Source organism: Ochotona princeps, chromosome 16, assembly GCF_030435755.1.
Source record: "Ochotona princeps isolate mOchPri1 chromosome 16, mOchPri1.hap1, whole genome shotgun sequence".
Classification (NCBI taxonomy): Eukaryota; Metazoa; Chordata; class Mammalia; order Lagomorpha; family Ochotonidae; genus Ochotona; species Ochotona princeps.
In genome coordinates this window covers 20810003-20882091 of record NC_080847.1, presented here as the reverse complement: position 1 = coordinate 20882091, position 72089 = coordinate 20810003, and positions in this window count along the sequence as shown.

The following is a 72089-nucleotide window of genomic DNA, read 5'->3' as shown; positions in this document are numbered from 1 at the left end:
GATATGGGCACTGGTTCTAGTTTTGGCGGCCCCGCTTCCCATCCAGCTCCCTGCTTGTGGCCTGGGAAAGCGGTCGAGGACGGCCCAGGGCCTTGGGACCCTGCACCTGCATGGGAGACCTGGAAAAGCTCCTGGCTCCTGGCTTCGGATTGGCGCGGCTTCGGATTGGTGCAGCTCCGGCTGTTGCGCTCACTTTGGGAGTGAACCATTGGACGGAAGATTTTCCTCTCTGTCTCTCCTCCTCTCTGTATATCCACTTTTCCAATAAAAATAAATAAATCTTTAAAAAAAAGAAAAGAAAAAGTAGAGTCTTGGCCAGACCAAAGCTGGGAGCTGGGAGCCAAGAACTAGGAGCTAGAAACACAGATTAGAATATCCATGTGTATGACAGGGTCCCAAATAGTTGAGTCATGACCTCTGTCTTTAAGGGCATGCATTTGCAGGATGCTGGAATTGAAAGCAGAGCCAGAACTTGAATTCAGATACCCTGATAAGGGATAAAGGGTATGCTTGTCCCAAGTTGCATCTTAAGTGCTGCTCTAAATGCCCACACCAAAATGTTCTTATGGGCAAAAAATCTCTTCATTAATGTTGAAAATCTTGCTCTATTTGCAGTCCTTGTACCCAATTCTATCACCAACCAAGTAGTTTATCTTCCTTCCTATTATATAAGCGTCATTTAGCATAAATTCTATTAATTCTGTTCAATATTTTATCTTCTCTGATTAGGACAATGTTCAGTACCTAAAAAGGTCTAAAAAAATTTAGATAATATAAAATGCAGACTATGTTATATTTATTGCAGCATGTATTTTTTTCTAGATGTGTCCATCATACATTTACAAATATTGGAAAGCGGGCCCGGTACAGTAACCCAAAGTCCTTGCTTTGCATGCGGTAGGATTCCATATGGGCGCTGATTCTTGTCCAGTGGCCTTGCTTCCCATCCAGCTCCCTGCTTGTGGCCTGGGAAAGCACTCCAAGACGGCCCAAAGCCTTGGGACCTGTACCCATGTCGGAGACCCAGAAGAAGCTCCTGTCTCCTGGCTCCGGATCTGCGTAGCACTGGCTGTTGAGGCTACTTGGTGAATGAATCATCGGACAGAAGATCTTCTTCTCTGTCTCTTCTCCTCTCTGTATATGAGTTTCCAGTGGAAAAAAATTACATCTAAAAATATTGGAAAGCATTGGTTTAATGAAAAAAGTTGGGCTGTGGAATCATCTGATTCAGAGAAACTAACACATGTAGTCTAAGGGTTTCTCCAGATACAGATAAAGGAATAATAAAAGCTGAACACCTGGAGTAAGGGTGGTCGGTGGATGCAGCTTAGCAGTGATTCCCAATAGTTCTATTTCTCTTGGCTACTACCTCAGCTAATAAATTCTGCTTTTGGAATATATCTTTAATATGAGTAAATTGTTATTTATGTATAAAGATTTATTTATTTGAAATGCATAATGACAGAAAGTGAGAGGATGGGAGACACACAGAGAGATCTTTAATCTGCTGGTTTATTCTCAAAGTGCCACAACAGCCATTGCTAGGCTGAAGCCTGGAACCAGGAATTCCATCTTGGTTTTCCAGGGGGGTAGCTGGGGTTCAAGCCTTTGGTCTATCTGCCACTATGTTTCCAGGTATATCAGTAGGAAGCTGGATTGGCAGTAGAGTGGTTAGGTCTGAAACTGGCAACTTTTATATAGGATGCTGACATTGCAAGTGTTGACTTAACCTGTTAGAGCACACAGCTACACCACAACACTACTAAAAAATAGTCGAATTAGGTTGCTTTATGAAGAAAAGATGTTTATTTTGGCTTATGCGTCTGGAGGCTCATTGTTTATGATGCTGATTCATCCTCTGGTGATGAGGTTCTTGCTAGCAGAGCCCCATGTGGTACAGAGCAAGACACAGGGATCACATGTCTCAGTAGTTGCATAGCCACCGGGATTCAATCATGGGGGTTCTACCCTAACAACCTAATCTGGTTTTAATTTCTCAAAAGCTCCACTTGTAAAACACCATAACTGTGTGAAACTTTACCCCACTACCTTATGACTTTGGAGCTTGAGCTGCTGCATGCGTTTTGTATTCTGACTATAGCAATAAGTAAATATTGTATTGATAAATCTGGAAATTGTTCAGACTTCTAAAATCCCAAACACCTCCAGGTGTACTGAAAGCAGAATTGGATAAAATTGTGCACAGTAACCTTATCCTAAGGTCCTGGCAGGGACTTGGGCCTTGTCCTGTCCCTCTGTTGCAATATGTCAAAAATCCTGTGGAGACTTTCCCTCCACAGATTTTTCAATCACTGACAGTTAAAAGATGAGTCAAATAATTAAGACGGCTCTATTTGACATAATCAAGAAGCATTGCTCTGGGAGCTGGGGAAAAGACAGTATAGCTGCCCTCTGATATAGCAAGTCTATTGAATTTTAAATGAATGAATGAATGGCAAAAGGAGAATTCAGAACTTAATACCAACTGCAAAGTCCACCTGAGACATTTTCTAGAAATATGGTAGTGAAATGGGATATTATAATGAAGCAGACAGAAGGGACAACTACAGAAATGAAAGAAGTGTGTGTGTGTGTAGAGAAGGCAGGCTAGGGAAGCTGGGAATAAATTGGAATGGTTGGTGGAACTAGAGGAGCTTTCAGTAGGGAGCTGACATATTAAGTGCATCCTGAAAAAAAAATAATTCACAAGAGGAATTCTAGCAAAGCAAAGCAAAGCAAAACAAAACAAAGTAGTATAGCCCGAGCGTTAAGAAATAACACACTGTGAGGTCAGTACATTTTAGTTCTAAACTGATCCTCTCACATCGTTAGCTTCAGACCACAGACTCTCAGCTTTCTTGTCTGTACAATGGGGGACAATTTCAGAACAGACTTAACAAAGACTGGATGAGGCATAAGGGACATCCATAAGCTCCAGACTCAGTAGTTGCTCAACAAACATTTTTACTATTATTATTTTTCACTGTAGCCAGATGCACAATGTTGTGTAATAGTATCCATCCAAAAACGGACAGAACTTGTCAAGGAAGGACAGGAGTTTAATGCGGATTTGAGGGTGAAGAGATGAAACTGCACCTCGTAGGGAAGTAATGGAGGAGGGGACACCCTCAATCTGAGCATTCTCACTATTGTAGACACTTGGGGTTCTGGAGGGGAAAGATGTACCTCTATCGTCCAGGTACTAAGTACAGTGAGAGTCATTAGCAATCCACTCTTTCTGAACAGATTATGTGATCAGATTATGTAGAAGGGGTGGAAAAATATCGGGGGGCGGGTAGTAGAAGCAGAAGCAATCCATCTGTCCAGAAACACTCTAATAAATGACATTAAATGCATCTTTACACATATTAGGGGCAGCTGTAAAGTTCCTGCATGGAATGCCCATATCCCACATGTTCATATCTGGATTCAGACTCTCTTCCAAGGTCAGCTTCCTGGGAAGCAGAGGCAATGGTTCAAGTACTTGGGTCCCTGCTACCCAGGTAGCAGTTTTGAGTTCCATGGTACTGGCTTTTGTTTGGCCCAGCTGGGGATGTTGAGTGCATTAAGGAGTAAACTAGTGGATGGGAGATCTCCCTCTTTCTGTCTCTGTCAGTCTCTACCTTTCACATAAACTAAAAAAAATCTAAAAGTATTATTACAAATGGAGCTGGAACCTGTTTCTGATTCTAGAGGCAACACCACTTTACTGGCTAAGACATCTGGGTGAACTGCTTAACCTCTGTAAGCCTTAGCTTTCTTATCTACTAAACAGGAACACTACGGTACCTATTGCTTAGAGCTATTAGGGTTTATGGAGGATAATCCGTATAAAGTGGCTTACCCAGTACTATGCCAGGAAACTAGTTCAACAAATCAATTTATTATTATTATTATTATTATTATTATTACAAGACTGTTTAATACAATATAAAGCACTTCTTTGCAGATTATCTCATTTGATCCTTATAATATCCTTGTAACATTGAGAAGATAAACAACTATCATTCCGCTTTAACTGATGAGCAAACTGAAGAGTGAAGAGATGGATGCTCAAATCACAAACAACTGCTATGGGTCAGAGTCAGGACTCAAGTGCTAACCCTGAATTCATTTATCCTCATTTCTGTCTGGTGACATCCAAATCACTCTCCAGAAGATGTAATTATTACATTGGCTGCAATTTCTTTAGAAATTCAGAGCTTCTAATCTCATAAGAACTCCTAACTTAACTCAGCAGCAAACAGAGCTGCTCTGTTTAAAGTCTCAAAACCCTGAGTATCTTCTTTCCTCCCTTCAGGCATCCATGGAACTTGACTAGAGGAAAAAAATCAAACAGGTCTAACGGAGAGATCTGGATTTGCAATCACAGATATCAGCACAAGCAAGGGCTTGGCAATATGCAATGTCATGGTGTTCTCATACGTTTGTTTGTTTGTTTGTTTTGCAGGAAGGAGGGAGAGATGGAGGGAGGGAGAGATGGAGGGAGGGAGGGAGAGATGGAGGGAGGGAGGGAGGGATGGAGGGAGTGAGGAAGGAAGGGGAGAGAGGGGGGGAGGGGGGGAGGGAGGGAGGGAGGGAGGGAGGGAGATCCCCATCTGCTGTTTTATTTTTCAAATGCTTGCAACTGCTGAACTGGGCCAAAGCTGGGGACTGGGTGGTAGGGGAATCAATTACTTGAGCCAGCATCTGTTACCTTCCAGGGGTTATACCAGCAAGAAGTTAGTTTAGCTAGATTAAGGAACCAGCAGCTGGTATTGAATGCAGGCACCCTGATTTGGTATAGGGGTGCATTAATCAGTGTTTGAATAGCTGGGCCAAATACCTGTTTCTTTCACAAGGTCTTGCCGAATCCTTTACTCTGCTTACTTGAGGAAGCATGGTGGTGTCTAATTGTATTTGGAGGTAGTGCCCATGAGGTTTGCTAACTGTGGGGCCCTGGACAAGCTTCTTCAATCCTTCCTTGTTCAGTTCCCTCATCCACAATATGCGGTGAACATCTAGTTCATGAATTGTTGGGAGAAGTAAAAATTGATAAAAAGCACAGACTCTAAAACTGTATATGGCATATAATGACTATTCAATAGCTGCAACTAGCTTCATCTTCTGAATATCACTTTTCTATAGCATAAGAATAACAATTTACTAAGAAAATTTTTGTCAGACTTTACTAATGCATATAAAATGCTTGGTACATAGTAATAACTAAATAGAAATGACAACAGTAATAGTGAAAATAATAGTTCTGGTCAGGTCATTCTTTTTCTGAGTCCTAACTTTTTCTGTAAAAACATGTCTTCTTTTGTGTTTCAGTTCCCCTCCTCCTGATCTCCCCATCCCACCTTGCTCACACTTTCAGGATCTTTCCAGTTTCTGACTTCAATCTTGGGACCCTCTCCACAGGAAACGCTCGTGTCCTTCAATTAGACCAGTACCAATTGACCTGAGCCCTTCGGCAATCCTGGCACCTTCCATTTTAATTTGACATCTGCACTTCACCTTGAAAATATGCTAATTGCCACAGGGATCTGAAGACTCTGTGCGAAACACTGGTTTGCAAGAGTCTGTGGCGTGCTAGGGATAATTGCAAATTTAATTCCCTTTGAGAAGATGTACAAAAGCCTGACCACTCCCATTAGCCCAGAAGAAATTAGAATCTCTGAAATCAAGTGAAATAGACCAAATGAAAGGTGAAAATATTTCATTTTTGAAGGGAAAGAAGCTCTAAACTTCATGATTTAAGGTCTTCTTGAAAAAAGTTTGCTTCAGAAACTGACTAGCCCATTCATTTACATTAGGTAATTAATTTTTTTCAGAATTAATATTCTCGTGCTGTTTGAGTATAGCAATACATCTTTCAAATAAATACATCTTTAAAGAAAGTAGTTCCCCTTGCCCCCGCCTGCCCTGGGAAGGGGCAGTAGTAACAATAGCCCAGGGTGGGGTATCAGGGAGCAAAACTTGTTTCTGCCCTCAGCAATCTCACATGCTATTGAGAAAGGCACATGTGGCACCTTGCTTAAAAAGAAAATCAGTTTTTGGAAGAATGAACAAAATGTACACAGATGATATGTGGGCAGCAGCTATACAGAAATAGATCAGAACAATTCATTGCATGTAGTAGAAAATTGGAGCTTAATGACTGAATTGAAAAGTTACTGAATGAATGGAGGGCAGACAGACTGACAGAAGGCATAAATGTATAAATGGAAAGACACTTCTTTTGAAGAGTGCAGACGAGGGTTTATTGTACAAATTTTATCACGCAAAGATTGTGAAAGAGAGAAGGCAAACAGCGTGAATGGGATGGGAAAGACAGGGTTGAGAATATTTTCGGCCTCCTGCTTTTTTCTCCCTAAGGGGCTAGCTCTGAGTGGCTTCTTGAATTCTAATTTGAAGAGCCCTTTCCCACACAATTTAGGCATAAAATGAGAACCGCCTCCACTTCTCTGACAGCTGCCTGGCAAGCAAGGGAAAATTAATTAACTGGCACAAATGGCCTGCAGGTCAGATTTTCCACATAAATGATGCGTAAAACAGTTGTATTTTTTAAGATTGCATACATCTTGAGAAAGCAGGGGAGGCAGGATATGTGAACCTAAAATAACCCAATGAAAATTATCTTTATCAACAGAGTCATGTAAACTTTAATACACATGCACAACATGCAACATATTTGTTGACTTTTTTTTCTTTTCAGGAAAAACTTGGCCTTAGAGGAATAACAAGAAGGACAGTAGGTATTGTTTCCAATGCTACCCAATTGGCCAGCTCTAGGTTGCAATATCTTCCTGCGTTACGCTGTGTGGCAGTCCTGACCACCCGAGACCTGATGTGATGGCCATCATGTGCCAATGCCAACGAGACTGTCAGTGTGAAAACATCTTGTCCCACCTATAGCTGGCAGTTTTACAACCTGATGGATTCTGTATACACCTCAAGAATCAACAAAAGTAGTTCTGGAAGCTGGAATTTTTGGTTTCCCTCCAGACTTATCTGCATTTGTTCTAGGAGGAAATGAACACTTTCTGTCAAGGCAGGAACCCCAGAGTGCAAATACAATTTCCCACAGCACAAGCAGCAACTCTGGAAAGGGCCCTTAAGCTTTGTACTGAAGGCCTGTAAAATCTCCCTTTTCTGATAGCATCAGTAAAAATGACACATTGAATATTTGCGTAAGTGGCAAAGTGGGACATTCTTGGTTCTAACCTTGGTTTAAATCATTCGATTATATTTGATCCTTTCAGATCAAAACATACCTCGAGGCCTCAGGGAGGTAGCTGCCATTTCATGCCCAAGTGATTTCAGTAACTCCCTGGTAACGCCGGGAGCAGTTGCTCTCACTGGATGGAGGATTCTGAGTGGACCACACTGGAGCCTGGTCCTGACAGCAATGAAGGCACAGATGCAGGCAGTGGTCCCGGTGCAGAAACAACATTCTGTTCCTTGTGTGGACATTGCTTTTTCAACTCGAACTTGATTTTTTTTCTTCCCCAGTTTCATTCACCTTGCACTGCTCTGAATTTACTCTTCAAAACACAGCTAGGCCTCTTTTTCCTTTGCAAAGCTTTCCTGGGCCTTCTCCTCTCCACCCTAAGCTATGAAGTTCTTCTTCCTCTTTGATGTCTTCCACTTGTCATTCCCAGTGTCTCCTCAGTGGTGTTTACAGATTATTTCTAAAACCCTAATTGCTCCTTTTGCTCTTGTCAAAAACCAAAGCAAACAAAAACTTCAAATTTCTAGTGCTTTAAAGCGAAAACTTAAGCTCTGCAGATACAAAGTATGGATACTGAGTCAAGAATCCAAGTATTGTCCCAACTTTTTCTGTAACCTAATAGATGTAAGAAGTTGGGCAATAATTTAATTCAATCGAGTCTTAGTTATAAATTTGGTTGGGAACTGCCATGTTGGATCAATAAGCTAATCTTCTACCTGTAATGCTGGCATCCCATAATGATACTGCTTCTACTCTTGGCTGGTGCACTTCTGATCCAGCTCTCCGCTTTTGGCCTGGGAAAGCAGAGGAGCATGGCTCAAGTCCTTGGGCCCATGTATCTACTTGGGAGACCCAGAAGAGGCTCCTTGCTTTGGATCAGCTCAACTCTACTCATTGTGGCCATTTGAGAACTGAAACAGCAGACGGACAATCTCTGTCTCTCCTCTCTATAATCTGCATTTCAAACAAAAATAAGTAAATCTTAAAAAATGGGGTCGGAATCGGGGTGATGGACTGTGCCGGGCCCTGTGCTTGCTAGAACATACAAGAAACTAATCTGGGAATACCTCAGAGTATCTTTGGAGATCTCCCCAATCGAACTGCTGGACTCAGAACTCTAACCAAGAAAAGACAGAAGACAGAACAGGACAATCATTCATCTCAGCCATATGTTGGCAGCAAAATATGGGGCAAACGGAGACTTTATGATGGACCATATCAATCAGTGGATAACCTCATCGAGCGAAACTGGCAGCGATTCATAACTGGAGAACTATTAAAACCACTTGAGCAAATATCTCAGAGCATGCCCCACATCCGGAACTTGGGGTGGGTGGGAAAATGGGTGGGGCTTCTCCCTCAATATCCCCCTTTACCTCAGATACATGATGGAAACAATATGGACATAACAGTATTACCCACTTCCCTATACCCCCTGAACCTTTATTTATTTATTTATTTATTTATTTATTTATTTATTTATTTATTCTTTAACCGTAATTAACTATGTAAAGATTGTCAACAATACAATAAAATAGATAAAAAAAAAATGGGGTCGGAGCTGACACTGTGTTGCAGTGAGTAAAGTTGTCAACTGGCATGCTGCCAGCCCATATGGGTGATGGTGTATGCCCCTGCTGCTCCACTTTCAATCCAGTTCCCTTTAATGACCTGGAAGAAGCAGCTGAAGATGGTCCAAGTGTTTGGGCCTCTGTCATATGTGTAGGCAACCTGGAAGAAGCCCCTGGATCCTGCACTTTGCTTAGCACAATGCTGGCCATTGTGGCCATCTGAGGAGTGAACCAGAAGACTGAAGAACTTTCTTTCTCTTTTGCTCCCTCTCTCTTTCTCAGTTTAATTTTCTTTTTTTAAAAGACTTATTTATTTTTATTACAAAGTCAGATATACAGAGAGGAGGAGAGACAGAGAGGAAGATCTTCTGTCCGATGATTCACCCCCAAGTGAGCCGCAACGGCTGGAGCTGCGCCAATCTGAAGCCGGGAACCAGGAACCTCCTCTGGGTCTCCCACGTGGGTGCAAGGTCCCAAAGCTTTGGGCCATCCTCAACCGCTTTCCCAGGCCACAAGCAGGGAGCTGGATGGGAAGTGGAGCCGCCGGGACTAGAACCAACATCCATATGGGATCCTGGTGCGTTCAAGGTGATGACTTTAGCCGTTAGGCCACGCTGCTGGGCCCTCTCAGTTTAATTTTCAAATGAAGAATCTTCTTTTAAAAAATGGCTTCAATAAAAGTAGTTGCTTTTCAAATCCAAGCATGAATTTGGCTTTAAATAATAATTCATAATGATTTTTTATTATTCATTCTTTCTTTTTCCCTCTCTTTTTATTCCTTTCCTATTTTCTCTTCTACTTATAATTAATTAATTATTTCACTCTAGGGCAATAAGTTAGAATCAGTTTAGCAGGAAACTTCCCATGACGTAAGTAACTTTAAATTGATCTTTTAAAAAGGATGTAGAATTTTGTGTTCTTGATAACTATTGTGGTACCTGTGAGGAGAAAACTTATAAATAATGACTGGATTATAGAATCAAAAAGGATAGCAGATCATCCCCAGAAATCAGAAAAAGGGTTGCTAGCAATAAATCTGATTTTGTTTCACAGAGAAGACGCTGATTTCAAAGGACCCAAGGTTTCATATGATGAAAGGCATTTGCAGCCTTTTTCTCAATATTGTGAATTCATTCCCAAACTTAGTAGGTGCCATTTCATGCAAGTGATCTTGCTGTCAGAGCCTGGGGTTTCTTAAATTTCCATTGGTTTATGTAAAATGATATTCTCTTTACTTCTTCTGTCATTCACTAACACAGGTACAATGTGCACTTCTGAGTATTCACTCCTGGAAATTAAATACCTGTGAGACACACTTGCCTCAAAGAGGACAAATGAGAGAGGAGAGTGAATACTTCAAGATTTTTCTTTAAGCATGACGTTTAAGCACTAGTTAACTCCCTTAATAACTGGCAGATAGGAAGACTCCCAGATCCTCACCAAGGACTATCAGTACGAGCACCGAGGACTACATCCCTACTGCCAAGGAGACCACGGGGAATTGGAGTGCCTTTTGGAGGCCAAGAACTCTGAGGTCACCCAACCCCATTTGGATTTACCACATGGGATGGAAGAAGCCCAAATCCTGCCTTGCAGGATCCAAGGTCATCGGAACGACAACTAAGAGCACTGAGTAGTCCGCAGAAACAGAAGAACAATAAACTTCCTTCGGGACTAGGGAGAGGAGCTTTCTCTGGTCCTTGCCTGGTTCCGACTTTGGGTCCCCACCCTCTCTTGTAATGACCATCAGGATCGCTCTAGAAACCCCTCAAAACAAACAAACAAACAAACAAACAAACAAAAAACTAGAATAGATAGAGAACAACAAGGAAAGCTTAGAAACAGACAGGGATACACTTAAAACTCACTGGGTGGGACACAAAGATTAGTTACTCCTCACTGGGGTATTGAAGATTTCTCTGCACACCCCTCCTACAACTGTTCACCTAAACTGTTGACATATGTCTTGTTAGAGTTATAGAGTTAGACTACCCGACAAACAGCCAGGTTCAGCAAAATCATGCTTCAACGCTATAAACTGCTAAATACTAAATTTAAAATAGACATGAGACAGCTCAATAGTAATCTATAGCCATTTTAAGGTGTATAGAACCCGGTTGTATATAAACTAATACTTGAAATGCCAATGTAGAAGTCACAGGATGTGGTTCAGAACTTACATTCTTTTTTATTTTTATTTTTCTCTTTTAACATATTGGTTACTCAATACCATGTCAACTAATTCCATAATGTTATAAATTGTTACTGATGTTATGTTGGGGCTTTTAATTGATTGGGATGATACTCTGCTGGCTCTACCTTCAGACCAGGGATGGTCTCCCCAAGAAACCGCTGAACTTATCTGGACAATAAAATGCTGGATTTTATGCTTGGTAGATGCTTGCAATGAAAGAATCTCAACTGAATCTGAAGTGTGGTAATGCAACAAGGTGGAGGAATCCACCATGGGGGGGGTTGAGGAAGGGGTGGGGGGAATCCCAGTGCTTATAAAACAATGCAATGTAATCTATAAAAAAAAAAAAACTGGCAGATAGAAGATTCGCTCAGATCCCTCACCTGTCTGCTTTTGAAATAGATAAATCTTAAAAGTAGACTGCTTAAGGAAGAAATGGTATCTACAACAGAAGAATGAAGGAGCATTGTATACTATCATGTATTTCCAAGTAATGGTGTAGGAAAAAGACCTACATAAATTAACAGCTCTTTGGAAACATGACTCTTCTCTTCCTGACCTTCCACACATGCATTTGCAGGAAGTTCCTGTAACTCAGATTTAAGCTTGTCATTCTCTGACTCAATGATTCCTCATTCCCTACAAGCTCAAGTTCAATCTTAGATATAATGAAAGAGATGAGCTAAAACATTTAGAGATTAAACACAGAAAATATTCTGATACATACTTTACTCGTAATGAAAGAGGAAAACAGTAATAAAATCAAAAGTTCATGATTTTTCCCATGTTACTTGTGGATTTTGCTTGCATTTGCAGTATCAAGCGTTCTATTCTGGTTCCTCCCCTGCATGCCAGAAACTTGCCAAGCTGCTGTATAGATTACTTATTACTTCCCTGCTTGGCAAACTCTCATATGCACAGTACTCAGGCCAGGACCTTGTTACTCTTCAGATTTTGATTCAAGAAGTTCAATATGGAACTTGGACATTTTTTTTATTCCTTACAGTTCTGGGGTGATTCTGTTCCAACAAGGAATGGGCATTTGATTTTTCCCAGCTTTCCCTTATCTTTTCCTGCATGCCCTGACTTATTTTGATCTTGGACACATGGAACTTTTTCATAAACTTTGTTCAGAGTTTCCTCCTCTAGCAGCACTTGATTTTTTTTTTACTATCAAACTGCTGTTTCACTATAAGGTTAGAGTATTGTTTCCTAAAAACACTTTTTCATTTCCTTTGCAGCCAAAGTGGTTCCCTGTCTTTGTTCCTTCCTGTTGCTCTATTTTTCTTGACCAAATTAGGCCCGTGGAACAGAAAAATCAGGAGTGGGAACTCACAGTTGTTGAATAGGAGTAAAGGACTATGATATGGGTGGGAATTTGATTCCTTCTTGAGGACAAAAAGAAATGAGAGACAGCGGTTTTAGCTCACTCATATGAAGAGTTCTCAGATATTGTGAGAAGTTAAAAAATGGGAAGGAATGCTGAGCAGGAGTAGTAATAATCTCCATCTCTGCAGGTATTCAAGTGGATTCTGGTTGACTGCTTCTTGGGGGCATCTCCAAAGGGAAGTAGGATACTGGTATGGTTCTTCAAATGGCACTGGGATGCATAATTTTACCTGGCAGGTGCTCCAGAAACATCAGTTCTGTTTCCTAGGATTTGAGGAGAAAGAGAAGGAGGGCAATAAAGCTAACTGGCAAATATTTTGAAATGTTTTGAAAAGGACATTAAAAAATTCTAGTTGTCTAATTGAGAGGCAAAGATGGAGAGAAGGAACAGGGAATAAGTGAGGGAGTGGGAGAGGGAGAGGGAGAGAGAAACAGAGAGGGAGAGAAGAGAGAGAGAGAAGAGAGGGAGAGAAGAGAGAGAGAGAGAGAAGAAAGAAAGAAAGATAGAGCTCCTGTCCTCTGGCTGGGGCTAGGCAAGGCTGAAACTAGGAGCCAGGATCTCAACTCAGTCTTCTATTTGGATGGCAGGAACACAATTACTTGATCCATCACTGCTTTCATCTAAGGATCTAGGGTCTGCATTAACAGGATGTTGGAGTCATGAGCCAGAGCTGGGTATCAAATCCAGATATTCTGATATGGGATGTAAACAACTTAAGTAGGGTATTCTTCCTAGGCTAAATGTTTACCTTTGAAACTATTTTAATATCAGTCAAACATAGATTTATGGTGAGACAAATTAAAAACAGAATTCAAAAAAGTCTGAAGATGGAAGAGAAACTCTGATCAAATTTCAAACCTGCAGTATGTTTATAAATGCCCTACAAAGTTTAGACAATGTCTTTCTTTTTTTTTTTTTTAAGGTTTATTTTTAGTACAAAGTCAGATATACAGAGAGGAGGAGAGACAGAGAGGAAGATCTTCCGTCCGATGATTCACTCCCCAAGTGAGCTGCAACGGGCCGGTGCATGCCGATCTGATGCTGGGAACCAGGAACCTCTACCCAGGCCTCCTACACGGGTGCAGGGTCCCAATGCTTTGGGCCGTCCTCGACTGCTTTCCCAAGCCACAAGCAGGGAGCTGGCTGGGAAGTGGAGCTGCTGGGATCAGAACTGGCGTCCATATGGGATCCTGGGGCTTTCAAGGCGAGGACTTTAGCCACTAGGCCACGCCGCCGGGCCCGACAATGTCTTTCTTTTACAAAGCTATAAAGGGTACTTTAGTAAAACAATTGGAAAGAAATGAGATTTTTGAACCAATGGCTTTCAAGCCTGGAAAATGATCAGGAAAGTTCACAACCCTAAAGTTATAGAGATTCTTAATCATTACAGGGAACTGTATTTCATAACATATTCTGGGCTTGTTGATTAATTAAACCCATACATGAACCAATGAATGAGATAATTTGTTTTTCAAGCCCAGTTTCAGCAACACATAATTCCACTATCAAGTAACTGAAAACAGTTTATTTCTTATTCTCAATCCAGGTGGGTCAGCAGGATCTGCAGAAAGGGAATGGCTGTACAGTCAGTCAAGGATCCAGGCTCTCTCTACAAGTTCTTCAGTTCTCTAAGCTTTTACAGAATCCCATACATCTGGTTAAGGAATAAGGAACGAATGAGAATGTAAGGTCACATGGAAGGCTTTAGAAGTTGGATGTTGGAGCCAGCTCACACTGGCTTGTGAGAGCCATTTTTAGAAATTGTGTGATTTGGTGTTAAAATATGATCATTCTGAAAACATAAATTGTACAAACTTATTCCCAAGTATATTATATTAAAAACAAAACTCATCACTCTTAATTATAATACTATATTTTATTACAGTCCTTCTTGAGTTACTTATATCCGTTACATCTGTATGGTAGAAATACTACTTAATACATCTCTAAACCCCATGTTCATTGACCTTATGTTAGTACCTTGAAAGCAGCCAAGGTAGGAGTATTTACTTTTAAAAGTGGCAAATGCTGCATATTAGGACTCCCTGCTGTTCCTACTCCCTCAAGAGTTAACATTCATTTTAGGATGTAGGTCTGAAAGTGGCTACCTACTAATTCAAAACCTATTATATCAGCTAAAACCTAACAATAATGGCTTCATGCAGATATGTGGGTAGGAGGAATTTAGTTAAATTACTTTCCAACAACCAGGAATGCTGGAAAGCATTTGTATTCTGTCACAAAAGCTATCTTAGTCACTGAAATGAGTACTTTCAAGGACACTGTGACAAGTAAATTATATAGGATTATATGTGTATGTATCTTTATCTATGGAGCATAGGCATATGTATCTATATCTATATTGGCTATATATATTCAGATAAAGTCAGTTTTGAAAATTAACAAAACTCTTACATAAAACTCATATTGGGGATATTCTATAAAGACAGGCCCATAAGTATGATAGGCTTTCAATATGAATATTGTGTTTCCATTGATCGTTAAATTACCATTGTAAAACCTTCATTTTTCCAAGACCTTTAACTTTTTTTTAAAGATTTATTTATTTTTATTGGAAACGCAGATATACAGAGAAGAGGAGAGACAGAGAAGATCTTCCATCCAATGATTCACTCCCCAAGTGACCAGCAATGGCCAGAGCTGCACCGATCCAAAGCCAGGAGCGAGGAGCTCTTCCAGGTCTCCCATGTGGGTGCAGGTCCCAAGGCCTTGGGCCATCCTCGACTGCTTTCCCAGGTCACAAGCAGGGAGCTGGATGGGAAGCTGGGCCGCTGGGATTAGAACCGGCATCCATATGCGATCCCAGCATGTGCAAGGTGAGGACTTGAACCATTTCGCTATCGCACTGGGCCCATACCTTTAAGTACTGGGCCCATACCTTTAACTTTATATTAACCTCATATTTGTGAGTCAGGGTACAGTATGCCAGTGAGAACACCTGCCTCAGAGGATAAATATATTTAAATATCATTGTTCATTTTGATTGGTCTTGAATGTTCTACTGATTAGGTACAGACATTTAAAATTATAATTTCTAAAAAGAAATAAATAATGATTATATAATGAATTTTTAAATAGTTCATTGATCAAAATGCTAGAAATTATCACATTTTAGTAACACATATGATCAATGTGTTACTTGGGTCTCAGATAAGCAGTAACACTTAGGTGTTTAATATGGATTGGGGTATTTATATTGCACTAATAATTCCCACTTTGTATATCACCTGTAATTGATGATACATTACAGTTGTCTAGATGTAAATTATAGTTTGGTTAGTTCTAAAATGAAATTACATCTCTAGAAATCTTTTGAGGTTTCTGCGGAGGAAGTGAAGGGAATGATTAATATGAAATAGAAGCAAAGTATCACTACACTGTTAACTGGACCAGAGTTTGGTACTCAGAACAACATTTGGGAAAGTGGTTTTGAAACATAAAGCTTAAATAAGAGCTTGCCAGTCACTGAACCCTAAATCTTGGCCAAATGTTCTTGCCGCCCTATGTATTGCTACAATATAGTCAAATAATGATGAGAATACCATGATACAAAATTCCTGAGAAGATCGTTTTCAGTCTACTGGGCCACCCACAGTGAGAAAGGAAATGAAAGACAGGACTGAGCCATGACTATGTGTGTTACTGTTTAATGGAATACATGCCCTCCTCAACTAACATAGACTAACTGATTTGTGAACATTGACAGAATCTTTTTATTTCCTTTAAAATATTTATTTTACTTGAAAGGTGGAGAGATAGCAACAGATACAAAGCGATCCCCTCTCCACTGGCTCAGTCCCCAAACACTCTCAACGACCAGGGCTGGACCAGGTCAAAGCCAAACACCAGGAACTCAATTCAGCATTCCCACATAGGTGGCAGGGTCCTCATTACTCAAGTCATTGCCTGCTGCCTTCCAGGGTGTGCATTAGCAGGAAGCTGGAGTCAGAAACAGAGCTAAAACTTGAACCCAGGAACTCTGATGTGGGATGTAGTGCTTCAAGTCATATTCTAACGATTCTAACACCAGTCCCTCAAGTATTTTCTTTTTCCTCATCCCTCTTTCCCTGCCTCCCATCACTCCCTCCCTCTTCCTTCCCCCACCCTTTACTCTATTCCCCTCTTTTTTTTGGCAAAACCTTTCTTTCTTTCTTGTGAAAAAGCTGACAGAAGCATGAGGATGTTTAATTCAATACACACACACACAGTAGCTGAAGATGGGATATTTTCTCCATAGTGTACTGATTAATTGCTATGGAACTGCTTTTGATATTATTCATATCACTAAAAAAGTGATTTTTCCCCCTAATATTAGACATCTTTATATTTTACCTCTTGTGGTAAAGTGAGATTGTGCCTTGCTGATTTCCAAATGTTACTGACCAAGGGCACCAGCTGTCGTGCTCTGAAATCTGTAGCAGTTTGTGTCCCATATGGTGCTTCCTACCTGCTGCTCTCAGCCAGTGAGTGAGGATGGCAGGGATACTAAGGCAGGCCCCTGCTGGGGAGACATGAGCCTGCTCTGATGGTGATTGTGACTGGAGGCCTTCCTGATCACCTTGCCAAACTATATAACTTCATGGTCAGGAAGCCTCGGCTGAACCATCCCTTCCGATCTTCTGCGTTTGAGATCAGAGTACTTAGTGGTCTGATGTTTTCGTTTTTGTTTGTTTCAGGTTTTACGGCTCCTTCCTGATTGGATGTTTTTCCTAATAACCTGTCTGAATGCCTAATCCTGGATTAACACACCAAGTTAAACTGATAATTTTTGTGCAGAGTACCTTGAACTTGAGAGTTTAAAAGAGGGCTTGCCAAAAGTGATTTTAATAACTTTATTTAAAAATACATAATTTATGATGCCCTTTAGACAGACTAGTGAAAAAATATCTAAATTTCCTCATGGCTTTGCCTTCTTATTTAGTTACAATTTTCCAAATTAGGGAAGTTGTATTGCCTTAAATCTTTTAACTTTAATGAGTTTCCTTCAAGGATCATTCAGTTTAAGCTTTATTGATTGAAACCACATTTTCTCAGAGGCCAACTTTTCAAGAAATCATTGATTTAGAGTAAACTGAAGAATGGAATTTTCCACAGTTTGCCTAAGTAGCTAAATCTTTACCAAGAAGAATTCATTTATCTATCAATCTAGCAATCATGTTCTTTATATCTATCTATCTATCCATCTCCTGTGGAATCTATCGTTAACTTATTATTTTACAATTTTGATGAGTACAATTAGACTAGAGTAGTATCATCAGTTGTATCTTAATATTATTTTAATATTAAAGAACATTCAAGACTGAGTTTCCAGAGAAAACCTTATTTTAAGGAAGAAATCCTTGGGATCATGAAAGTGGGTTCTGCAGCAATAAAATTTTCCACACAGAATTGGTTACTTGAGAATGGGTGTATGTCCTTCTGTAAAGTAGTCTACACAGGCACGCTTGCGCAAGCTTTAATGAAGCTTGAAATGAACATGGTTCTGCAGGTTTACTTCCTAGTTTTTGCTAGGAGTTTTAGTAATACTGTCCTATCAATATTAAATAGGGGACTAATACATTTTTAGTAATATCTATTGCTGCTAGGAAATTTGTCAGGGGAATAATTATTAGGCATATAGTTATGCTTACATTTTTGTTCAGGCTGGTATATTTATAGTGGTTGAACAAAACAAATGTGTATGTTTCTTTAAGACATATCTCAATATTATGTTGTTTTTGATAATGACAGTCTGCATAATATACAAGGAATTCAAACATCACATCAGTATATACTGTACAGTTCAATCCTAGTTCTAGCTCTGACGGGAAGGTGGAATTATCTTTATTTTACAAATGAAGTAGCTGAAAATAAAAGAGACTGAGTTAAAAAGATCTTATATCTAGCAAGAAAACATAAATTTGGAATATGTGATGTTTCTGTATTCTCACTAATATGTCTACATTCTTTTTTATAGATATATAAAAATATATATATATATTTAAAGATGCATTTAATTATTCCAGTAGCAGAATTACAGAGCTGAGGGAGGAGGAAAGGAGAAGAGAGGAGGGAGGGAGGAGGAGGGAGGGAGAGAGGAGAGAGAGGGGAGAGAGTGAGAGAGAGAATGAATCTTCTATCTATTGCATCACCATCACTCTCAAATGTCCACAACAGCCAGGGTTGGGTCAGGCCCAAAGGGTATCCCATGTGGTTTCAGGGGACCAAGTACTTGGGCTATGCTCTAATGATTTCCTAGGCATGTTAGCAGGAAACTGTGTAAGAAGTGGAGTATAAGAAATGGAGTATAAAAAAGAGTGTTCTACTCAGTGTTCCTGGTCACAAATAACAGGAACTAACTCTAGCTAACTTACGAAAAAATGGTAATTCATCAGCAGGTTATTGGGTATCCCTGAATGTCACTGAGTCTCACAACATAGAAGCTTCCTGCAAAATCTGAAAGGAGTTCAATCCTCAGACTAGGAAATAACACGTCAGGGTATCATAGAAGTACAGTTTAGTGTTCAATCCTCATTCTCAATTTAAAAAAAAACTCCAAAATGTATTTCCACTTTTAAAGTGGAAAGTTACATACCTTTACTCACTCCACCTTCTTTTTTAAGGAGAAAACATGTTAAGGTACCCCCCCCCCCCTTGTCAAGTATCTATTAACTCTTACAATTTGTGAAACATCCATTTATGTTTTATGGTGACTACAAGCTTCCCTCTGGCAGTACTATGCTGTGATGGGGGAGGCAGCTCCTGGAGCTGTAACAGTGGTGGAAATACGTCTTGAGCAGCTATAAAATTGTTGCAATCAGTCATGCATTAGATTAGATAGGTGGTTAAACGTGGAGATAGAGCTAAACTATTACATCTCAAATTATAAGAAGGCCATATGACTGAATGAATGGCACAGGGAAAAAAATCCTTAAGACCTCTGTTCTGTATTTGGAAGACAAATTATAGAGATCTTGGGTGTCAGTCTAAGGATGAATCAATTCATATTGTTAGCCATTCCTCTTGTGTCAGGACAATTTTACAATGCTCAGTTTGCTTACATCTTATAAAATTCTTTTTTAATTGTAAATATATTTGTTATTTTTCTCAGTTGTAAATTTCAAATACTGAATATCAATCTTCTTAGTGAATTATTGATCAGTTTATAAATAACAAATATAATGAAGATTTAAGATATGTGAACTATATAATTTCTTACATAACTCACAATGAAATAAGTACCACACATGGTCCACATTACGTTGATAACATGGGAAATGTCTTCTTCTTCCTTGATTGTTTTAATAACTGATCAGTTTGTCATTGCATATAGTAAAACTGATAGTGACCATGGCGACTGAAAAAACTTGTATTTTACCTTTCTACCTGTTTCCCCTTTATATTTTCCAACATCAATGTCATGAGAATAAAACATCATTTACCATGAAATGCCAAGAGTAACACAGGTTTGCCATGTAGCTAAATACCTTACTTGATAATAAATATTATGCTGATATCCTTTCACTAGTTTTTTTTCTTGCACTTTCATTCAACTGTGGTTTCAACTGTAAAATAGGATGATTAAACATGGAGTTAAAAGTTGGGCTATAAAAATTTCCAATGACATTATGCTTCAAGTTTTTGAATTAGGAGAAACAATTTAAATGTTTAAAAATGTTAGTTCATTTATGTTTAAGCATTGTATTATACCTGCTCATAGCATACGATTCATGTACACTGGAATGCTGTTTTGACATGTGTGACTTTCTGAAAGAATTTTGGTTCTAAGTAGTAAGGGTATCCATCCACTTAATGCAAGAATTATAAAGAACTTTATCCAAAAGAAACACCCTTGCATGAAGGAGGAGTGGGCTGCCAATAATATAAATGTCTCCTTTTTTGATGGAAGCTGGCCATGAGCAAAATTTATTTCACATGACATTACATACTATATTCAGATTTGCAGCCATAATCTTGTCAGAGTTGATTATCACATGATTGGAGCAGTAAAAAAAATGAATTGGGGTTTAAACTTCTATGAAAAAGCACTTATATTGTGGAATAAGACTTTTTAATGGAGTACAGACATTAAACAGACCTTGTATTAGGCTCTGAAATTAATGGGTCACTGTATAACTTTCCAGTTTTCACAGCTTGATAAGATTAATGCTTGCTTATATAGCAAATTCAATGGCTCATTTAATTTCATATGAATGTTTAAAGTCAAATTGCTTTTGGATTAAGTCTAAACTCATTATTCATTTTAATGTTGAAGGAACTTTCATTTTTCTTTCACTTTATTTAATCAAGTGCATCATCATTAAGTAAAAGCTAAGGACCTAGATAGCTAAAAATAATATGAAAAGGAAATTTATTAATTTACATTGAAAAGAGACTTATTTGTTATAAAATTTATTTAATATTAGACCATGCTTGTGTAAGGTGCTATTTCAGAAAAGATGAGATATTTATAGGCTTTTTGTCATACTCTAAAATATTATATTGAAAAACTGCCCATTTGGCTGCCTAATATTCAATATGCATTTCTTGAGAAAAGATTACTATTGATTTTTATTTACACATTTCTCATTCATTAAGTCTACAAACATTTATTCACAAACAACATTTTTTTAAGGTGCTGAGTAAGCACTGTGGAGCATCCACCAAAAACACAGTCTGCCTGACCTGAAAGAGGTAGTTGGTCCAACAGAAGGAAATTTACTTCAGTAGACTGTGGAGTTTTCATCTGTACAACAACCGAGTTTTATTCAATGATCTCTAAAGTTCTTCTCAGGTCTCAAGTTATGTTATCCCATGGCTACATTCACACTAGGGTTATGAATAGAAAAAGTGTAAAATAAATCCTCAAATTTATGATATGTGTCATACATGTGTTATGTATCAAGTATAACTGTAGGAAAACTGTAACTATTAATCTGAATATTCTTTTGAAATATACAAACCATACTGTCTGCTATAATTTCATGGTGCATAAGTATAGTTCTTTGTCTTCAGTTTGGGTAAAAATTTTGATAAGCATTTATGGAATGCTACATTTCTAGGATTCCACTAAGCTCCAAAAGGGCACAGAAGTATTAATCTGTCTTGCTGATTTCTTTGGTCATGTGGCATGTAACACTGCTTAGCATGTGGTGGGCAAAAAATACGTGATAAGCGAATGAATGAAATAATGAATGAAAGTTAAGGAATGACTAAATGAATACTTTTATTTTAGATACTTTTTATAAATAGCTGAATGAAGGAGATTTTGTATTCTCAGTCTATAGATGATGAAGCTTAGAAAGGTAAAGTGACTTTGTCAATGTAGTGTAAGTAGAACAGTGTGGTTGAGTTGGAACCTCAGTCACTCTATTCAATGTTGACATAAAAGAGATGATAATTCTAAGTTCATGGTGTTCTCAATTTTGATTAAAAACTGTAATCAGCTAGACTTCTTTCTAAAGTTAACAATGCCTGGATTCCCATTTAAATTAGAATCACCATAAGATTGGGCCTGGGATTATCTACTTTTAAAAAATATTTATTTTAATATTTGATGATATAGTTCCACAGGTTCTGGGATTTCTCTTCCCCTCTCCTTAAGTCTCCATCATCCCCCATCTGATTTCCCCTGTATTACTACAATAGTATAATCCTTTAAAAACAGCTATAAATCTATCATTCTGCTATCTAACTGTATCCAGATATTGTAGGTGTGGACAATGGCAGAGAGTGCAGCATCCTATTGTCAAGATATATTTAACAGTTTAATCGGGAGTCCATCTTTGATTTGGAAGCAAGATGTACACTGCATTGAAGTTAAATAACATGTTACTGAATGACCATTGTGTTGCTGAAGAAATGAAAAACGAAACCAAGACACTTTTTGAAGAAAATGATGCTACTGTATGACCTATGAGTCAGTGAGGAAGTTAATAAGGAAAAAAACCTTTCTTTGAATGAATGAAAACAAAAACAAAATTATTAGAACCCATGAGATGTAGTAAAAACAGTATTGAAAGGGCTACTGCTTTTGTATTTGCATGAAGGTTGCCTTATATCAGACTTATTTCATTAAGCATAATTGTTTCCAGATAGGATCATTTGGTTGCAAATGGCAGAATTTCATATATATACACATACATGCTTTCCTATATATCTATTGATCTTGCTTTTTTGCATGAAGGTTGCTTTATATGAGAGAGAATTTGTTCTTTGGGGATTGGCTTATTTCATTGAGCATAATGATCTCTAGTTGGGATCGTTTGGTTGCAAATGGTAGAATTTCATTCTTTTCAATGGCTGAGTAGTATTCCATGGAATAGATGTACCACCGTTTCTTTATCCACTGGTTTTTTTGATGGACATTTGGGTTATTTCCGTGTCTTTACTATTGTAGACTGTGCTGCTGTAAATACAGGATTACAGATCCCTTTCTCATGTGCAGATATCATTTCCTTTGGATATATTCCTAGAAGTGGGATAGCTGAGTCATACTGCAGACCAATTTTTCAATTCACTTAATGCTCTCCATACTGACTTCTATACTGGTTATACTAGCCTACAGTCTGACCAACAAGGAAAGCGGGTACCTTTCTCCCCAGATCCAGTCCAGTAGGTGTTAGTAGAGTTCCGAATGTAGGTAAATCTCACTGAGTTAGGTGGAACCTCAATATGGTCTTCATTTGTATTTCCCCGATAGCTGGGGGAGCCTGAGCTCATGTATTTTCAAAAGTTCTCTGTGATTTTTACATCAGCTAGGGTCCAGGTTCACAATGACCACAAGCTCAATAGCTGTAGGATTAGGGAATATGACATTAGTAAACATCTTCATTAACCCTCATATTCCACTAATTAAGTAATATAGTTGGTCTCTCTGTACAAAGTGTTTGAGTTGAAACAATATAACATCCGAGTAAAAAGCTGGATAGTCAAAAAAACCCTTCTCTTACAGTGACTGGTTCCTTGTACCCACTGTTCTTGCAGCACAACAGTTAATTTGAGGGCTTGGTGTTGTTGTGTAGTGGGTTTAGCCACTGTAGCTTTGGCATCCCATGTGGGCACTGGTAAGGAATCCTGGATGTTCTGCTTCTGATCCATCTCCCTGCTGATGTGCTTGGGAGAGTAGCAGACAGAAGGTGGCTTAACTGCTTGGGTTCTGCCACCTATGTGAAGACATGGAGGGAGCTTCTGGCTCCTGACTCCTGGCTTTGTCCTGGCCCTGGCAATTACTGCCATCTGGGAAGGGAATGAGTGGACAGATATCTCTTTAGCTCTCCTTCTTTCTCTGTAACTCTGGCTTTCAAATAAATAAAGCGAATCTTCGGAAAAAAAGAACAAGAGAAAAAAAGTTTGAGTAGACACGAGATAACTTGTATATGTCTTAGCCTTATTTTTTCCTTCTCTCCTTTTTCTTTCTTCCTTTTATTAGAGAAAATTATGTTAATACTACTACAGTAAGGCTTTACTCAAGCCTACTGCAATAGGGGAGAGAGATTAAACTTGTTTCACAGTAAGGATGGGTGGGTATTTATAGCCAGTGAACACAGCAACGGGATCACAGGGAGGAAAATCACAAGGGGAGACATTAAAGATAAGTATATTCATGCTAAACTAGCCTAGCAGTGTTCTTGTTAAAGAGAGGCCAAGATCTTAGAAACCAAGGCTGGAAGATAAGGAACTTGATCAGGTATTCAGGATGCAGGATTTAGCAGGATTCTTGCTGGAGGCAGGCCAAAGATGAAGCTAGTCAAAGAGCCCTCTTCTCAGAGGAGCCTCAGTTTGGTCAAGGATGGATGTCTCTGCCTTTTCCTTCTGTGTTCACCACCCTTTTCCCTCTCTCCTATTTTTGTGTTTTCTCCTCTTTTCTTCCACTAGTCTTTATTGTAAAATTCTAGGAGAAATGGCATAAATGATCCCATCCCTTCAAAGAATTACAATTTAGGGCCTGACGGCGATAGCGTAATGGTTAAAGTCCTCACCTGGAATGCACTGGGATCCCTTTTGGGCACCGGTTCTCATCTCAGAGGCCCTGCTTCCCATCCAGCTCCCTGCTTGTGGCCTGGGAAAGTAGTCAAGGATGATCCAAAGCTTTGGGACCCTGCACCCATGTGGGAAACCTGGAAGAAGTTCCTGGCTCTTGGCTTCGAATTGGCTCAGCTCTGCCTTTGCAGCCACTTGGGGAATGAACCACTGGATGGAAGATCTTCCTCTCTGTCTCTCCTCCTCTCTGTATATCTGCCTTTCCAATAAAAATAAATAAATCTTAAAAAAAAAGAGTGACAATTTTGCCTTGGATCCTAAGGAGAAAGTAAAATATATGCTGTATCCATACTTTTTTGAGATCCAACGGGTGAAAGAACATGCAAACCAGTATTCCAGTTATGGCTGAGAAAGCATTGGTAGAAATACAGCAGCTGAATTGGAGGTTGTTATTTAGAACAACCTAGACTCTTTTTCCTGGTGGGCACTCATAAATTTGGGGAACCATGTACCTGAGCAAGTGCATTTATGTCTGTGGCGAGGCCACATGTGATAAAAGGATGCTAATTTAGGAATGGGACTGACCACAGTGAAGATTATTTGAGAAGCAGGAGACCCAAGGCATAGATGTTGAAAATCAGCTAGGAAATTAGTAATGGTGTAGCAAAAATCACCCATCCCCAATTCAAACAAAACAAAACAAAACAGGAATTTGCAACACTTCTTATGAAAATCCCAAAGCCATTTCTCATTTTCCATGCAAAGAGTGGCATAATGTGATACTTTTCTACTTAGGTATGTATGTTGGCTTAGAGAAGCGTTTTAGATAATGAATTATTCAGGGTGATTTCCAAGGTTGGGGGAGAGGCGCACCTGTCTGAGATGCTTAAAGAGTTGATTAGATAACATTTGTCAGCTGCATCAGCTCCAGGTAACTTCTGACGAGAACTGTATTTCCCTGTAGGCAGTGGAACCAAGCGATGTTTCGAACTGCTTGCAGGAATGTCATCCCTTAGAAACTGTACAGCAGTTGTCAAGTTAATCAGACTCTTTGCAATCACTATTTTATGCTTTCTTTTCAGTTTCTAAAAGGGATTGTAAAATGGTCAAGAAGGCATGATCCATTTGTATGTTATAAATAAGTTATTTCCAGTCAAAGTGTAATACAGCTCTAGTTTTGCTGATCAATACCTGTGTGTGCTTGCTCCCTGCTGCCTTGACTGTCTGTGGGTGTAACTCTTGAATTTTGCATAGATAACGAGTCAAATTCTTCCTGCCAAAACTTGTCTCCTCACACGGGAGATTTTCCATTTTGTCTAAAATGTCTTCTACTTTAGAAACATCTATGTCTTCTGTAAAGCACTTTTGGAATTGTTTTTAAAAAGTGTCCCCGGAAAAGGACAACATTGTTTATGTGTAGGAACATCTGTGCTTTTGCTTTTAGCATAGTTAATGAGACGGTAGAGCATAAATCATAGTTTGTGAAAAAGTATTTGAGAGAAAAAGTGCTTGAAATAAAATCCAGCTCCCTCAATGACCAGTTCTGGAAGACCGTGGAGGGAGTACATGCCTTCCACAGGTGTTGCTAGTGGTTGCTCAAATGGATGGTACTGTATTAAATAGAATAATACTTGCACATACAAAGTGCTTTTTGCTTGGGTTAAGTTCTTTATAAATGCTTTTCAAGAAAGCATAGAGAAAACATTACTAGGTAGGAAATTAGGTAAACTGGCTCATATATATACATACACACCTAGATATATATGTATATACACATGTATACATATATGCATGTATACATGCACACACATGTGTGTTTGTATGTGTGTGTGTGTGTGTGTATACGCAATTTCTCTATGTTTTTTGTCAAAATTTTTTTCTGGTAAGTTAGAGAAAACACTTTCTCATATCTGCTGGTTCATTCCCTAAATGTCTGCAACAGCTGAGGGTGCGCCATGACAAAGCCAGGAGCTTGGAACATAATCCAGATCTCCCATGTGGGTAGTAATAATCCAACTACTTGACCTATCACTGCCACCTCCCAGGGTCTGCACTAGTGGGGAGTTAAAATTAGGAGTTGAGTTGGGTGTCAAACCCAGGTGCCCAAATTTGGGACACGTTGCTAGGCTAACTGCCCACCACTAGTCCATAGTTTTGGTATCTATGGTGTGAAAAGTTTAAATTCAGGGGTTTCAAAGAGTTACTCCAGTGACAAGATCTTAACATTTGGTTAAAAGGATTCTAGAGCTAGTTGGATGGGAGAAAGTGAGTGACAAAATTCAGAACAAGCTGTTTCCCTTCTTCTTCCTTCTCTTCTCTCACTTTCACTTTTCTTATTCCTATCTGTGTGACTATCTCATACTATTCTGTCTTTGCTTTTCTCCTTAACATGTCATTGGTGACTGCAGAGAGGAGTCAATATAGAAAATGCAACATCCCTTGTTATTAAGCCAGAGTCTCCACACTGTGTCTGGAACATCATCACTGACAGAGAGTAAGAAGAGAACACATTTTGGGTCAGTGTGATGCTTGGGTTCACAGCAGGGATGAATGACAAAGAAATGGTGGACTCAACTACAAGTGGGGCTCAAAGTCTAGCAACCAATTTTGGTTGATAAGAGTAAATGCTAGATCTCCAACATCCGGAGAGAACCTCCATCAACAATTTTTTAAAAGATTTATTTATTTATTTATTTATTTATTTATTTATTTATTTTTATTTTTTGGAAATTCAGATATACAAAGAGGAGGAGAGACAGAGAGGAAAATATTCAGTCCTCTGATTCACTTCCCAACTGGCCTCATTGGCTGGAGCTGAGCCAATCCAAAGCCAGGAGCCAAAAGCTTCTTCTGGGTCTTCCATGTGGGTGCAGAGTCCCAAGGCATTGGGCTATCCTCAACTGCTCTCCCAGGCCACAAGCAGGGAGCTGGATGGGAAGTGGGGCCGCCGAGACATGAACTGCCACCCATATGGGATCCAGGTGCATGCAAGGTAAGGACTTTAGCCACTAGGCCACTGCACTAGACCCAAACAATTTCTTAATATTAAGCTACAAGCACTTTGTTAGGATTATCATGTGTAGATATGGATAATGTGTAAATAAAAGCAAATGAAAAACTTCAAATGACTCACCAAATACTAGGTTTGTAGAGCCACTAAAATCTACAGTAGAAAGAAAATTAAGTGACTTTGAAGGATGATTCCATTATATCACTTTAAGGCAGCAAGTTAAATAGTGTGCCACTTAATGCCAACTAGGAATGTGTTTATAAGTGAGACATTAGGTGATGAAGAGTTATAGTTTCTCTCTACATGTTAAAAGCTTGAATTAAATTGGTTGCTGTCCTTTCATCATATACACTTTTGCCTTTAAAAAGATGGGTAGAAATATTAGCATTTGTGAGAAAGACAAATTAAAAGAAATGCCAGAATCAAAATCACTGAAGGCATACTAGCAAAAAAAAAGTAATTTCGTTGAGAAATCGGAACCAAGTAATCACAAAGAGAAAGAAGGTGGTTCTATTTTTCAGTTAGAAATTGCTCTGTGATTGAGCTGACTCACCAAGTTCCCCTGCCCTGAACTCCTTGTTCAGCCCCCTGACCCTCTCCTTTTATTCCTCCTGGTTGGAACTGAGCTAGAGTATGGTCATCTCTGCTTTCAGTTTTGAAAGCGACTCAAGAAGAGAATTAAGTGGCAATTCTAAGAGATAAACACATTAAGAAATATTGCCTCAGACTAAAAAATTGCCCCAAGATTTTTCCTCAAGTGCTGTGGAAATGAAAGCAGAAAATTGCTCTGTGCCATTTCTGGGGCCCACTGCTATTAGAGACAGATGACAAACCTCACCAAATTGGTGCACCATGCAACAGGCTTGCCCTTTTTAAAACAGAGCTAACATGGGAACAAGCTGATTGCAGCTATATCAAACCCTCCCACTGAGCTCGCTTTTTGCAGGCCACCAGTTGAAAGGAGTAAATACAAATAACGTTAAGTCTCATGTTCCTTTAGTTAGTTTCCCTCAAAACGGGGCAGATGGGATCTAAGCAGCTTAAATTTCCTTCTTCCTGTTTCATGGGGATGTGGTCTCAAATTCCCCTATGAGGCAGATTTGCTGCTTGGTGTGTCCTTGGAATCAAACTGAGTTAATTCTAGCTTCACTGCTGATCACCCGAGTTACCTAACAGGTGTCTCTCCTCCCTGGCCCTTATATTACTCTCTCAATAGTCCCACAAATGAAGTAAGTTTCTTGGTTTGTTTTGTTTGCTAAGCACGAGAAAGGGCTTGGGAGAGGTTGAAGGAGCAAAGAGAGAGAGCGCAACAAAAAGTCCAAATGAAGCGGAATAATACAGAGAGGTGAAAGTAAAGGGGGAAAGAAGAGAGAATTACAGGAACTGAGAGTTTGGGAAAGTCCCACGTGTGGTCCTGGAGTAGTTACAAAATTCCTGAGAATATGAAGTGCTGGTAGGGAGTTTGAGAGTGATTGTGAGTTATGATTTTGAGTCATTTTAACAATAAAACTTTTGAGAAGCAGAGAGACATAGAGACTTAGAGAGACTATTCCCATGCACTGGTTCATTCCCCAAATGCCTACAACATGGGGGCAGGCCTGGGACCAAGCCTAGAGCTGGGAACTCAAACCAGGTGTTCCATACGGGCGGCATGAACTCAGTTACTTGAGCCATTAGCGCTGCCTCTCAGAGTTGGGCTTATCAGGATGCTAGAGGGAGGGGCTAGAGGTGAGACTTGGACCCATGTACTCCAATATAAGATGGAGGCATCTCAACTGCATTCTAAACCACAGGTCAAATACTTGCCCAAGTTTCAACATTTTAAAAAGATTTTTCTTTTCTATTTATTTGAAGGCAGAGTTAGTGAGGAATAGAGACAAGGAAAGAGATCTTCCATCCCCTAATTCACTCCTGAAATGGCCACAGTGGTTGGGGCTGGGCCAGGCCAAAGCCAGAAGCCTGGAACTTCTTCCAGGTCTCCCATGTGAGATCAGGGGCCCAAGGATGTGAGTCATCTTTTGCTGGTTTCCAGGCAACTAGTAAAGAGCTGGATGGGAAGTGGAGCGCTGGCTCTTGAACTGGCACCTATATGGGATGCTGGCATTGCAGGCAGAAGCCTAACTTGCCACACCATAATGCTGGTTTTAGTTTTAAAAAAGATTTCTTTCTTTTTCTGCAAAGGCAGATCAGACTTACAGAGAGAAGGAAAGACAGAGAGAAAGATCTTCCATCCACTGGTTCACTCTCCAAATGGCCACAACAGCCAGCTGAACTGATCTGAAGCTAGCAGCCAAGAGTTTCTTCTGGGTCTCCCGCATGGGTGCAAGGTCCCAGGGCTCTGGACCATCCTGTAGCTTTCTCAGCCCATAAGCAGGGAGGTGGCTGAGAACTGGAGCAGCTGGGACATGAACCGGCGCCCATATGAGATCCTGATACTTGCAAGGTGAGAATTTAGCAATTGGGCCATTGTATCAGACCCCACAATGCTGTTTTTGACATTTTAAAGAGATGTATATGCAGAATTCATTTCTTTTTAATTCTCAAACTAAATTTTATAGATGAATAGCATAGAGAGGGAACCACTGAGTCTATAGGTTATATCCGATTCACATAAATTCCTTTAGACTTCACAGCTTTGAATGGTAGGTATTGATATATTTATTAACATGCTCATTCTGAGAGATATGTATAGAAGAGGAAGTCAAGTTTTATTTCAGAGTTGTCTAATGTCATTTTCCTCCTCTTCTTCCTATCATGCTTCCAAGCCATCAGGAATCAAGAAGCTGTATGTCAAAAATGTTTTAAGTAACAGGAATTGTCTTTTCTTTGACTTTTGAAATAATAGACAGCAAAGTTTCAGACGCTGACCATGACTGAATGATTGCGACATTCATTCATTAGTGCCTACCTTCACCCAATCAGCAATTACTTGTGGCACATGGTGTACATTTTGAGGCGCTGGGGAAATGAGTATATATAAAGAAGAAATGTGATCTTGTTTCTTGTGGAACTGATAGCACTCACGGGGAGAGAGATATTAATAAGCAACCAATAAATTCATTAATACATATAGGCTAAGTTATTTGAAAGAAAAAAGTATGGTTTCCAGAGCACCTATACTGAGTTAATTTGAGATACAGGATCAGAGAAATATAAGAGGATGTGAATTCAAATGTTTTTCAATCTGAAATGCTGCTGCCTCTGTTTTGGTACAAGTACATGCTGACTATTTTGTTCACTACATTCAGTACCTAGAATAATGCCTGGAATACAATAGACAACATTCCTGTATTTATAAAACCTACATTCTGGTGGATGAGATGGGTGTTAGAGATCCACCTATATACGACACATTGGCAGGTAATGATGAGTGATATAAAAGAAAAGGTAAGAGAGGAGGAGTACCTTTACATGTTATTTAAAATTTTTATTTATTTTTACTTTATTTGGAAGACACGCAGAGATCTTTCATCTGCTGGTTGACTCCCCAAATGCCTACAGCAAATGGGGCTGGGTTGGATTGAAGCCAGGAAGCTGGCACTCAGCCTACATCTCCCATGTTGGAGGCAGAGACCTAAGTATTTGAGTCATCATTTGCTGCATTAGCAGGAATCTGTAACTAGCAGAAGAGTCAAGGCTGGAGCCTAGGTATTTCAATATGGAATGCAGGCATTTCAAGCAATGATCTAACAGCTGTGCCAAACACCCAGCCCAAGGATGTTATTTTCAATTGGATGTTTGAGTAAGGCCTCTGAGAAGTGACACTGAAAGAGAGTTCTGGGGCCCGGCACAGTGGCCTAGTGGCTAAAGTCCTTGCTTTGAACGCACCGGGATCCCATATGGACACTGGTTCTAATCCCGGCAGCTCCGCTTCCTATCCAGCTCCCAGCTTGTGGCCTGGGAAAGCAGACAAGGATGACCCAAAGCCTTGGGACCCTGCACCCGTGTGGGAGACCTGGAGGAAGTTCCTGGCTCCTGGCTTCGCATCAGCACAGCACCAGCCATTGCAGTCACTTGGGGAGTGAATCATTGGATGGAAGATCTTCCTCTCTGTCTCTCCTCCTCTCTGTATATCTGCCTTTCCAATAAAAATAAAATAGATCTTAAAAAAAAAGAGAGTCCTGAATGAAGGCTAGTACTGAACCATGCAACGCAGGGAAGAGGAGGAGAACATTTCAGGTAATGGGAAACAAAAAGGGAAGAGCTCCAGATAGGTGCATTTTTTTCTACGCTCAAGGGACAGCAGGGAAGCAAGGGTGTGTGGGTCGTCCAAGTTACAGGGGGAAAGAATAGAAAATACAGTTGGAGAAATGGTCAAGGCCTACAACAAGAACCTTGGTAAAGATTTTGGATCTGATTCTTAAAATGACAGAACAAAACTAGGTACTTTTGTGGAAGGAAGTTACTTATTTTAATATACATGCACATATGAGTCTATACATAATATATTTATAGGTGTACATATATTATAATGTATATGCATTATAAAGAATGACTCTGGTTACTTTAGGAAAAATAGACTAAAGTGGGTATGAGCAAATAGAAACAAGAGCTACTTGGGAGCCTATTCAGTTGACTTAATGCATGATGGCTTTGGTTTTGGCTTTGACTAAGCTGGTTTTAGAAATACTAAGATTTCAAAACATAGTACATAAAGCTATGCCCATGTATGCTATTGCTCCATTCCAACACTTTTCAGCAGCACCAAAGGGAATAACATGTATATATCTGGGCTTTTCTGGGAATAAAGGTGACTATTTTCATCTTTGGGCACATTCCACCAACTGGTATAAATCAAAATGCCTTAAGATCAAATTTGTACCCCTACAGCAGAATGTAAATGATGAAGGGAAGAGACCTCATTTTGTCATTTTCCTTTCAAATATCAAGTTATGTTAAAGAAAACATTTTTCTCAATCACAGGTGCAGATGGGAAGAATGAGCGACATCTTGATGTCCTTTCTTTGATAAGTCTTCTCCCTTGGCAGCTCCCAGTGTACTTTCAGGAACAAGTTTCAATTTATCTTTTACAGAGTGGATTGGTGTCTTGGAGCTGGCAGAGCTGCATTTAAAAGTGCGTTTCTAGCTTGTGATTCTCAGAGGAGCAGCAAAGCAAAGAATAGAACACTGTCCTGAATGTTTGGAGAGCTCAGATGGGGGTTAAAAAAATCAAACACAACTGTTTTCATTGTGTTCTGTTTTCATTACATTTAAGTTTCTGAAACTACTTCTTGTATTTGCTCATTCATTGTATATACATAGTAATCTATAGAATATTTGCTCCAACCTTACAGATGAGTAAAGTGAAGCTCAAAGAAGTGAAGGACATTGCTGGAAATGAAAAACACATTTGCTGACTTATTATAAATGCAAACACCAACAAAATGGTAGACACATAGGAGATCTTCATTTTCAATTGCGCCATATTGTTTATGCTACATGTATTTATATTCAAGCTGTTGAGTCTTTATTAGCTTGTGTTTAGTGACTTCTCTTTTTGGCATTTGTGCTTCAGTCTCCATGATCACTTCAGTAGCTCACTGACAGAGAACCCATTTATGTAGGGACATTTCAGTAAACCTCATTCAGAAAAGTTTTGAAGTTTCTACCAATTCCATGGAGATATTCCACATAGAAGTTCTTTTAAATGAGGGAGGTCTTGGAAAAGATGAAATTACTCTTAAGGAGGACCTCTGTATATGGTTTCCTTTTGTTTTATTTTGATATAATCTCATTTATTGATTTTTGCTTTTGTTGCCCAAACTTTGAGTTCATATCAAGACATCATTGTTGTGGTCAAGATCATGGACTTTTCTCCAACAGTTTTATAGTTGCAGGTCTTATAATTTAGGTCTTTAATGCACTTTGAGTTAATTTTGTGTATAGTGTAAAACAGAATCCAGCTTCATTCTTCATCATGTGGATACTCAGTTGTCCCACTTGTGATTTTTATTTTTACTTTTTATTTTACTTATTTGAAAGAGAGATGGACAAAGGGAGAGACACAGAGACAGATTTTCCATCCACTGGTTCACTCCCCAAATGGCCATAATGATCTCAGCTGAGCTGGTCTAAAGCCAGGAGCCAGGAGCTTTTCCCGTCTCCCAGGTAGTGGTAGGGACCTTAGTGCTTGAGCCCACCTCTGTTGCTTTCCCAGGCCATCAGCAAGGAGCTGTATCAGAAGTGGAGGAGATGGGCATCCAGTACCCATGTATGGAATGCTGGTGCCTGTGGCTTTACCTGATACACTACTGCGCTGGCCTCCTATTCTGCATTTTTAATACTGAGGGAATTATTCAAATAACCAAAAATAAAGAGGTTCATTTTTATGGTAGGAATATCAACTACTGGTTGATACTACTGGTTATCAACCAGTGGCTGCTGGTGACCAGACTGGTTGCATGTCCACAGTGGAGACTTCATGAGAGCATTGCCATTCAAAGATCTTGGCTGTGTTTCAACATATGTGAATTTATTAATTCCTTCCCATTTCTCAGCTCTGCTCTTTCCTTTCTTTTGATATTTGAGGTATAAGTATATTCTTCTAATAGGTTCTGCTTTTCCTGTAAACTAGAATTTGTTACGTTCATGTAATCAAGAAAACTAGATTGGTAGAGTGAATAAAAGCAATCTGTATGCTTTTATAGCTGCCTGTCCTCACTTGACTTATCCAGGACAGGTGAATTTATATTATAACTCTTGAATGGATCCCTCACATACTGGTTGATTTCTGCATTGATTTTTCTGCATTATGAGTGTATATGTGTATGGCTTTATGCAACTTAACACTTTATTTTGTGATATCTGGTCATTTCTTCCAATAAATAAATAAATTTATTTCAAATGCCTAATTCCATCAAATTTTCCTAAATGGCAAGTTCTTTCTCCCTCCCTCTCACTCCATTATTTATTTATTTTAAAAATCAATTTCCTTTCTCCCTGGTAACACCTTATACAAGGCTGACCATAACAAAAATCAGAGGGCCAGGAAATACTTGTTTTTCTTTTTTTAAATTGATACGTGTTAGCACTTTGTGAATTAGTGAAAAATTAAACCAAGCCTCTGTAATGCTATATAGGATACTTGTATATTTGGGTTTGGAATGTATCAGGGTAATATAAGAAAATTATATGTTTGAGTATGAACTATGGACTCAATAGACTTGACCTTGACCTTGGCAAGCCTTTTAGCTGTATGATCAAGGCCATCTTAACACTCTCCTTATAAGTTAGCAAATTCAAAATGGAAAAAGCAAAACCATCAAAAAAGAACTTTGATCTCAGTCTATTTTAAGCTAACTTGTGTTGTTGCTGTTTTTAAAGATTTATTTATTTTTATTACGAAGTCAGATACACAGAGAGGAGGAGAGACAGAGAAGATCTTCCATTCGATGATTCACTCCCCAAGTGAGCCACAACGGCCAGTGCTGCGCTGATCCGAAGCCAGGATCCAGGAACCTCTTCCGGGTCTCCCACGTGGCTGCAAGGTCCCAAGGCCCTGGGCTGTCCTCGACTGCTTTCCCAGGCCACAAGCTGGGAGCTGGATGGGAAGTGGAGCTGCCGGGATCAGAACCAGCACCTATATGGGATCCTGGCATGTTCAAGGCAAGGAGCTTAACCATTATGCTATCGCGCCGGGCTTGGCTCTTGCTTTATATGAACTCTTCATCACCTCTAACTTTCCTGCTTGAATCATGTCATTCAGTCCATCTAATGAGAATCATGGCCATTGAACTCCATGACCAAAGTTAATTTCCCATCTCATTTATGCAAAGTGAGAACTCCAGTCTGTTGTATGTATCTTGAAAGGGAATGAGGTCCACATAGCCACTGGTGTCCTTCATGATGAGATTTGGGAACTGCTGAGTTCACCAGAGGCTGATGGACATCTTGTGCTTTGCTTTGTCCTTGGGGATTCACAAGGGCACCTGCTCCTCTCTGTTACTTTGACATGGACTCCCTCTTGCTACAGAGTGGGGTGCTGGTGTCTCATAGGTGTTTTGCATGTGAGTCTAAATTCAGATGATCAGACAGTCAAGAAAGTGCTAACAGCTGATGCTTTGATGAAATTGGCTTTTTTTTCTGTGTTCCATATAAAACTACCTTTATATATTTTCTTCCCTTATCCCAGACAATATTTTAGTTAAAAGTTGAGGTTAGAGAAAATGGGAAATTTGTGGGATGGCATTTTTACTTTTTGCTTAATTCTATTATACCAAACAAAGCTTTAAGCATGTGGTAAGCAAGCAGGGCATTGAAAATGAGAAAAAGCCAGAAATGATTAAAACAAAACAAAAAACTATTTTGGTTATTCTTATCTATTAATAAAACACCAACATTTAAATGATTTTGTTTTTCTAACTCCATATTATTACTTCAAGACATGAACATGAATAATGAATTCCTCCACCCCCAAATCAAAAACAGAGCCTAATCATATATATTAACACCTAAACATATATATATAAGCGTATTTCAGAAAGTTCCTGGAAAACATAATTAACAGATAAATTGATTTGGGCACAAAAACATTCAATTCAACAAATTTAAGAGATCTTCAAAAAGGTCATGAAAAATTCACATGAAAAAACTAGGCACAAATTTCATTTTTTTTGTACGTTTGTACGTGTGCCAAAATAAACACTTCTTTCAATTCCATTGTATTGAGTTCCCCTATATTATTACTATAGTATAGTTCTTCATAAACAGTCGTATGTCCCTCATTGCAGGCATGGACAATGGCAAAGAGTCCAGCATCCTATTGTCAAGATTTACTTAACAGTTTCATTAGGAATCCATCTCTAATCTGGAAGTAGAGCTGCATACTGCATTGTATCCTCACATCAGATATGAGAGTCTTCATTACACAGTTACTATACATCCCCTTAAATGAAAAGCCACAATACAAAGGAAAAAAGTAGAAATTTACAAGGAAAAAAGTAGAAAACAAGGAAAAAAGTAGAAATTTACAATGTCATGAAATTAAATAACATGCTACTGGATATGATAGCCTCCATTACAAAGTTACCTACATCCCTTTAAACGAAAAGCCACAAAACTCTCTTTATTATTATTTAATATGGCTTGGAAATCACCACATTATTAGGGGCAAACATAGGAAAACATTGCAACACAATGACCTAAGCAAAAACTTGGATAAGACACCTGCAACACAAACCATAAAAAGCAAAAATAAACAAACAAGACGGTATCAAGCTAAGAAGCTTTTGCACAGCAAAGAAAACACTTAACAAAGTGAAGAGACATCTGACAGAATGGGAGGATGATTAATACCCAGAATATATAAGGATCTCAAGAAATTCAGGACCAAAACAAAGAATCCAGCTAAGAAATGCACTAAAGATATGCACAGGTATTTTTTGGACTTTTATATTAGGATGAAATATAAAAGTCCAAAAGGCACATGAAACTATGTTCAGGATCACTAGCCATCGGAGAATTGCAAATCAAAACCAAAATGAGCTTTTACCTCACTCCAGTCAGAAGAGTTTTCATCCTTCCCTCCCCGCAACCCCTTCCCCCAAATATGCTGCTGAGAATACAGAGCTATAGGTACTAGCACACACTGTTGTTGGGACGGTAAACTAGAATACAACTAGTATGGAAGACAGTATGGAGATGCTTCAGAAATGTACAAAAAGATCTACCATATGATCCAGGCATCTCATCCCTAGAAATATACCCACATGAAGTGAAATAAGCTGTGACGCAGTTGTCTGTACTCTCTTGTTTATAGCAGCTGAATTCCTAATAGCTTAGATATGGAATCAACTCAGATATTCGTCAACTGATGGTTCGATAAAGAAAATATGCCATATATAATATGAAGAAATACTACTCAGTTATAAAAAGAATGAATCCTGTCTTATACAATAAAATGAAGGCAGTTGGTGACTATCATGCTTAGCGAAATAACAGTCTTAAAGAGTAAAGATCATCTTTTCTCTGATTTGTGGTAACTAATACATACAGTACAAAAAATAAAATATATATGAGTGAAACTGGTATTTATAGATTTGATTAATATTTATAACCATGTCTATGCTCATAAGGAACAGTGGTCTTTTTACTTACTACTTGTTGAATTCTTTGTTTAGTAGCAGGTTAAGCCTGTGATTATAAAGTAAAGTTACAGTGTATAATTGCAAAAATGCAACAAAAAATAAGAAAGGAAGGAGGAGGGAAGTTGGGAAGAATCATTATATTCTTGAAACAGTGTAAAGGTAATAAATGAAATGTATTCTGTTTATACAAATAAATTGTAAAAAGTTTTAGGATTTTAGGACACTATTCATTTCCTTCCTCTTGATGCTTTTGTTATCCTATACTTTTCTACATACTTTTACACCACAAGGCATTACTAATATTGTCATATACTTTAAGTATTTATTCAGATTCACCTAGTAAAATTTTTTCTAAAGTTTGTCTTGAATTTCCATATTTTCAGTTGGGATCACTTTTTTTTTGTTTGAATAACATCTTTTATATGGATGAACCTTTTATAACTTCTTAACCAGACATAACAAGCAAAGCACTATTTCTAGTTCTTTAGGAGATTTTCCAGGATTTATACCATATTTATAATAGTGGATTTTTTTTAACTGGACTCATTTTCTTTGCTGTATGATCCTGAGATAGAATGCAATGAGTGATTAGATTTTTAAAATGCTATCAATTTCAGTGAAAAGTCAATAACCTAGTACAATTAATTATTTATGCAAATTTCTCCTTTCAAAAATTCATTTTGGGTTATTTAGAAGTGTTTGTGTGTGTGTGTGTGTGAGAGAGAGAGAGAGAGAGAGAGAGAGAGAGAGAGGGAGAGAGAGAGAGAGAGAGAGAGAGGGAGGGAGGGAGGGAATGAGAGAAAGGAAAGAGAGAGAGAGACATCAGTTGATTCACACCTTTGGAGCTCGGCTGGAACTGGGCCAAACTGAAGCTGGAAGCCTGGAATTCAGGATCCAAGTACTTGAGCTGGCACCTGCTGCCTCCCAAGGTGTGTACGAGCAAAAAACTAGAATTGGGAGCACAGCTTGGATTCAAAGCCAGACATAACTGATATAGGATGTAGACATTCCAAGGTGTCTTATCTGCTGAACTAAATGCCCATTTCATATTAATTATTTTGAACTAACAAAATCAGTTAGATTTTAGCTATTTTCTGTCTCTGCACTGACATGTAGTGTCAATGTCTAAATACGTAGGGAACTGATTTATTCTGAAAGTTGTTGAAAGCATATGGTTAATTGAGGCTTGCTCAAACAGCATGTACTAAATATAAAATCTGTAACTCTTATAACTTCTTAACCAGCTAAAACTTGCATGTTTTTCCTACAGCTACATATTCCTTTCCTCACAATATTTTTACAATTTGAATTTTGCTTACCAAACACTTGGGATTCTTTCATTATTTCACTTTTGTTCTTGATTACATGTGTCTCCTGAAACACGACATAATTTCTTGTCTGGGAGCATGGTGGTAATGGCTGATACTACCTTTATTTTTCTCTGTTCTCTTTGGGGATGGAGGATGGAGAGTCCAGTGGATGTTACTTTGATGAAATCTTGCTTCGAGTCTATAGGATCCTATCTTTTGGTTCTTCCTGAGCTAATGCACAGGGTCATGGTATCAGCACTGGATATCCACAATGTTAAAAATCTCTATTAGCCAGTCTCTTCCGCAATTCTAATACACTATCATGGAAAACTGTTATGGCAATTCTCCCCCTCAGTCTTCACCTGGTATGTGGAATTCATAAACAGTGCTGCTGCCTCAGGTTTGAAAGTTGGAAAACTCAATCTTCAAAGAAATATGACAGACTAGCTAAAGCCAAATTTTATTCATATTACAAACCAATAATTGCTTGGATTTATTGCATATAATTAAGACATTACTGGGATCTAATGAAGGCTATCACCATAGCTGCAAAAACATATCTTTGACAATATTTTGTGTGTAGAATAGCATTTAATTCTCTGTGTTAGAGATATTTTGGTATTCAGGGATTGTCAGACCTTTGGTTTAAGGAAGTTTGATGGGGTTACTGTGGACTTCATTGTTCAAATGAAAAGTTCAGAATAGAGAGTATAATGGAATTTGGAATCTATTCTATCTGCTTTTGAATACAGTCCAGCTATTATATTAATACCGAGACGGACAGAACAGAGCTGGCGCTGTGTGCAATTTTTCTTACTTTGAAGCCAGCTACATGGAGAATTTTTATGTTTTGTTTTTGAAAAGTAGGTAGATTATATTCTTGGTTCATCTTTGTTTCGCAGAGGTAGAATTAGAGGCCTCAGCCTCCTGCTGGCAGAACAAGCTCTCAATTTCTCACTGTCGAAATTCAATCTGATTTCTATCTTTTTCACTAAAAAGCTGTCAACAGCAAATAAGCATTTCCCATCAAAGAGCCGCATTCATTTCTGAGTATACAAATTCCTCTCATGGGAGAGGATACAAGTAATTTAAATTGCTTCTGACTTTTAATTTCTTTCCTAGAAAATGGGAAATGATATTAGCGTGGACTCTACAGGCCCAAATGGAAGACAAGACATGCATGGATATTCCTCAGTGTGACATCTCCAGAATCTTTAGGACTCAGAGTACAGCATGTTTACAATGCTGGATTTCCATCTGCCTCCTCATTTGCAGGTGGTGATATCATAACTGTAGCTGCATGTTCTTAGGATGCACCAGTATCAACTCATTTTTTTAGAAGCTGACCTGCTGTACGACTGTGTACCACAGAAGTGTACACTGGTAGCATAAAAGGAGGGAATGTCTTTGAAACTAAATATATTTACTTTCTTAGAATTTCTTAGTCTACTTTAGAAAATTGCTCCTCTCTGGAAAAAAAAAATGCAATTCTGGGTACCATGTTCTGCCGTATAAGACCATTTAACATAGGGGCTTTTGTTTACTATTTCTCATTTTTAAAAACCTTTTTTGGGCTTATTTTATTTATTTTTGGTAAGGGTTTAATATAATGCATTGATTTATACTGATGCCATTATGATGAACATATCCATTATTTTGGTACAGAATCTATTTATACAGATTTGTAAAAATGTAGAAATTTTTTTTTTTGACTATAAATTCTATTGCCTGTCAGTCTCTCCTGCCAGTTTGTGCTAACATTCACAATCTTCAGATCTCATCACTGACATAAAAAGTGGTTGGCTTTTTGTACACATACAAATGAATACTAATCCTAATCACAGTTTTTACAAGAATTTCCTTTCTGTGCAAATGCATTTGACAGCATTCAGAAAAGCAGCATTTTCAGAAGTAGACTTTCAGTGAACCAGAACTCCACTGCAATTATCACATAACTTCCAAGACTGTGGTCTACATAACCTTCTCAGAAGTCCTTTGTTAAGTTAAGGTCACCTCTTAACATAAAACAAAATGCCATCTATTTTCTTTGATCCAGTGTGTGTGTATTATTTAAGTATATGAAAGATTGCATATACAGACACGTACATTTAATACACTGATTTTTCCATCTCATTCAAAAGAGAGATGATAGATACAAGCTGTATCTCTCCCATCTACTGGTTCACTCCCCAAATACCCACAACAGCTAGAACTATGCCAGGCTGAAGTCAGGAACTAGGAACTTAATTTGGGTCCCCGTTATGGGTGTCAGGAATCCAAATACTTCAGCCACGACCTTCTCCTTCCCAGGGTATGCATTAGCAGGAAGCTAGGCAAGGCCAGGACTCAAACCCAGGTACTCTGATATGGAATGACAGCATTCCAAGAGGTGCCTTAATTGCTGCACCAAGTACCTGACCCGATTCAGTATAGTTTTGAAGGCCTACTTGTCTAGCAGCAGTGAAATAAGCACTATAAAGTGTTAAATAGACATGGACTTGGCTGAATCTTAGAGCTCTAGGCTAGGGAAATGTATTATGCATGCGATACATTTAAAATCTATTTACACTTGAGACAGAGAGAGGTAAGTGCAAGCATTCATGCCTGCTGGTCCACTTTCCAAACTCTCACACAGCTGCAGCTGGTCTGGGCTGAAACCGAATGTTAGGAACTCAATCTAGATGTTCCATATGGGTTCAGGAATCCAATTACCTCAGATCACTGCTACCTTTCAGGGTCAGCACAAGCAGGAAGCTGAACTCAGAGGCCACAGTAGGGCATTCAACCTGTGCGAACTGAGCATCTTAATCAGTGCCTTAATCATCAGGCTAAACACTGTCCCAGTGTGACACATTTTAACCATGAAGAAGTGATAGACATCAAAGAAGTGTCTAATTGAGTTAGCTAATTCCCAACTGGACTTAGATATGTGAACACTTCATTGCTGTGGACCTCTCCACGTGGGTAAATATGAGATTGTAATATGTATTTGCAGGAGAGGTTCAGTTGGGCAGTGAGAGTAGTCCTGATCTGAGGGATTCACCATTGGTTGCAAAATGCATGTCCCACTCAGCGTAATGAAATTCTGTTAGCTGAATCCACCCTCTTTGCAAGCAGTTCAGCCTTTGCCTGGTTTTAGCTGATCCTCACTCCTTGATATTTCCTACAGCACAGTATCACAGACATACTTGTGGACTTCAATAAATTCAATTTTTAAATTTTCATTATATTTTTAGTGATGTTTCAGTACTCTTTATATAGAGTAGAATCCTGAAATGTTGATGTCTTTGGAACTCTCCCTTTGAAACAATGCTCAGGTGAAGCCATACAGGAGGAGAAGCCACACACCTGAAGGGGGGTCTGGAGAAGGAAATAGCAAGAAGAAAAACAAATGTGTGCCAAAGGCTCGGAGGTGGGAAAGAGCAGGTGCTGAGTACAAGTCAGGAAGGGACACAGAGGAGAGGGCTGGTGGGCCTGTGATCAGGCTAGAGGAGGGGATGACTCTTATTTCTTTTTACTCATTTCTACTCCACTTCTATTCTTTGCCTCTTTGTGCCACATGCTGTGGTTTGCAAACGTGACCCACGGACTGTAGTATCAGACCCATTGTGGCTGGCTGTTAGATTTAATAAGATGCAATGGTAATAATTAGAAGTGTGGTGGGAATGAGAGGCTGAAGTATGTCTCCTCTGACTTACTCTCTTCCTTTGCACCCTACTTCAGGCAAGAATGGCACCCTGCAATGCCCTCTGGAGATCTCTCTCCCATAGTTTCAGCTGGCATTGGATCCCTGGAGAATCCTAGCTTTGGGTTTTGGGATATTCTACTTTCATATTAAAATAGCTTCCTGAAAACCCACTGTATTTGAGTTACTGCCTATATTATGCATATGCTCCTGTAAGAAGTTCCTTAAATTATCTTATTTGAATTATGTGGAATGAATTCCACTTCATGTAGGGAACCTGATTCATGCAGTGGGTTCTAAAGCTTTGTAGCTGAGGGAAAATTTGTTAACATTTAATAAAAGAACCATTTTTTACTCCACTCAAGACTTTTGATTCTCCCACACTGTTAATGATGTTTAAAAGGCCATGGAAAACCTTAGTAACTATCATGGTTCTTTCTGCATGAATCATATATAAAGCTGACCAAAGGCAAGCCTGCAAAACTGGTGGGAGATATCCAAACCTCCCAATTCTCTCTTCTCTCTTCCTTTTTGAAAGTCCATTTCTACCTCCTACATTGCTATGGTGTGCTAAACTGAGGAATTAAAAAAATGTATACTGAAAGCTACCTATATTTCCAGAGTGACAGCTACCTCATATGACAGTTAGCACATATAGACCTATGATGGGGTAGATATGCTTTATGTATTGGTAAGCTGCTCTTTTCTCCCAAGCATGAATCTTACAAGATCCTTGGTGACATTTGGCTCAGAATAGAAAATAGCAATATCCATGAGAATCATGAGAAATTTGTTATCATTCCTAGATACACTAGTAAAGTTTGCAAATAATTGCCAATGAGTTTACTGTTATCCTATAACAACAGAACACTTTCCGTGTTCTGCTATATCCTTCTGAGAGAAAAAGCAATTAGGATACAGCTTGAGTGCAGATTATTGTGCAGAATCATACCTACCTTATCTATATGTTACCAGCGAATAGGAGCGGTCAGTCAGGTATTTAACCAGCACTTCACAATAGTAAAAGAGCTACTGCTTTCACATGTGGTAATGAAATTATAGTTTCTCATTTTGTGATACGCATGCAAAGAGGTCTTATTTTATTTTTTGTAGGGAGTAACTGATAGCAAGAAATAATTAAAAGCATTAAGCTTGCATTTAGAATGTCAGCTTCAGGAGAAGAGATTTTTGTCTAGTTTGTTAATTGCTATAACCCAGTGAGTAGTCTGGCTTCTAGTGTATACCAGGGGCTCAGTGAATACTTTGGAAAAAATGATAATGTGGATATTAAATTTCTTTCTTTTTTTTAAGATTTATATATTATTTTATTGGAAATGCTGATTTACAGAGATAAGGAGAAACAGAAAGATATGCCGTCCACTGTTTTCACTCCCCAAGTGAACGCAATGGCTGGAGGTAAGCTGATCTGAAGCCGGGAGCCAGGAGCCAGGAGCCTCCTCCGGGTCTCTAACATAGCTATAGGGTTCCAACACTTTTGGGCCATCCTTTGCTGCTTTCCCAGGCCACAAGCAGGGAGCTTGATGGAAGTGGAGCAGCTGGGACATAAAGCAGTGACCAGAGGATCCAGCCGCGTACAAGGTGAGAAATTAACCACTGGGCTATTGTACCAGGCATGGATATTCGTTTTCTATAGAACATGTTCAGGTACTTCCTCCTCAACTTCCCTGACAGGAGGATAAAAAAGTAGATTTTAGAGGCCAATAAGATTGCTGGCATCTAAATTTGCCCACCATTGGGTTATCTAAACCCATGTAATTCAGTTCATGCATGGTACTTCCACTTTGATTTCTTCATCTATCCTTCTGTAAAAATAAACTACTAATATCTACTTCACTGTGTTGCAAAACTCAAATAGTATGAGGTATGAAAATATAACTAAGAAATATTAAATCATTATTATTGTCGCCATGTGAGATGATGAACAAACTTTATAATTGCTGTATCAGGAAAAGTTGATATATGTTTCCCAATATTGATGGAGTATTTGGGATGGAAGAACTAACAGTTCAGACTGATCCTATGGAAAAATTCAGATCTGAGCAACAGAGATTTGTATCAAGACCACCGTCCTCCATTTAAAGCATACTGCATATAAGTTACTTCTATTTTAATTAATGAAAACAGAACTTTTGGCCAGTTTGGTTCAGAACTTAATTTCAGGGAAAAATGCCAAATGATTTTTTTTAAAAAAGATTTATTTTTTTATTCAAAAGTTGGATTTATAGAGAGAAGGACAGACAAAGATCTTCAACCTGCTGGTTCACTCCCCAAGTGGTCACAACAGTTGTTGCTGAGCTGATCCAAAGCCAGGTGCCAGGAACTTCTTGTGGGTCTCCCCTGAGGGTGCAGATTTCCAGGGCCTTGGGCTGTCCTTGACTGACTTCCTAGGCCATAAGCAGGGAACTAGCAGGGAAGTGGAACAGCTGGGATAGGAACCAGCATCCATATGGGATCCAGGTGCATGCAAGGCAAGGACTTTAACCACTAGGCTACTGTTCTGGGCCCCAAAGGATTTTTTAGACATACAATGCACTTTAGAGAGCCCCAAGCACAAGAAACACTAACCTGAACTCCCCAAGTGCTCTTGTTGAAGCACTTTTCTCTTCTGTAAAATGAGCCTGGAAGCCCCTGCCTTCTCCCTTTTACACAGCACAGTGGACTGGAGTGTGCTATGTTAAACTTCAGAGCACTGTTACGTGTCATAGAGGCTGCCACTTTCCATTTCTAAGTTTGATCTGATCAATTAGTGAATCAGAATGGCTAATCCTAGTAAAGTCAATGGCATGATGGCAGGTGGGGTTGTTATTTGGTATATACGTGATTTTTTGGGGGGAGGGCAGTGTTGCCTTTTAATTCCTGAATGGTATTTCCACTACAGATCAGAGAAACCATGAGAACAAACATCCTTATCTTGAGAGAGACAGAGAGAGACAGAGAGAGAGAGAGAGAGAGAGAAAGAGTGAGAGAGAGAGAAAGAGAAAGATAGACTCCAGAGAAACTCCTGGGCTTCCCGGACCATCAGAAGGAAAGCACAAGAGTTAAACGCTATTGCTCATCAGGAAATTAACACCCAGCCTTTGTTTTGTTCTGATGGATAAGACAGCTTGTTCCAATTGGAGTGGGATGTGTGAAGCCTATGATAGCCTTTGCTGGGCCTAGCCTGGCCAGCGATTGTGAAGGAAGCCACCTAATAACCCCAGGTGACTGTGACAATGAAACTCACTGGGGACTTGAAAATGAGAATGTCAGTACACTGCTTCTATTTGTCTATTTCTTAAAGACAGTAATGGAAAAGGTTTAAAGCAAATATTGTCTTGAAACAAAGGAATGTTTTCAAAATAGTTTGGCTGTTAAGGTAGCCCAAGATCTGTGTCTGCCTTAAATACACTGGCTTCAAATACCTTTAATGAGGGGATTATGTCTTGATCACAGAAGCCCAGTAAGCGGAACAGGAAAAAGTGGGCCTGCTCCGGTGGAAGGGAAACAGGGGTCACTTGTTTGGCCCCTGCCTATTTTATTTTCCCAGTGGTTACTATCCCTAAGATGGAACTTTTTAGCTCTGGTTGTTCTACGCAGGTTGTCCACTTACTTGGTCACCTGAATGATATCCTTTCTTGATGGGTTTTCCAGGTAGAAAACACAGGGACCAACTGGAGGCCCAAGACTGGAATGATCTCATCTCCATCACTGCAGTGCACAGCAGTATCTGCATGTGCTGGTTGATTTGCCTGGCCTTTCCTTCTTGTCTATTGTTCTAATCCTGTCAGTCCCTGTACCTTTTCCATTCTTCTGTCCATATCTGTTTACCACATTCTTGCTGCTTTCAGCTCTGAGCTGTCCTACCAAAACTGACATTTGAATTACAACACTAACACTTGATATCTGCACAGAGACTGAATTCACTGCAGTCAGACAGATCCTTAAAGTTCAAGAACATGATTGGTTATTCAATGAGGTCTCTCGATAGACTGTCCTTCAGGTGTGTTTATATCCATGCAATGAATATTTGTTAAGTATTTATCATGTATCTATTTATTACTATCAGTTCAAGCTGATGGAAACATAACAGAGAATAACATAAACAACATCCTTGCTCTTAAAGACCTTACTTTCCATAAGAGGAAAACAAATATAAATAACATGAAAAAATGAACTAAACAAGACAGCAGGAAGGCCACAATGTTAATTAATACAAGATAAAGCAAAAGGGTGGCTGGGTTCTTTTTTACATTATATAGTTAGAAAAGGCTTCCCTGAGAAGGGGGCAGGTGGATGACTGAGTAGCAGCAAGGAGACAATCTCAGAGATTAGAGGAAGAGGATTTCAACACGAGGAAGTAAGTAGTGCAAGATCTTACAGACACTTTCAGAAGCAGTGTCCAGAGAATATTGAAGGGTCCAGGTCACTAGGGGTACTGTGAACCATGACAAGTCCTATATCGTAACATTGCTCATGATGTGATGGGAAGCCTTGACAATTTTTTAAAAAATCAAACTGGTTATTTTGAATAATTTTGGATTTACATCAAGTTGTAAGAACTAAGTAGAGATCTTATTTCCTACACATCCCATACCCAATTTCCTCCAATCTTGCAGCATTCTAATGAAGTATCACAACCAGTAAACTGGCACTAACATCATCCACTAATCTTATTCAGATTTCTGTTTTACTTGTGTTCATTTGTACATGTGTGCACACTCCACGCAACTTTATCCCGTATGAAGTCTTATATCCACTACCATGCTTAATACAGAAAAGTTCCATGACCACAGCAGGCCCCATGTTGCTCTTCTCTAGCCACATCCACATCCCTATCACCCTTGCCCTTGCTATTAATCTGTCCTCTATTTCTATCATGCTGTCATTTCAAAACTATTATATATGTATGGAACTTCATAGTATATAACCTTTTTGGATTGACTACTTGAACATTCAAGTTATTCCTTGCATCAATAATTTGTTTCTTTGCTGAGAGATACAGAAATTACATAGCATGGATGCACTAGTTTATTCAGAAATCCACCCACTGAATTTGTTTCCAACTTTTGGCTGTTATGAGTAAAGCTGCCATGAACACTTGTGTGCAAATGTAAGTTTTCATTTCTTTTGTGTAAACGGCTAAGAGCGCAATCACTTGGTTGTACCGTGGTTGCATGTTTGTTTTAAAAGAAACTGCCTGTTTGTTTTTCAGAGCCTTAGGTAGGAGGTGGCTTGATTTATTATTTGTTAAGACCATTCTGGATGCCCTTTGCAACACAGAGTATCAAATTGCCAAATAGAAGCAGAGACATCAGCTCTGAGGCCAGAAGGACAAGAATGATGGCTTAGACTAGAGAGGCACTAATGGAGATGGAGATCCATGGACATGACCTCAAGCAAGCTGTTTTAACTTTTCAAATTCTTCTCTTAGCATTCACATCTGTGAAAGGATTAAAGAATAACCAGCTTAGAAAGAGTTGAGGGTTGCAAATGCATTGAGTATTTTGCACACTATAGAAGGTCAGAAATCAGGAGATATCATCTCTTAGTTTCTATTTTAATGTATGCAAATTCATCACTGCCTTTCTCTTCTCTTGCAAAATTTAAGATTCACACATAGTAATTATAAATATTTATGGAGTACAATGTAATAATCCAAACACATGGATTTAACGTGTAAAGACCAAATTAGGGTAATTAGCATTTCTACCTCCTTCAACATTTGTCATTTCTTGGTGTTCAGAGCCTTAGAAATCTTCTCTCCCAGCTCTTCATAAAACAGATAATGCGTCATTCTAAATGATAGCCACCCTACTGTTCTAAAGAATGCTAAAACTTAGTCCTCTTGTCCTACTGTATTCTGGTAGCTGTTATCTGATCTCCCTCTATCCCATGCCTACCCTTCTTACATTGCTTTCTTATCTTTTTAAAAGCATCATATGCCTGAATTGCTTATGGTATCCTTGTTTACTTATTTTAGGACTAAGCTATTATAAAAAAGCCAGACTTGTGACTTAACAGATGCCTGCCTTTACAAAGTCTTCTGAAGAAGAAACTTATATGAGACTTTTTTTTTTCTGGTCTTGTGGTGTTTGCAACTCTCCGTGTTATTCTGTCTTCTTTGAAACCCTACCTGTACAACACATTGAATACTTAGGCTGTTAAAGTATTCTGTGTTTTATGAAGAATGAAATAATAACTGAAGCTAATTGGAGATAGTAACCTGGTTAGTCACACTGTGATGGAACTCCAGTGAACAGAAAATGGAACCTGGACCTCTGTGTGAGGCTGACAGCCTCAAAAGTATGACTGCTTCATACTTTTTTGAAAAAAAATTTTTTTGATGATTTTTAGATACTTGGATAGGGTGCGAAGGGGTCAAGAGCTAGAGGAAAGTGGGAAGTTAAGGGGAAGAAGCCACATGCAGCTTCCCAACCACCTCTGTATACTCTGGGATGGGGAACAGCCACACGATGCCAACCCAGGGTCCCTGAAGTGGGGCATGAAGAGCATGACTGTTCAGAATTTATTCAATTCCTTATCATCTCTGGGTTTCTAACAGATAATTTGGGACTTGGGAAGTAGTGTATGGATATACTTTTAACATATTACATTTTATTCGATCCTCGATTAAATGCTACGTGATATTTAACTATCTCTCTATATATACAAAGATAGGGCTCAGAGAAATGAAATAATCTGCTTTAGATAGTAATTAGAAGACCCAACAAATATGTGCAATTATTAAGTGTTCATAAAAAAATCTAAAAAAGTTTAAGAATTTGGAAATGTTAAGTAGCCTGATTTGATCATCACATTGGTTACACAATCAAATTATTGCACTGCACTCCCTAAATCTATATTAATAAAATAAAAAGAAGTAAATGAACTCTGACTGCATAACTTCATTTTCCATGTATGATGGTAAGTCTGGAGTCTTTGGGTCTTTTTCTGACTTTCTAGAATCATATTAGGCTCTTCCGGTCTTAGTGATAGAAAGCTAACTCTAGGTTGATATCAAATAAAAAGTAGAACTTATAGACTGAACAAAAAATATTAATTGCATATGTAGCAGGATCTAGGTGTTCAGTGTCATCAGATGGTAGCTCTCTTCATCTCTAGAACCAATAATTCTTTTCTTTTGCTTCTATTTTCAGGCAGTCTGATAGCATCTTATGATGCCCCAAGATACTGCTGGATCATGCTTTCACTTCCCAGGTCTGCGGAGAAGGCCTCTTGTCCTAATGCTGCAGGAAAGTTCTGAGGTCAGTGACTGGTTGATATTAACCTGTGCCAATCCTGAAATCATGACTGTGGCTAATAAATGGAGTTGAGCTGAGTGGTAAGGTCCATGACCTGGGTTTCTCCTGAATGTAAGGAATGCATCAAATCACATAAACAGAAAGTGGAGAAGAGATTGCTCCTCCAGAAAAGTATTGTGTGTTTCAACCACAAAAGTAGCAGTTGCACACTGAGTAGGAACAAACAAAGCAACAATGAAAAGCCACTATGATGCTGTTTTTAAAACAGGCTGAATATCCCTTAACCAAAGTGCTTGGGGACAGAAGTGTTTTGGAATTGGAGATTTTTGGATTTTGAAATATTTGCATACACATAATGAGATATATTGGGGAAGACAACCAAGTCTAAACATGAGAATCATTTATATTTCATTTATACCTTGTACACATAATCCTGAGGTAATTTTATACATTATTTTTAGAGTGCCTGTGCTTCACTGTGACCCATCACATAAGATCAGGTGTGCACATTTCAACTTATAGCATTATGTTGATGCTAAAAACATTTTTAGATTTGGAATTTTGAGATTAGAATATTTAAGCTAGTCCATCTATTTTCTTCTAAGGTTTATTTACTTGACAGAATGATAAAGAGGGAGAGACAGAGCTCTTCCATCTGTTGGTTAACTCCTTAATGTCTACAACAGCCAGAACGTGTTCAGACTGAAGCCACAAACCAGAAACCAGAAACTACTTCTGGTTCTCTCAGATTGGTGGGAGGGGCCTAAGTACTTAGGGGTTTATTTTGCTGCTTTCCTCCCAGTCATGTTAACAAGGGGCTACACTGGGAGTGGAGCTGGTGAAACTTGAACCAATGCTCTGATCCTGGATATCAATGTTGTTGGCAGCAGCTTAGCTTGCTATGTCACAACATAGACCCCAACCCGTACTATCTTAAACTAAACATTTCTTCCTACCTCTCTCTTTTTTTCCTGTACTGTTTACTAAGTTCATTCATATATACTGTTTTCCTGCATCCATTTAGGTGTGCAATAAAATAAGTAATGACGGGGTCCAGCATGATGACTCAGTGGTCAAATTCTCACCCTTGCACATGTGCCAGGATCCCATATGGACACTGGTTTGTGACTCAACTGCTTCACTTCCCATCAAGCTTCCTGCTTGTGACCTGGGAAACAGCAGAGGATGGGCCAAAGCCCTGGGACTATGAACCGTGTGTGAGACCCAGAAGATGCTCCTGGCTCCTGGCTTTGGATCAGCTCATTTCTGGCTGTTGCAGCCACTTGGGGAGTGAAGCAGCAGATGGAAGATCTTTTCTCTCTGTTTTTCCAATAAAATCTGCCTTTCCAATAAAAATAAATAAAATCTTCAAAAAAGTAATGATAATTTATTATCATTTTTATTTATGGTATAAGACACTGAGAACCAGATAATTTAAAAAATCCTTTATTCTCTAAAGAATTTGTTCAGTGACATTCATGTCTATACCAGAGACAGAGATAACTGTTAAAATCTGGGACTTTGACCTCATTAGCTTCAAACTACTAGCTGTTTGGAAATAGAGGCAGTTAAGAAGAGAATTAATGCACTTCCCAAATGTTTAATGTCGTATAAGACTGAGAAGCCCAGGGGCAAATGTGGCTCATTAGAGGATGACAATATAAGCTATATGCCATTAGAAGCATTTGGAGATTATTTGTAAATGAACACTGTAGTTGGAAGGCAACCATGCTTTTAAATTTACTGTTGGTGATTGTAAACACCAAGGCAATTGATGTTTAGTCTGAAGAAATTGTATATTCATTGGCAATACATTGGAGAGGGGTCAGTGGTTCTCTTGGAGGGTGATGAATCACAGGTACCAAAAGCCTGGCTCTCCTTGATCAAAAGGTGCAGTGCCAGGGGATTGGCCATCAGGCTGGACTGCAGCATGTGCTGGCACATGAGAGCCAGGGCTGGGACCAGGTCCTATTGGGGAATTTCGGGGAACTCTAAAGTGCAGCTCTTGCTGGATAGCGCAAGAGCCAGGGCTGGAGGTAGGCCAGGCCACACAGGGGTGTAGGACCTGTTGGCATATGCGTCAGCCAGATCAGGGAAGGGGGACGCTGGGACAGTACACAGCACACATTGGCACTAGCACATCAATGTTTCAGAACTATCAAAACCACTCAAGTAATACCCTTGGAACAATCTTTTCTGCATTGGGCTTCTAAGGTGTCATTACTATTCCCTCATCCTCTGATGCTGATGTGGTTTGACAGTAACAACTGGGTCCCTCTCTCCCCACCTCCTCATGGATACAGAAGAAAAAATTGAAACATCTGTCTTGCCCACCTTCCTCCATGCTTCCATCCTTCCTAATCAAAGACTCACATGGGCGTGCATGTAGACAATGTTAAAAAAATACATCTCAAGAAGTATTTATTGTGTATTTTGTGTTTTTCAAGTACTTGGGTTGCAGTGGTGAGCAAGACACATATGGTCTTTGTCCTCATTGTTTTACTCTAGATTGGGGTAGTTAAAATAATAGAAGATGATTGGTAGATCCCACAGTGAATTTCTATTTTCGCAGCTGTTTAAAACTCTGTGGCCTTGGTTATCCTATCTTTGAATTGGTAAATAATACTTCCTATAGAAATGAAACTAAAGAGACAATTTCTCTATAGAGTCTAGCATGTGGAAAAAATTAGGCTGTCAGATATCTTAGCACTTCTCCTCTTTTCTAACACACTGTCTGAACAGCTTTTCTCTCCTTCTTCCGTTTCAATTGATCAAGTGCTGAAAGCAGAAACCATAAATCAGTTGGAAGCAGTCATCTTGCCCAGTTTTTCACTGGTGGCTAGAAGAAGCCATTCTCCATCAGTGGATAGAGAAATCCATGCTCACTTTAGGAAGAAATATTTTTCCCCAAGATAAAAAGTGAACAATCTAGGGAGCATTAATGCAAATATTTTTAAATTTGGGAGAAATTTTTATAATCATCTAGCCAGATATGCAGTAGAATCTCGTTGAAGATTTGATTAAAACATTTTAAAAATCCAGTGAAATAAATATGGGTTAACTTTCCTGTTTTTTTTTTTTTCTAAAAATTCACTAGTATAGCGAATATTGAGGGTTAAATGGAAACATGTTGTCAAGGTATGAGAAAATGTGGGAGACTAAATTGTACATCACCAAGTGACAGAACATCTTGTCTCAATTTTTCTGAAGGGCAGCTGGCATATTACTTTACCTCCATATATCTCAATTTCACCAATAGTTGCAACACACGGGGTACTTTTTCTATTCTGTTAACTGTCTAGGAAGATGGAAGTGACCCTTTAAAGGGCTCAGTAGTTTTTATATGTGGCCCTGGTATGATGGGGATACTTTTAGACATCTCATGGAATTACTATAATAGTCTTCCATGGTAAACAGTCGTTCCCTTTGTATTGTATAATGTTGTTCAGACTTGAACCCAAGTCTTTCAGTTCCAAAGCCCATGACCCCTTTCTCTAAACCAGGTTGCAAACCGGGTTAGAAACATAGGAGGTCTTACTGCTGCCCTTTGCCCTCAGGCTCTAGGAATACAGCCTCCAGTAAAGGGAGTCTGACCTCTCTCAGCATCCTTGAAAGGGATACAGTGAGATCCACAGGAAGTTCTTTGTATTTCTTGAAATTCACAGTGACAGGAAGAGGTTTGCCCAGATTCTGTCTGCTAAGTTATTTCAGGATAAGTGGCGCTGGCAATTCATGTGATGCATTTCAAACAGAAAGTGAGGCTCTGGGACTGAATAAATAGCCAAAGACAGAAGAGGTGGATCTGCCTCAGAGAGGGCAGGGGTGGCCTGGCGTCACATCAGACAACCTAGCTCCTCTCATTCCTGTTCATTTGGATGATTACTAAATGCATTGCCTTTTCATTTTGATGTTTTCCTTTTGGCACAGTAAAGGGATATTTATCTCATGATAGGATTTTAAAGCTGAGTGTCAGGTTTTGAGTCCTTAAATGCCACCCTAGCCTTAACATCACAAAATATATTTCAATGTATGTATGAGAAAAGCAAAGCATACCTGAGACCCAGAGATGAAATAAATGGCTTGGAGCCCTTTGCTTTCCAGTGCAATTCCCTGCTTCACTTTGCATTTGTTGTAGGCCCAAGAGACCTTCATGCAAGTCTCTTACCTGGAAAAATAGCCAGGTAAATAAGTTTGTTGTGGAGAAACTTACTATTGTACTATCAAAATACTATTTGTAAAGTAGGATTTGTTAAACAGGGAATTAGGAGTGAGAATGATCAATGCCTAAATATTGGCTCTTTCATTAACTAGCTTTGCCATCTAAGGGAGTTCCAGTTCCCGAGGAAGGGAGGGGGCAAATCATGCAGAGTTCTCAAACTCTTGGCTCTTCCATGGGGCTCAAAGAGTGTTACATTAGCCCCCCCTCTGTTCTCAGTTCCACTATTCAGAGCTGATATCTATAGTAAAGGCTACTGTTTATAGTCCCTTGCCAATTTTTTAATTAGCAGTGAGAAGGATGTGACATACTGTAGTCAGGTTGTGTTATCAAGAGCAGAGAAAGGAGAAACTAAATTATTTAGGAATGTGTCCTGGTTTTATTGGGGGAGTGGTAACCTAGGTGGAGGGTCAAGAGATACAAGCAGCATGGCAGATGAGAGGGTAGAGTGAAGCATGAGGCAATTCAGGATAAAATACAGGGTATTTAGGGACTTTAAAGGCAGTGGTACAGTTTTACTAAATGGGAATCAAAGAGCTACAATCAGAAAGATGAGAAAAAAGAATCCGCCCTTATCTATTGGAATTGGATCAAGTAATTTCAGATATTTAATCATCATTCCTTAAAAGGCTAATTCAGATGCTACTGTTTCCTGTTCACAGTTTAAGGTATCTTTCCCTCGAGTAAGGGCAACTGCTTGACTCTTCTGTCGTTTGTTCATTTTCCTCCTTTTCGGTTTTGCCTTCATCCCATATTCTCCAGCTAACACGTATGATCTTTTAAATGAAGGATCCCTGGCCTCTGCAACCAACCAAACCTTGGTTTATTATGCTAAGAGCATTTTATAACATTATTTAGTTTCCTGTAAAAGAGAAACTAAAAATCCTTCTTCAGCCAAGGATTTTTGATATGATCTGATATGGTCATTGAACTTTATGGTCAAAACAAACTGTAAAGACCTTAACTTGTTTCCAGCAGTAATGTTTGAAAGATGTACTAAATTACAAATTTATTTTTGTCTTTTTATGTAAGCATCAATGTTGAAGAAATGCAGAGAAAATAAAAAGAAATAATTAAAAAGTTGCAGAATATGAAACGACTAAGATAAAACCAAGCAGGTCAATAGGAGATAATGGGTATCTGTTTGCAATAAACATGAAGTGGGAGCAGTTCATGACCTGTGATAACATTCAACTGAAAGGAAGTAAATAAGACATAGACAAGACCAGAAAAGGATTACAAACACATGCACAAACAGACATCACAAAAGGAGTGTGGGGACAGGATTTTATCTATACCAGGTAATTGTAGGAGTTTAAAGTGGAAACTGGAGACAAGAGAGACAGATTCAAAGATCATTAGAAACTTTATGGGATGAAAAACTAAAGAAGCATTGAAGACTAATATGTGCCAAGTGCTTTTACATATAGAATCTCTTTTAAGGTTGCGACAACATTGCAAAGTGCTATTAGGAGTCCTGTTTTTGATGGGAGGATGTGAAGCTCTGATATGTAATTTGTTCAAGTGTTTAGAGAAAGTAAATGATGGATATGAGGTAAATGCTCAGCTCAGCCTGACTTCAAAGGCTATTTTTTTCTCAAAAGGGCTGAATGACACTATGCCTTTAAGACCTAAAAGGCTGTTACAAAATCATGGGGAGCAGTGAGTGAGGAGAGCCACCCTGTTTCTCTCTCTGATCTGCTTTCTTACACACACAAACATGCACACTCACGTTAGCTTTTCATTGAGTTGCTAACTTTACATATCAAGGTGGGTATTCTATAAATACACGAGACTGTTTTTCTAGAAGCTACTAAAATACCTCGATGAGATTATTATATTTGTAATACACTTGCTTTTTTGTTCAATTTTCTTAGGTCAGAAATCTGGCATTTTCAATTTCTGTCAATCCCCATGCTCCAAGCTTTGTTCAGGATACCTCCAAGATATCACCATGCTTCTTTTTCTTTCCATTCATTCTAGCCCAGCTTGGTTCAGGCTTCTTCTCTTCTTTAACATAAAGTTCAATGTTTTGATTGGAGCAGATACTGGAGGATGACTGCCCACTAGCATGTCCAACAATAGGGGAATGAACCCTTCATTTATAAAGGTAGATTCTTTATGAATATTTATAATTTTTATTTTAATTAAATTTAATTGCAATTTTATACAAAATGATTTTGAATAAAAATCTGCTCTTGAAGTTCTTGAAATTTTAACAACTGGTTCTTGTAAGTTAGTAATGAGCCCCAGAAGACAACTGGACATATCAAATGACATTTGTACCTCAACCAGTTTTATTTCATTTTGACCTATGGCATTTTTATTTTAGAAAAATAATTGCTTTGGTCATGATGTTGAGCTATGCAAAAATTCTTACTGTTGTATTACTTCAAAAACAAATTTGTTCTATTTCAAGTCTGATTTTATAAATTCACTTTGAAATATCTCCTTTATCTCTGGAGGATGACTTAAGTGGAACATCTAAGTATCCATCATGAGTGTAACCAGCCTTCTTGTCCACTGCTTTGATGACACTGGTGGCAACTGTCTGCCTCATATCACAGACAGCAAAACAACCCAGAGGAGGATAGGTACAGTATAGTCCACTGGCTCCAGGCTTGATTAAAATAAAGAGAAAGAGATGAACATGATGATGATTGGCAATGATAGTCACTTGGGCAGTTTGTGTAGAGTCACATTTATGTATGTTCTAATAAAACATTTTCAATTCTAAATTTGGCTGCTCTTTTCATAATCCATGCAACTTCTTATAGGAATTCCTTTTAACCAGACATTCAGGCTGACTTAAGATACCAGGCACTAATGTAATCAGATGAATGTTGGGCCAGAAACAGCAGCCCAGATAGCTGTATCAGGCATTTCTTCAAAGAGTAATAACCATTATAGCAATTCATAAAATAATTGGATTTTTGCTTTCCTCATCCCTGATCCTTCTTCTTTCTCCCTGGACCCTGGGAGAATTTAGGTGAGGACTGTCAAGACTCATACGAGACAGGTGTAACAGCTGCCCTGGCATACCAGGCAGAGAAGCCTACCCCACAGGGACCAATATCTTTTGCAACAAGCTTAGGCATAGTTTTCATGCCCCTGTAGGGATACATCTAGTTAGGAGCCTCTGAGCCTAGGGACTCCTACAGCCACGGTTTTCTGCCTGGTGTTGATGCTTCACTCACACTTTTCCCAGGCCAGAGGAAATTTATCTACTGTGGGCCTTTCAAGTCCTAATGTTGCCTGGTAATATAAACAAGGCTTATCTTGATCACATTTTCACAAGAATGAACAAGAAAGTTAAGCTAAGTTCAGTTTGTCCTTAGAGGAGGAAAGAAGTGTTTACCCACTTCTCACAAGTACTGATCTCCATCACTCCATAGAATGTAGTCAGTAATACCAACTGATAAGCATTGCAGGGTAGATAAGCCTGTATCAAATTATTTTCTGACTGGCTCATCTCTCCCCCCCCATGGTTATGAATATGTGGGAGATTAATTTTTCTTACCCTAGGGCTGATATAGAGTACAGAACATAAGAGAAAAATTCATCCAGTTAACAAGAAAGAAAAAAAATTAAAGTAAGAAAAATCAGAAGAAATATTCCCATATTTTCATCTATTATACCATAATTGGGGAGCAGGCATTTGGTCCAGTTATTCTGATGCTTGTGTCTCATGCTGAAGTACTTGGGGTTTGAGGCCTGGCTCCAGTTTCTAATTCTAGCTCTGTGCTAATACATATCATGGAAAGCAGCAAATGCTGTTACAAATAGCCCTATTCTTACCACCTGTGAAGGCAGCCTATTTTTCAGTCCCAGTTCACTTCCAGTTGTTGGGGGCATTTACGGAGGAAACCAGTAGATGGGAAATCTCTTTGTCTCAGCATCTGTGCTTCTTAAATAATAACATAACAATTGTGAATATGTTAGTAAATTGCCTTTCACTCTTTAAACTTTGTATGAAATAATTTACTGTACATGTCTCAACTTTCTAATATGGAGACATTTTAAATAAAAGATCATTATATGATAGGAGGTTTAGTCTGTCTTAGCCCATTAATTTAAACATAAGCACTCTGTTTCGAGATACTCAGGTCATAAGATTGTCAAGATTTTTTGACTGTGTGTCATCTGCCAGACCCTGTGGTGGGCATATGATAAGGGACAAAAAAATCAAGTTTAGTTCTGCTCTCAAAGCACCTGAAATGTGTTTCATAGGAAAGAAAGATTTCTTTCATAGGGAAAGAAGATTTCTGTTTGTATTTTGCCATGAGAGGGTTAATGTTGCCTTAAATCTGTTTAACTGAAATTATGTGCTTTAAAACACTAGAAGACAAAGTCAGACCCACCAAAGAAGTTTGTGCCAGGAAGCCAGCTTCTTAAAGTAAATAACTCCTGCAGTACAACACTTTCAACACAACACCCAGCTGCTCAGTTATGAGGGCACTGTGTCAGCTGAAAGAGGAGTTTAACACGAACAAGTTGGTTAACACAGGAATTTTTCTTGCAGACTAGGAAAAGAGCAGTCACGGGTGAAATGCCATAGAAAAATAATCCATTTCTCTATGATCTGTTGTTGTGCTAATTGGCCAGCAAGTGGAGAAGAACATAGGGGGCCAGTGCTGTTGCACCATGGTTAGACTGCTGCCTGTCAGGGTCGCATCCCATATTAATGCCAGTTCGAGTTCCAGTTGCTCTACTTCTGATACAGCTTCCTGCTGGTGCACCTGAGAGGGTGGTGGAAGATGGTCCAAGTACCTGGGTGCTTGCCACCCCATTTGGAGGACCTGGATGGAGCTTCTGGCTCATGGCTTTGGCATGGCTCAGACCTGGCTGTGTGGCAATTTGGGAAGAGAAAGGAAGAGAACCAGTGGATGGCAGAAAGTCTCTGTGTTTTCCCTTTCTATTGTCAGTCTGTCTTTCAAATAAATAAACGAATAAAGAAAGAAATATTTAGAGTCACAAATGCAGGTTCTCTGGTCCCAGTGAGGACAGAAATATTTCCCTCTGTATTCCTATTCAAAATGCATTTTGTTTCTCTATATTTCCAACTCTCCTAAACTGAGAGCCTTTCATTGCTTTGAATGATACCTTGTTTAACTTTTAAACAGTAGTAGTGTGATGTTTGGTTTAGGTGTACTTGTTTTTTGAACAACTTTTATGTATTACACTCTTACATGTTGGCAAACAACTCTTGTCCAAAGACTATGAGTCTGGATAATTAAATGCACACGGAGAGGGACAGGTGGGTAAATGGATGGTTAGCTATATTCTTTATTTTTTTTCTGCTTTGGATAGCTACACTATTATTTTATAGGGTCAAAATCTGTCACATTAATCTTTTCCTACTGGCAGATATCCAAGTTACAGAACATAATTTAGACGGGACCTCAGTGGACATAACTTGATAATTATGGGACGGTAAAACTTCTTCCTAATCTCATTTAATGTCTTTATAGTTTAAATGAGTTCTATTGATCTCATTGTGTTTCAAGGTCCTCTTGTACTTTGTTCAGTATACATTTATTTGTATATACTCATTTATTCACTATTAAAGATTATCTTTGTCTCAGTTATGTAATAATTAAAAAGTAACTCCTGTGTTAGGGGCTGCTTTCTTTGACTGTAGGTTTTCTGGTCTTTGACATTCTTTCTCGTATACCAAGCATGCTCATAATCTCCTTAGGGCATCAATCTTCCTGACCTCTGTATCACTTATCTGCCTTTTCACGCTACCTGAAACATCGCATCCCATTATTTCCTCATCTATGTGTTAGTGATTCCTGCTCTGATAATTCGCAGTCCTTTTCTTATTCATTCTCTTCCCAAGTTGAAAAGCATTTCTTCATGAATTGTCTTTTTAATATTCTCACATGTAGTAGGAAATACACATCTAAGATAGGTTAGCTAATTATTTGAGCAAGAGTCTCATGGTCAAATAAGGGAACCTTTTCCCAGGAATACATGAATTCCCTGACAGTACATGCAAAAATGGATATTTGAGATTCTATTATTTTTTCTGGATTGAAAGTCTACTTTTTAAAAAAGTTTTCAGGTAAGTCACATGGACAAAGAAACAGGTGATAAAATTTTGCTTTTGTATGTGCCACCTCTGATAAGGAGAAAAACAAGAAGTTAGGAACAGGTGGATTGGCAGAGTCAGAGGAGGCAAAAGCTCAGAACTCTGCCACAGTTTTCATCAGAATTCACCTGGAAGCCAGTTTCAACTGGGACCTCATAACTCCCAACATTTCTTCAGGTTCCCATCTGAGCCTTAAAGGACAGAGTCCAGGTTTCTGATACCTTCTCAAACTTGGGTTTCTTTTCACTCTTTGCTCACCTTTTTGAGAGTTACTTCCAAGGTCAGATTTTCTTTTTTTTAACATTGGAAGGACTGGCCTTTTAGAGTCTGATGTTCTTAAAAGAGATGCACTCATTACTAACATCACCTGCCAGGTGTAATGGGTAAAGATATGTAACTGTAAAGGAAAAGAAACTCTGTAACAACCTCAGTGCATGATGGAGGAACCACCATGTACAGGAAAATATTTTGTTTAAATTGTGTGCTCTAATTTCTACTTTATTGTATTTCTGTTTTAGTATTTCTGGGGAAACTCCAACTTGCTGAAGTGGCTCTTTGGGCCCCTGTCACTCATAGGGGAGACTCAGATGGAGTTCCAGGCTCTGGGCTTCAGCCTAGCACACCCCTGGCTGTTGCAGCTATTTGGAGAGTGAACCAGCAGATGAAAGATGTCTTTCTTTTGGTCTCTCTCTTTATCTCTGCATCTTAAATAAATAAATTTTAAAAAGGTAGCCGGAATCTATTCAGGAAGAAACATCTCTATTTAGTAAAGATATAATGCTGGTTTAAAAATAAATTCCTATATAAATAAACAGACAAAACCTGGTCTTTCAACTATGGCTAAGAAGTCATTAATTCCAGAAAGTATGTCTATTAGGAAACCCTGATTAGTCTTCTGGCAGCAAAAGTACTCCCATAACCACAAAAAATTAATTTTGGTCTTGCATATTAAATGGGCTCTTTCATATGATTAACTAAATAAAATACATTTTTTGTTGATGCTAGTGACAGTGTATGACTTACCACAAGAGTGCTGGCACTCTTTATGGAATGATTTATCCAGTGACGGTAGGAACCACAAGCTTCTAGAACAATGCCAGTGGTGGCAGACTCATGTGAAATAGCTTGGAAGTTGATCACACTCAAAGAAAAAAACTGATATTCTGGATCACAAAGGTCATGAAAGCCAATACGTGATTTGAAATCCTTGCTATTAAACAAGCCTATGTTATTCTTTATTTGGTGGTGGTGGACAGGGCAGGATTTTTTTTTTCTACAGTGTGTTTTAACAATGGTTTTGGCAAAATCCAGCAAACATGTATCATAATTCTGATAAAGACTTTTGTGAATCAATCATGTTCTCTCACTGAATCTATGATTTTTAAAAATGTAATTCAGGTTTCAATTGTAAGAGTGACACTGATTGCTCATCATAGAAAAAGGAAAAACAATCCCAAACACCTAGACAATCATTGCTTTCCTCTTTCTAAATTTCATTTGTTTTGATTATACCAGTTAAACATGTTCAGAGAAGAAATTTAGAAGATTCACATACTCAAAGGTAAGGAAATGAAATCATTCACAATTCACTAAGACTACTTTTAACTTGTTGGCCTCAGTTCTTACCTAGGATATATATTTAAGAAAAAAGAAGCCATATATTTTTTAGCATAACTTTTGTCACTTATTTTTTTAAATGTTTCTCAGCCAATAAAATGTTTTTATAATACCACTTTTACTGAATCTATACAATTTAAAAGTACAAATTATTTTACTCATCTTGATATTAACATTTTTAATACAAATCTTTGACAAAGTTTTCCCACAAACTTTTAAAATTTATATTTCTAATAATTATTTATTTGAAAGGCAGAGTGATAGATATTCCATTCACTTCTCAAATGCCTGCAATAGCTGGACCTGGTTCAAGAGGAAGGTCAAGAGGGAATCAATCCAGGCATCCCTTGGGGGTGGTAGGGACTTTGTGCCCATGGCGCACATTAGCAGAAAGTTGACTATGATGTGGAGCTAGGACAGATAGGAGATGCAGGCATGCCCAACAGTGTCTTAACTGCTGGGTGAATGTCCTTCACAATAATCTCAACTAAAACTGTACTCCTACTCTTGACGATAATTTTGAATAAATTTTTTTAAGATTTATTTTATACTTATTGGAAAATCAGATACACAGAGAGGAGGTGAAACAGAAATGAAGATATTCCATCCATTGATTCCCTTCCCAAGCAGCCCCAATGGCTGGAGCTGCGCCAATCCAGCTTCCTGCTCATATGTACACTGGAAAGGAAGGGATGATGATGACTCGCTTGCATGCCTTACTATCCATATGGGAGACATCAAGTGGGTTCCTGGCTCCCATCTTTGGCCTGGCTCAGTAGGGTTGGTGTAAGGCATTTTGAGTGGGTGGCTGGGTGGGAGGTTGGCAAGGTAGAAAATGGCAGCTCTCTGTTTTTCTGACTCTCAAATAAATAATAATAATAAAAAAAACAACAATGCTACAAAAATCTGAACTCCATTCTTAGGTGTTTTTCATAATTTTCACATTGTATGAACTTATTGAAGACTCCTAATATTTGCTAATGCCATCAGCAGAGAGGATAATGTCTGTTCATGTCATTTGGTTTTGAAGTAGCAGACTTTATAAGAGACTTCATGTTGAGCTGGGCTCCATCTTAGATGAGGTCTCCCTTGCCTGACCACTCTTCATCTGTAAGGCTATACAGTCCATCTAAGAAAATGCATCCTGCTTGGCAAGAACACTTGAACACCTGGTGAGGCTGCTTAAGCAGAACTAAGGAAAAATAAGCACCACCCTGGTTCAGGCACAAAAGCTCACAAAGTAAGTAATTTTTCACCCCTAAGGTAGCTCTGCATTAGCTCAGTTCCCCTGCACCCCACCTGGTTTGTGGTTTTTGCCATTATAAACCCTGCAGCTCTGCACTTGAGAAATCTTTGGTGGCTGCAGCCCACTCTCCACAGTCAACACATAAAGGACTTTCAAATCTTATTAGTGTGTAGCACTGCTCTGTATTGGCTCCATGGGGTTAGGAGGGTTGTATCAACTGGAAGGGACAGACACTTTCCCAGGTGATTTCCTGGAATGAGGAATTTTCGAAGAAAGCTTTGGTCTGTGGTGCCTAATCAGATCATGGGTGTGGAGTAGCCTGTGCCACCTGGGACAGAAGATCAAACACAACCCTGATTTTGAGATTTTCTCATCATTTCTCCCAAGCAAAATACATACACTAATTCATTAATGCTTTTTCCATTTTGGTGTCTCACATAAGTAATACTGCTTTCTATAATACTGCTGTCCCTTTCATTTTAAACTATATCACACTGCACATAAATGGCACAGAATACATTTAATATGTCTACTGCTTATTTGTTTTCCTTATTTTGTTAGTGTCAAAGCTAAAATTTTCATGAAAATATGGCATGAAAAGAATGTTTTATTTTGGGGCCAGTTTTGTGGCACAGTGAGATAGGCAGTCACCTACAAGACTGGCATGCCACAACTTTGAGTCTTGGCTGCTTTGCTGCCAGTCCAGCTCCCAACTCCTAGCTAATGAACTTGAGAATGAAAAATGGGAGATTTGGAAGGAATTCCAGGTTGGATTATTGTAACTATTTGGAAAATGAACCAGTAGATGGAAAATCTTTCTCCCTGTGTCTCTTTCTGTAACTTTGCCTTTCAAATAAAATGAATAAATCTCTTCACAAAAATAAGTATTTTGAGGCAAAAATTTGGAATCCCTGTTAGTTTTTTTTGACAATATGTGCTTTCTATGAAATTTTCATGACCCTTCACATTTAGGAATTTAAAATTTATTTGCACCAGAATAAACTTGTTTCATTTTCAAGGAAATTTTTTGAAGCTTTCAACATATGTTGTATTCAAAGATTAAGATAAAGAAAAGCACAAACCTATTTATTATCTAATAATATTTTTATTTTATATTTGGTTGAATCAAGCAACTTTGAAGCTTGGGGAGTACATTGGAAATTCTTAAGTCACTTATAATAATTTAGATTCGCTATTAATTTTATATTACAAGTGAGTACTAATGCAGAGATAGCAAGTTTGTCATAGCTTTTTAATTAAATATAAGTTGATTGTACAGAGAATTATTGAGCATTTGAGAGATATATCTAATGACCATATAATTATATGAAAATTACGTAAGCAAGGAATGCCCAATTTAATTCTTGATATGTTAACTGTATAAGAAATGTTAAGATACTTTATTCACATTTATCTAAATAGCCTACAGCAAGATAATTAGGATTCACTTTTGAAGATGGTGATATTTAATAGACACATTAATTGATACTAATCATCCCATAAATAGCTAATTAAGTGGAAAACTATTACATAGAAAATAGTTTATCAATAAAAAATCAAGCTGCATATATTCACAAAGTTAATTACTTATCAATCATATATTTTCTTTTTCTCTCTTTGTTTCTTTCTTTTTTTTTTTCAGTGGAGTAGTTGGGTCTCTAAGCACTGCCCATATAGGATGCAGCAGAGGCTTAACATGATATGCCACAACATAAGCTCTGAGGCTTCACTCAAATATTTTCATTTGTTTTAATTAAATAATGATTTTTTGCCTTGTTGATAATTAAATAGCTATAAGAGATGATGAATCTCAAATGTTGATAGTAGCTAACAATAATTTTTAAAAAAATAACAACAATGTTACAGTAGGCAATCAGAAACCATAAGATCCAGATTTATTATACTGAAAAACACTATACAACTAAGCTGTACTCATACATATTTAAAGTTAAGCAAAGTAGTAATTTTTAAAATAATCCCTTGGAGAGAATGTACTCCATTGATGGAATATCATATCAGAGTTTATATCTTCTCAAAATATTGGTTAATTGAGGAGTATTTGAAAAAGCAAACCTCTCAATGAAATTAATATCTACCAGATACTTATTTGTGATAAAATTTCTAAGACTAGGAAAAAATAATAATGGTAATGCTGCTAATAAAACAAAATACCAAAGTTTGGGCTAAGTATGATTGAGTCATACTTACAGTAAGTGTAAAATTTTGATTAAATCAAACATAAAAGGAAAAATGATAATAATCTTAGAAGGTTTCAGAGTGGATTCAAACATTATATCATTTGTTTTTTCCAATGGAAATTCAAACCTAACGATACTGCAAAAATTAATCTGAGGTACATAAGCATTAGCAATAAAATAAATCTATCACAGACAAGCACTATAACAACAGCAAATGTTTTGCTGGGAAACTGGTTATTTTGCTCACCTACCTAGAGATGTGTGTGTGTGTGTGTGTGTGTGTGTGTGTGAAATCTAGTTCAGGCTACAAAAAGAAAAACCTGTGTACATCTTACACAGGGCCAATTTCGAACAATCAGAATAGAAAAATTTGTAATTCACAAATCAGTGAGTGGACTACTCAAAAGTTTCTTGCTTTAGTATTGGGGATTACACCAAGCATGGCTCTGGTCACACCTAATATTAATAAGTGGAACCTAAAAGAATTAAACTATTTACAGGAAACAATCATATTCCCAAACAAAGCTCAACAATATTTGTTGGACTGCAAAAACATACAGCACTCGACACAGTAAAATTTATAATCCCTGGCATCACATCCTACTAGGAATTATAAAGCAAATAAAGAAGCAGGAACATATATTATGCTAAGCATACAAATCAACCGAATGAAGCTAATCCAGAGCTGACAATGATCAGAATTAGCAGGAAAGGATCATACAACAGCTATAATAACTGTATTCAAGGTCCTAAAAACGTTAAACAGAGCATGGAAAGCACAAAAAAGACTCAAATGAAGCTTCCAGACATGAAAACTATAGTGTCTGAGAGGAAATACAAACAGAGTGTGATTAATGGTAAATTAGACTTCACAGAAGAAATGAGTTACCTTGAAGACATAGCAATAGGATGTGTTCAAAATTAAAGGCAATGACAAAAATGAGTCAGTATGCTATGGATAGCTTTATGTAACTTATACACTTGTCATCTTGGCCCATCATGGGCACTGCAAATTTAACTGAACAAATAATGGTTAACAATTTTCAAATTGGATGAAAACTATAAACTCAGAAATGGACAGTGAGGAAGGAAAAGTTGTACCCGGGTATGTCCACCATGAGGGTGTCAGGCTTGGAGTTTAATGAGTTGAGAAATTTGGCTCAGGGCTAGGGCTCATTTCTAGCTGTTCAGAGAAATGTTTGTTAGCAACGTCAGGAAGCAACCTGAGCAACTTAAACAGTGCCTGTGAATTTGCAAAGCCTTGATTAGGTCAGATCATAAAGGGGTTAATACATTCACCATTTTGTGGTCAGAACAAAGAAAACAAAGCAGGTAGCTCTGGGGAACTTTATGCATTGATAAAAAGAAAAATCTTTTCCCCTTGCCCCCTCAAAAGAACTTACATAAAATTAGAATTAAGTGAGACAAAGAGAGAAAAAAAAAACCTGAGAAAAATCTTTCAGGAAGCCACCTTGCCTACAGAAAAACAAAAAATTAAAATGACAGCAGAGTTCTTGCTGGAGAAAATTCCTGGGGAGTCAGGACCAATATCCCTAAAGCACTGGGAATAAAAAACCCTCAAACCTTATCAACCTGAAGCTCAACACCCGGTGCAAATATCTTTACAAATGAATGCAACATAAGTATTTTTTAGAAGTAGAAAGACTGAAAGAAGTAACTGCCAACCTACCTGTGTTCCTGGAAATGTGAAAGGAAATCCTTCAAGGTGAAAGACCACCAGTCCAGATGGAAATATGACCCTGCACAATTAAATGAAGAGCGTTGGAAATGGCAAGCAACAAATCATCTTCAATTAATCAACGAATAAAATGACACCAAGACACATCATAATCAATAATAATTTAGGCAGAGGGAGAGAAAATCAGAAAAGAGAGAGAGACCAAGTGAGCTGCCATCCTTTGGCCACAGCAGCCAGAGCTGGACTGAGGCTGCATCTGGGAACAAGGCCCTCAAACCAGCTTCCTAACTTGGGTGACAGGAACCCAATGGTCGGTGTCATCACCACTACCTGCCAGGGTATGCATGAGCAGAAACTGGAATCAGGAACTGCAGCCAGAAACTGGACCCCGGTACTCCGAAGTGGCTGTTATAAACCGTGCCTTAATTATTAGGCCACATGTCCATACCATTCTCATTTGAAAAATCTCCTTAAATGATTGACTATTTAAGCAAAACAAAGCAACGTATTATAGGATTTAAAATCTGTAAAATGGAAATGCATGATAAAGTCTGGGTGGAGGGAAATGGATATTTATATATATATTATATATATATATATATATATAATTGTGAACTTCTATTATTTTACCTGAAGTATCCAAGACCAACTATGACAAGATAAAGGTGTATACAGTGAGGTCTAAAGTAATTATTTAAAATAGGAAAAATACCAAACTAAAAGCAGATGTGATCATACTGAATTAGAAAACATAATTTAAATACCAAGATATTACTCAATATTAAAATCTTGACACAGATAATTTTAAAATCAAGAGTAGAAAAATACACACCATGCTAACACTACTTGAAAGAAAGCCAGAGTGTCTATTTTAATTTCAGATGATAGACGATTCGGAAGAATGTCCATCACTAAGGTGAACAAAGATCACTTCATAATGAGGAAGGGGTTAATTCATTAAGAGGTTGTATCATTTCTAAATGCTTAAGCATTTAATAACAGATTCAAAATATCTGTGCATGAAATATAGAAACAAATTCATAATTACAGTTGGGTATTTCCATATTTTCTCTCAAAAAACTGAAAATTACTGAAAAATCTGCAATATCTGCAAAATCTGGATATTAACGACTTAAACAGTACACTTGCCACCTTGAACTAATGGGCATTCCAATAAAAACAAGAAAGTTCTTTTCCAGGAGTCATGTGGCATTTACAAGGTTACCCCGCATTCTGGACTATGACACTAACCTCAATAAATATAAAAGAATTTATACACATAATATGCATTTCTAATGACAACTACAGGGGCCAGCATTTGTGCTGAGGCATGTGAAGGTGCCACCGCTCAGGTAGGCATCCCGTATTTGATGCAGCTGCTTGCTGACGCCCCTGGGAAAGCAGCAGATGGCTCAGTTTCTTGGACCCTGACGCCCAGGTGGGAGAGCCTTTCGGCTTAGCTCAGCTGTGGTTATTTTGCTCATATGGGAGTGAACGGTGAGGTGCAAAATTTTCTCTTTCTGTAAATCCTTTGAAATAAAAAAATACATTTTTATAATTAAAAAAATGACAACGAGTCTGGAAAATTCCTTACTCCTTGAAAGGTAAATAAGATACTTCTAAACTACTTATCGTGCGAGAAGGAAAAGGAATATAGCAAAATATTCTAGGTGGAAATATGTGGCGGCTCAGTCAGAGGGTCTTGAAGCCAGTTTGCCACAGAGACACCAACTTGTACAGATATACATACTAAGTCATCTTCACAAGCGGCGACGGAGCCCAGGTGTGAGGCCAGAGCGCCTTTTTCCTACGCACCTGAGAGAATTTAAGCTGAAGAGAGCAAGCAAGCGGACTTCGTTGACCTTGGGGGCGGCACTTCCGCCCTCCTGCTCTCCGCCCACCTCAGCTCGCGGTTAGCAGGGTTTCAGGGACACCTGGGCCAGGGCGGCCGGTGAGAGGACTGAAACCCAGGGCTGGAAAGCCCGTGAAAACACTCTCAGGCCAAGCCCCCTCAAGCACATACCTGTGGAGTGTCGGGACTGGCATGGCGGCCGCCGCCTCCCCTCCCCCAGCCTCGGGCGGGAAGGCGAGCCTGGCGCCAGCTGAGGGCGTTCGGCACCGCAGGCACCGCATCCGGGAGAGCCCAAAGGCCTCCGCCTGCCTGCTGCTGCTTCTAGACCGATCCTCCAGACGTCTGGCCGAGTCCTGCCCTCTGGTGAGTCCCACTCATTTCCACTTGTGTCCCGGAGAGGCCCTGCGTCTGTTTTGGCAGACACCCCCAGGAATTTGCGGGGACCCAGTGACCCTGACACTCTGGCATAAACGGCTGGGAGCGAGTCTGGTGGGGGGGACAGTAGGGGCTGCCATTATGACCCTCCTCCACCCTTGAGCTGAGAGCGAGGACGCAGTGCTGGCTTGGCACAGGGGCTGGCAGTTTCCGTGTGGTGAGGTGAGTCGAGTGCTGGTAGACGGAGTCCTTGGACTGATATGGAGGGAGAGACCTGGGCCCAGCTGAGCCGGCATGTTTGGTTAAGTGTTATCCCCTCTCTCCCCCTTCAACCTTTTGCAGGCCTAGTTGCACCCCCGAGATTGCACGGAGTCTGAACATACTCCGGTGTTAACACTTAGGGCCTCTATGAGCAGCTGGAGGGCTGCCGCTTTGTTCCCTTCCCCCATAGCTCCCGTTCAGGAGCATTTGGGGCCTCAACGCTAGGCTGAGAAAACCCGGTTTTGAGTGGGTTTGCCTCACTCAAAGGATTCTGAGGCTAAGAGGCTAGAAGAGTTCTAAGTCTAATAGTTCTAGCTCTAAGGCTAGAACCTGCGGACAACCTCTGTACCCGTATCATGGCATTTGTGGACATACAACAGTAACTACTGAACAGCACATCCACTGCACGTTTTGGACAAATTCTAGTTTGGAGAATGTGGTGGAATGCAATCAGTATTATCCATGGCAGATCTGGGGCAAGCCTTGGCAGAGAGCACTGGCTGGTGCTGACACAGCACAAGTGTTCCTGGACTCAGAGAAAATAAACAGAGTGCTGGGACTTTCTCGCAGCTGCAGGCCAAGTCAGATTACTGAGAAGTAATCCCTCAAGGTGCAGAAGATACACAACAAGTGTGATTCCAGGGGACCGGGACCTCACCTAAAGGGCAAAACAAAGTTTGAACATATCATCTTAAATGTAATAGATAGCCTTTGAAGGATTATAAAGAGAAAGTAACAGGATGAAATTTATTTCAGAGACATCAAAAGGAAAGTGGTGTGGAAGATAGATTATAGAAGAGTGGGACTTGACAGGCAGTGTAATTAGAAGGCAGTGAGGTTGAGCAAACGAGGAGGAAGATTGGAAAATATTTTAAAGGCTGTAAGCTGTGGTCTTTTTGGGGCAGAAAAGTATGTGAATGGAAGACACACATGGTACAAACACACACACACACACACACACACACACATACACAATAACAGAGATCTTCCAGCTGCTGGTTCACTCTCCAAATTCCTGCAACTGTTGAGTTGTGCCAGGCCTGAACCAGGAACCTGGAACTCATTCCTGGTCTCTCACCTGTGTAGTAACAACCCAGGGATTGAGATCATCACCTCCTGTCTCCCAGAGTAGCCATTAGCAGAAAGCTGGAATGAACAGAGCCTGGACTTGAACCTGGGCACTCTAGTAGGAGATGCGGGCATCCAAAGCAGGTGCTGGTAGCTGTGCCAAATATCTGCTCTTGGCTGTTTCAGTGGGGTGAAGTGTGACATGGTCAGAGCTATCCAGGACAGATGATATATTTTTGAGCAGCAAACAGGGCCATGGAGAAGGAAGATATATTGGAGAATACTTGATTCTTTCATTTTGAGTTTGAGTTTCTTTAGGGAATCCCAAGGGCGAGTGTGTCCTGTAGTCAGAAGGATATTTAGGACTGGAAGTCAAAGGAAAGTGCTGGTAAGTTGGAGTAGTCAGCAATTTATGGAAATAAAAATCACAAACCTGAAATTTCACAAAAAGAATGTACAAAAAGAGAAAGCTTGGAATGTGTAACAGATAAGCCTGGAAAGTAGCACTTAATGTATAAGCAGAAGGGAACCTACAGAGTGAATCCAGAATTATTTTTTTAGAGCTTCCTAGGAGCAGAAAACACGCTTGGAATGTGTGTGTGTCTGTGTGTACACATGCACGTGTATGTGGGTGTGCACATGTGCATGTGTTGGTGTCGGTATGGGTGCTATGTAGAAAACTTCTCTTGAAACTATGTTCCTGTAAGAGCACGTGGATTTATGCTTAGGATGTATGTTTATAGGGGAGAGCTGCTAAAGATTAATGTTGTCACCTTTTCTCACCCACGCTAAGACAGGCTCATTAAGGAGACTGAGCAGGTAGAGTCAGAGATAAGCAGGGAGCGGACATTGGTATCAAATGTTGGAGAACAGGCAAATACGATAAGGACGGTAGTTTGTCAGGTTGCCAGCAGGAAACAGATTACACTCTCAAATTGGGTAATTTGAGGTGAGGAGAGTTAATAAAGAGACTGCTTGCCAGTGTGTGGACAGAGTGTTTGGAAATCCTTGCTAGAGTGTTTCTCCGGGGCTGGAAAGACGGTGAGGCCTATAGAGGTAAGAGCAGGGGATGCCGATCTGGAGCCTGGAACGAGAATCTTGTGGCAGGAACCTTGAATGGCTTTTTAAAATAAAAACATTTTCTTTAAAAAATGTTTTTATTGGAAAGTCAGATTTATAAAGAGAAGAGAAGTGGAGTGGAGAGAGAGAGAGAGAGAGAGAGAGAGAGAGAGAGAGAGAGAGAGAGAGAAAGAGAGAGAGAGAAAGAGAAAGAGAAAGATCTTCCATTTGCTGGTTCACTCCCCAAGTGGCTACAATGACTGGAGCTGAGCTGATTCAAAGCCAGGAGCTGCTTCCAAGTCTCCTACAAGGGTGTAGGGTCCAAAGGCTTTGGGCTGTCCTTGACTGCTTTCCCCAGGCCACAAACAGGGAGCTAGATGAAAAGTAGAGCAGCTGGGGTTAGAATTGGTGCCTTAATGGGATTCTGGTACATGCAAGGTGAGGACTTTAGCCACTAGGCTTGACACATAATACTTATATGTTTTTACAGGGCACATTGGTGACATTTCAATACATGTATACGATGTATAATGATCATATCAGGGTAACTAACAGAACCATCACTTCATCTTTTTCTTTTCTCCCTGTATTGGAAATTCTGTATATAAAATTCTCCTCACTAGTGATTTTGAAATACATAGTTGTACATTATAGTTATGCTACTGTGTTACAGAGCATTTGACATTATTCTTCCTATCA